This window comes from Musa acuminata, chromosome BXJ3-7 (assembly GCF_036884655.1).
Source record: "Musa acuminata AAA Group cultivar baxijiao chromosome BXJ3-7, Cavendish_Baxijiao_AAA, whole genome shotgun sequence".
NCBI classification, from domain to species: domain Eukaryota; kingdom Viridiplantae; phylum Streptophyta; class Magnoliopsida; order Zingiberales; family Musaceae; genus Musa; species Musa acuminata.
The window spans coordinates 13391884-13463972 of NC_088355.1; the positions used below are offsets into that span (position 1 = coordinate 13391884).

The window sequence follows — 72089 nt, forward strand, 5'->3', positions numbered from 1 at the left end:
AAGATGCTCTCTTCTATTTTGAGGAATTGAGGGTTACTGGACTTGAACCTGATTTGATTACCTACAATTTGATGATTAATGGTCTTGGAAAAGCTCAGAGACTACAAGAAGCTGTTGCTCTCTTTGATGAAATGCAAGATAGAGGAATATTTCCTGACTTGTATACTTACAATTCCTTGATTCTCAACTTTGGGAAGGCTGGGATGGTGGCTGAAGCTGGAAAGATGTATGAAGAACTCCAAATCAAAGGTTTCCGACCTAATGTTTTCACATATAATGCACTAATTCGAGGTTATAGCACATCAGGTGATGCTGACCATGCTTATGCTGTGTATAAGAAGATGTTAGTTGGAGGGTGCAACCCTAATTCAGGAACATTCGCACAACTTCCTAACCAATCATGAAGCAAGTTAGAATTTGTCTATATGTATCACAGATTGTATGTTACAAATTCTTCTTAGAAAATAGAAATATTGATGTCAACTAACTTCCAATGCTGTATCATAGTCAATAATGATGCTATTAGCATTTTAAAGCTGATCTAATTATTTCAATTTTCTTTTATGATACTTATGCTTCAAACTGACTCATCTGGTCATGTTCCAAACTGTCATATAATATTCGTTTATCAGACTCAAATTTGTATATCTATGTCATCATTTGGATGCTTTGGTTTCTGGTTATTTCCAATTTACAGCACAAGTAATTCCTAGTCCTCTTCATGCATCATCAGTTTAACTTCTTGTCACTAGATATTCTTAAGTCAGTTGCAAGATGAGATTGTATTATTCAAACCTTTGAAACCACAATTTAATGCTACAAGAAAAACATGTATTTGTAATATCTAATTTAATTTAACAATGTGATTTAAGTTGTAACTTAAAGAAATGAAGCATTTTGTTAGTAGTTAGTAGTAAACAAGTACCACACTCTTATAATATCTCAATTAGCTTTTGCTACTGTTAATGAAGTAAAAGGAAGTGAATCTTTGAGGACTTTTTTCCCCTTATGTTAAGTTAGTAGAAATCTGATAGAAGATCTCGAGCAAATTTAATTTTTGCTCATAAATCAAAAGAAAACAAATCTCTTCTGGGAAATTTTCCCTTATGAAATAGTAATACAATATTTTACTTAACAAGAACCTCCAGTAGGTGGCCTATCAGTGTGAGTAAAAATGGTTCAATTGCAGCAAAATCATTTGTTATCCATTTCTAATTAGCTAATATACATATATATATATATATGAACACCATATGCATATTAAATTTTGGAACCATATTTGTTTTAGTGAATGCAATATGCATCTAGTGTGTGATTGAAAAAGATTTAAATAAAATTAAAACGGATATGAGTATAAATGTTTGTCACCAATAAATAATCAAGATCAAACTCCAAAAAATAAATTTATTTTCTTGAATAATAAAATTTAAAAGCAAGTTTGATAGAAAGAGAATGTGAAGTAACAATACACTATACTCGTCAAGACTAATCAAATTACATCTTTCCTTGTGTTTTTATTCAAACTGAGATAGAACTCAAAGCAAATCCATATCCATATTGTGGAAATTTTCAATAGCTCAGGATACCAATATGGATTTGTGATGGACATATGTTTGTGTAACCATATCCACTTCCACCGTACTTGTCAAGTATTTGTCTTTTACCAAGAAATACACAGGGGAAAGGACCATCTACTCCTCATCGCTAAACAGAATTCTTAGTGGTTTAGTAAAGTACTCCTGATGGTCATTCTCTATTGGAACTCTATGTTATTATGTCTAACATTTTGGTATTGTGTTACAACCACTTAATGTGTATACTTATGTCATGTTATGAACAAGAAAAATGATATAACCATACAAAGATGAGTCTTACAGTAAAAAAGAGCTTATTCTAGTTGTTTATAAAATTTTGTACAACAAAATTCCAAGCATGCATCGTTCAGATTCTTTTCAAGCTGAGGTTATCTGTTTCTTGTCCTCATTTATGTTTAAAAAGGTCAACTTTAACTTTCTGCTGAAATTTTGTTTCATCATCGGTGACTTTTTAGACAGTTGTTAAATTGCAGATCGTTGCATATTGTAGAGCCAATTGAGCAGATGGAGTATCATGAGGCATAAATGCCTGGTAACATTCTGATAGATCATGGACTTCCATTAGCACTCTAGCTCTGACAGTATATGCTTTATTTGAACATTTAATCTTGCTTATATTTTTCTTATATAAACTGTTTATATGAGCTACCAAAGAAAACATCAGTACAAATGATGAACGTAGCCTTGGGGAATTTGGGTCTAAGATACAAATTGATATTACTTAATATCCTTGATATAAGCTGCATGAGATTCTTATGGAATCCTGAATTTGGCTATTCTATCTTTCGTTTGCATGCTTCATGCTATTATTGTGATATTTTCTTTAAAGGAAACAAAATATGACATACCAAAATGATGCTAATTTTTCCTAAATTTGTTAGAGAAAATTAATCAGCAGCAGTAGACTTCCAAATATTCTTGCCTTTTCTGTTCTTAATTACCATTTGTGGTATTGAAATTGCATACTTTTGGGAAAGAGCATGGGTGTCTTGCAGTCCTAAATTATAGTGGAGCCTGATATTGTTTCACAATTAGCTACCTTAATTGTGAATATATCAGCTTCCACCTGCTGTTTTACTTGAAAACTTACAGAAAATGAAACATGAATGTTAAATTTTAAATCCCTGCAAACTCATCAACTATTGTCCTATGCTTTCATTAATTTTAGTATCAGAGCAGATCATCAGTTCATATCTGAATTCTGCCTCCTTTAATGTTTCATCGAGTGTGTAATTCACCCACATGTGAATCTTTATATTAAACCCTTCGTTTTTGGTTTTCACCATTATGCTGCACATGAGTCCGCATGCCAAGCATATTCATTCTTCATCCAGCTTGCTTGAGGGGAGATGCTAAAGTTGGATATAAGTTGAGATTTTTCCCATCAGCTTTTATTTTGAAAATCTGGTAATTCTTCCAGAAAAAATCATCACGTTCTTAACTCTTCCCCTCACATATGGCCTAGTAAAATGACTCGAGCTCTGTTACCATGTTAAATTCTAAACCCTTGTCAGCCCATGTAAAAGCTTAAGCCAATAGATAGGACTTGATAGTTCATTTGTATTGTGAACATGCAATGCAAGCATCTTATTTAATTTGAATCTCCTTAAAAGGAGAAAATGCCTTTGCATTAAAGCATATGATTTTCAAGGCCTTTTCCTCTACCGAATGATTTCTCTGTCATGTAAAATTCCTTATTTCATGTATCCTTCTACTCAAGATTGCTTTTGCTTGTTCTATAACTAGTATAATTATCAACACAAAAGCACCTACATTTTCTTCCTTATGTATGAAAATGACTGTTTTAATATTAGGCAGTTAACATTGCATAAATTTACAAATTTTATTTGATTTTTTGAGCTAATCCAGGACCAATTTGGGTCTCTAGGACATTGTTGCTATCTGCATTGGAGATTTTATTCGAGGAGAAACCTTATGGTTTTGACTGTTTTATGATGATCCTAATGAACTTAGGTATGGATTGCTAGTTCTGTGTTCAGGGAGTTGTTTGTTGGTAGATCTACCAATCCATCAACACATGCAAACCCAGGCTAGTTCCAGATCTCCACCAGCAGATGCTCAGTATCTGGCATGTCGTTCGGTGAATCTATTGGTATATCTATAAACAGAGTGCAACAAATCTAGTTTCTGTAATATGCTTACATCTGTATGCTTCAAACAAGTGAGTTGCAGGTAGATGGTACATCGAGGTTGATCATTGCAGACTTCTTGGAGATTAAATGCGGGTTTGAACTCATTTGGTTGCGTGTGTTTAGGTAATCACATCCTCATGTGGGGAAGAGTAATGCCTGCAACTGCTAAAAGGTTGTATTGCCGGCAACTGCATCTCTGAAGGTGAAAGGAATTCCTTTTCTTGCTGATTAAGGAGGATACAAAAGGAATGAATTTGGCATTGTATTGTTTATTTTGTGGTTATGAATCTTATGATATCGATGAGTTCTTGCAGTGTTTGTTTCAGTAAGAAATGGATTGGGATCACAGAGTTTAAGAACGTTGGAGACTCGTGTAGTTCGGTGGATGGCTTATTGCCGCTGGATGCTTTGGTGAGGCAGGAAGAGGAGGCCTATTCATTAGACCGAACCGGCTGGCGGTTCGAACCGGTTATTTTGGATGACGACAATGGGCCGATTCCTCCGGATAAGTCAGGAGTCTTTTAGACCAACCCCTCTCTGTCTCACTCTCTCAGCCTCTTCCGCCTCGCGCTCTCTCGCCCATGGCCTCAATCCTGAGAGCGCCGGCGCTCCTCATCGCTCCGCCGGAGGTGGCAGCGGGGGCGGCCCGAGGGGCTTCTTTGGAGGCGGCGAGGAGTCTTCCATTTTTCTCTGCGAGGCGGAGGATCTCGTGGCCTTTAAGGCTAAAGCTGTCCCCTCTTGCCTACAAGCCGCTCCGCTTCCCAAACCTCGGAGGCTTCGCTGCCTATGGGGACACGACCGAGGCCGGAGAGACTGCGAAAACTGTGGAAAAGGTTTTGTCTTTTTTTGGTTTCCGCTGTGCTTATTTTAGGTCCAAAGGCACGAGTTTGCTGATGAACTCAGAGATTTTTCTTTATGGGGTGGGGGTTGGGAGATGTTTATGAGCATGGTTGATTGATTCGTTCTAGAATTTGGTTTTCTTGACGCGTACTTGTAGTTATTGCATATGAAATTGTGTTGGTGGTTGCCGGTTTAATCGATTCCCCGGAAATTGGTTGGTAAATACTACCTGTTTAGGAAGTTGCTTGTTTCGTTTTGTAATACATTCGTCTGTGATGCCCGCTTGATTGAATATTATAAGGATTCATGTAGTTGGTCCCAAATATTCGTGACATCATTGCTTATTATTGTTGCTGTATCATGCAATTTGGAGTTTGTAGGAGCTTGAATTTGTGGGCAGGGTCATGGTAGATGAATCTTTCAAAAGAATCTGTTCTGTAGTTTGTGCAAAGATACTGCTCGAACCTTCTTGTTGTAGAATATCCCACATTGTAGCTTCATTAACTAGATCTTATAAAAACATCCATGTTTTCTTGCCATGCATTGCTTCTTTGTCAGATCTTCATGTCATCAATAATCTTTCCCAAAATGCTTAGGACATGATGGTTCTTGGTGATTTAGGCAGAAGTGAGAAGAGTAGTTTTATGATCATTGTTACATCGATCTCTATTCATTTTTACTTAAAACCACAGTTTATTGAGTTCTATTTTGTGAGTGATGCCTGATGTGATCATGTTAACATATCTATATTGCAGGAGGATTCTGATGAAGAAATTTCTGTAGAGGATGAAGCAACCGATGGTGATGGTATTGACACAGAAGAAACAGTTGCTTCAACTGTAATGCTGTCCCTACAGTTATACAAAGAAGCCTTGGCAAATAATGATCGGTCAAAGGTTTCTGAAATAGAAGCTTTTCTTCAGTCAATTGAAGATGAGAAGAACTCTCTTTCAACTAAAATTGCTGCTTTGGCCGAAGAATCATCTGCAGAACGGGTCCGTGTCCTTAGGATCAGTGCCGACTTCGACAATTTTAGGAAGAGGACCGAGAGAGAAAGGCTTTCTTTGATGACAAACGTGCAAGGTGAAGTCATAGAGAGCTTATTGCCTGTTTTAGACAACTTCGAAAGAGCTAAATCCCAAATAAAGGTGGAGACACAGGTAGAAGAGAAAATTAATAGCAGCTACCAGAGCATTTATAAGCAGTTTCTAGAGATCCTAACCTCCCTAGGTGTGGAAGCAGTGGAAACCGTTGGGAGTTCGTTTGATCCCTTGGTAAATTATCTTTCGCTTTCTCTTGTATAGATATATCACTCATGTCATACTTGCAGCCTGCTTTTCAGTTCTTCACAGACTTTGTTTCCCTGCTAATATATGGAACATCTTTGGTGCTATCTATAATTGTATCCCCTGCTGCTGCACAGTGTGGATATCTTCCAACAACTTACTCCCTGGGTCAAGTTTTACATAGACTAGTTTAAAGCATCATACATATCCAAGAAGTCAGATTTGATTTACGTTAACCCAGTCCTAATAGCACTAGTCCGAAAGCAGCAGATATCTGAACCTATGTATATAGATTTATCTTTTTCTTGATTGTTTATTTGCTTGACCAGATTTGTCTCTGCTCCTCTTTCTCTTTTCTTTTTTTGGCATTGCTTACTTGTGATTTGTTGTTGAAGTTTCATGAGGCCATAATGCACGAGGAGTCAACGGAGTTTGAAGAGGGCATCATAATTCAAGAATTCCGTAAAGGTTTCAAACTTGGGGAAAGACTCTTGCGCCCATCAATGGTGAAGGTGTCCGCAGGACCAGGCCCAGAAAAGACTATAGATGATGAAAATGTGGTGATAGTTGAAGAAATTGACTCAAGTGAAAGCATGGAAGACGTAGGCCATGATTCTGGATGACTTCTAATTTGCACCCAGTAATTTTGTTCATGCAATCATTGTTTAACAAACCTTTTCAACACAGACAGTTTTGCGACTCACTTGCTTCATCGGATGGGATTTTTTTTTTTTTTTCTTGTTTGAAGTTTCTGTAAACATACAGCTGCAACAGTGTTGGCAATCCTCACATTTCTGTAAAATGTGACTTTGGATAATTTTGTTACAGATATTGAGCTACAAAAGTAAATTTTTGAATGAAGTTTGAGATAATTTTCTTGGTTGTTCGGATGGCAGTCACCTTATTTCCACTTTGCCTCTTGGGAATACATCTATTTGTGTACAAGCTACGGTGGCATAAAGTAGCAAGAGTAAGATGGCGACTAAAAGGCAAATAGAATGCTTCGTTTGGAAGCAAACCTCCTGCGGGTTACATTGTGTGCTATGAATGTTAGAGAGAGAGAGAAAGACGAACGAGAGGTTGAAGTAAACAGTGAGTGGGATGGACAACGTTGTTGGCAGAACCATAAATTGCTATGCTCAGAACCCTGCACAGAATCTGCTGCATCTTCCCTTAAAACTATGAACACATTCTCTTCTCCTCTATAAATCACAAACTTCAATCTCTCTTATAATCTTCCTCTCCGATTCCTCTTAGCGCCGTCAACATGACGGTCGATGACATCTTACACGCCACTGTCGAAGAAAGGTTATCCAGTGAAAGGAACAGGTAAAATTTCCACATGGACTCCTGCTTCTCTTACGATCAATCCCATAACTATCTGTTGCTCCACTTGCTAGGAATAATAACATCATTGGCTCTCTGTGTCGATAGAATCCTTCAGATACATTGAGCAGGTAAAATGTGTAGAATATACGCTGGACTGATCATGACATATTCATCAAATGTCTTTTGGATTTGTCTGATTCCCACAAGCTAAAGGCAATAAAATCTGCCGCTATATATATGAAAAGGATTCCAGGTGTTCAGGTAAGATGGATACATGGAGAGCACAGAACTCGCTGAGAATAACAGTCTAATACAACTGGATATTGACTGACACATTGATTACATCGTGAACCACAATTTTTCTTGATATGAGGATTGAGATATCGTATCCAAACTGTCTCAGGTAAAATATATGTGGTTTCAAGAGGTCATGTTGTTCCGGAAATACTGAAAAGTACTCCAACCAAATTCAAGAATATATAACAAATCTAATGAATGGATTTATCTTTAGTTACCTGATTATTGATGGCGGAGTTTGATATCACATTAGATGTCCCGTCAATCTGATAACTCGATCCGGTGTCTCATACAATAACGTCTTTAAGTCTCAACTATTTAGAATTGATTACATGGATCTTCCTAAAATTTGAACTTAATATCATTTCGACTTTAATACCATCTCGATCGGACTTCTTATCTCAATTATACAAGTCATATGAGCATTAACCATAATGTCTCATCATAAGCATAATACTAGACGATTCTATATATATAATTGATGACCGTCGAAAACCACAAGGCTTTCCAACCTACTTAGGCATTTATCAAACCATCTCATTCTCTCTCATGAAATTATACCCAAATTGGCTTCAAACCTCTAACATGACAGAGACAACCATAGATGGCAATAATAGTTAGCTATAGTTTCTCTCAGCAAAACGCAACATCATTGTACAAGCAAGCCAAAAAGAGATGAAATGGAAAAGGAATAGGAAGACATAATAATGACATCAATAAAACAAGTGATGTTCTTTCATCAAAATAAAACAGATATTTCTGCAAATTGAACACACACCATTAGAATAAAGGCATAACACACTGCATTTTTTTTAATTATGACTCCACCAGATAGCAAGCATATTAAAAAGAAAGACAACTCTAATTTTATTTTATTTTTTTCACCAAGTCCATCTAACAATCTGCAACATTATAACTAACAAAATATGCAAAATGATTCAGTAGTGAATTAATTATACCACAATAATTACTCTCAACTTTTTGGAGAGAATATGATGAAACTGTCTTGCCATTTTATTCATTCAAGATTTTGAGATTAGTTTTCAGCATTTTATTTTGGTTTCGAGATACATTACAAATCATCATGCGAAGAATATAGCAGCTAAAAATCAACAAAGAAGAAGCCTCCATACATATACCTCAACCCTGGTCTTGCCTTTGTTTCTTCAACATCAATTTCACCAGGAAAAACAATTATAACTTTCTTTAAATTCTTGTATGAGTATTTTTCATTTTCACTTGCATATTCTTACTCCATTCACCAAATTCTTGTACGAGAATTTCTGTACAGATAGGACATCTCTGCCGATTCCTTGACTTCCTTTCCTAGTAAAGCAAGCATACCGTGAGACAAAGACTTGGTGGTCAAGTTTTTGGCTAAGATGAGATCAACAACATCATTAAGTCTATTAAAAATGGTTTGGACTTTGGATCAGTCTGATTTATTTCATACTAACTTGGGAGGAGTTTCAAGAAGACTTTCGACATTGTTTTGTTCCCTTGTAAGTCGAGATTCAACACAGGATTTCTCTCCATACCGATCTGAGAAGGTTTTGCACTACTCTAGCATAGTGCCGGAGGACCCCAAACTCTTATAAAACAAGGGACTGCGTGAGGGCAGATCCATACAGCAAAAGATTGAGACACCTAAATATCTTCTTTTATGTCTTGCAGAGTGTTCTAATTGATCTATGAAAACAATCTGAAGCAACATGTGATTTCTCATCAGCGAAACAAATTACACTTCATAATATGACTGCTGTTGGACTTTTCTCGTCTGTTGATCTCAAGATTCTGATTATTATATCCTTCAAGTATTTCCTCACTATTTCTGATCAAAATAGCCCGACCATCAGTATTTTCTTTGTGATTGTTGTTGCTCGTTTTGCACCAGTTGTTGAAAGAGACTCCCCCCCCCCCCCCCCCCACAATCTTCAACCGGTCATCAATTGACAACATCAATTTCCATCTTGCATGCATGACTTTGCCATTGACATTACTTGTTCCTTGTTAATTTCATTACCACAGGTCAATACTAAGACTAATGGTAATGGGTAAACCACCATTAAATATAGGACACACACAAGTCAGATTCGATTCGAAGTCAACAACTTCATCATAAGCTGTTTCTTAGTTTGAAATGACTGATCTGTGCCCTAACTCTATTGGTAAACCTTGGTTGAGTTAACAAGTGTCCAGTTGTGATGGATCCTGGTTAAATATACTAAAAAGTAATACTGAGCTGATATTTCAACAGATGAAGTCAGCTTGATTCAACAGCATCTTAGATAACGAAACTTGATAAGGGGATCTCAAACCGACAACCGTAAAACTTATTTGAATGGACTAGTACTAGTTCATTGCTTCTGTAGCAACTGCAAAATGAAGATCGAGTCGGATGACTTGCCACATACATTACAGGTTATTTCACAGCTAAACGCCATCGGCTTAACATAAATTTGTTTAGGATGGAAGGAGCTACACTGTATGATTACTAAAACAAGACAACCGAACCGATAATAAAAACAAATGGAATATAAGTTTCCAAGTAGTAATTACCCCATATGGCTTTGGATGTAGTAAAAGAGAAGCGAATTCATGAAGTTGAAGGACTTCGGCTTCACAATTAATGGAACTTTTGAATATCTTCAATCCGCAAACTAACCAATGCAACCACCCAATTAAATCTTTTATAACTCGGTTTCACACAAAAACCAGATTCTTATAAATACAAAAATAAGATGAAGATGTCTAACTAAAGTTACCGGCATCAGAAGAATAACACCAAGGGCATAGCATTAGCTACCAGTATAGGGTTAGGTCAGCGAATAATTTGAAGTCCTTTAATTTTTTATTTCAATACTGTATGAACTAACCAAGGACATTTTCCCTTGTGTATGTTGTTTATTTACAATAATTTTCTAGTTGATCAGAACCTTATTGGGATTAATTCTGGACATGAACCATAAATACAAAACCTGAGAAACTAATTGATAGATAATTAGTAGATATAGGTCTCATACATCAAGTTAACTCACTTTCATCAATTAAAGAACGATAAACATGTAAAACAATTTGACAAGAAATTTTAAAAGAAGACAAGTTTTAGATATCTGAGGTCTTCGTTCAACATGAAAGAAAGAATGTAACGTTAAAGCCGATAAATTTCAAGCATGATTGTTAATGTAAAAGGGATGCACATGAGCATACTGTGATTACCGTTAAATTGTCCTCTAAAACCTCTTGCATACGAGTTCAAGTTTTGGTAGTTGAAAAGAAAAGAACACTTTAGGACCATCGAACGGCAGCGTCAATGATCTTAGAAGTGTATATAGGAACTTTTGGATGAGCAGAAAGAGTTTACAGATTGAAAATTAAGGGGAAAAAAGTTTCCCTCATGAATGTGTATAAGAAAGTTAATGCGACATGCATTTTATGATACGATAGCATCAACTACTACGCACAAATAAGCAATAAAATGAGAAAGAACATGAAAAAATAATTGAAGTAATTTATTAACTTAGACATCCTAAAGCATGAAAACAACAAAGTCTTAAAACTATGAATCTGTAAATGGAAAAAAGGGGAAAAGATAATACAAAAGGCAGAGGAAGATGGCAAAACAAGGAAACATAAAAATTCTCTTTTGCATGTTCATAGATAATGCTTATGATAGTATACAGCAACAAGTGCCAGAGAATACAACATTCAAAACCTAGTAGCCACCAACATCATACCTTCAATCTTGTGTAGGGTTCGATACGTAGCAAGACGTGCCAGACTACATACCATAAGAAAGCTAGTTGTAGCAAGTATCAAACCTTCAATCTTGTTTGCCCTCAATGGTCATAGTTACTTTTTTCCCCTTATATTTCCTTGTATTGTGGAATTGACATAAAGACTTACATTCTAATAAGGAGAGCTAAATGAATATGAAACCAATTTACTGAAAAACTCACTCAGAGTACCATATGATGATCCATTAAGCACAAAACTGAGAACGTAAAATTAAATTCCATCATGATTATGATATTACAATACATTGTTCTATCATGTAAAAGAATACAAAAGAGAAAAAAGAATCATATCTCCTATAGTAGCTTAGGTGTACTGAATTATGAGGCTATCCTCAACAACATACCATTTTAGATTGAACATACCATCAAAGTTAAGAATAAGCATGTTCTACCCCAAGATAGTCAAAATACGGGTACCCTTAGAACAAGATTAATATTATTCCAAAGATTGCCTATTTTTCTCATTTTTATAATAGTTATTTTATTATTACAATTCTGATGTCATGCAAGATAAGAAGATTAAAAAAAACATCAATGTTAGCTGAGCAATATGAATCTTCAATTACTTCAAACAAAATTTCAAAAATCTTTTTTATACAAATACTAGCAATTTCTAAATCATAATAAAATAAAAAAAGTTTCACGACTCAACAAATAAAAATTGAAATCATACAACCAAAATGATTGACCAAGAGCTTCTACCTCAATTCGAAGAATAAAAGTCAAGTATAATAAATCATTAATGCCTTGTATTATAAACTTCAAAGCTAGTGCAAACTTGTCAAAACCAATCATCCTCAATACTTTTGTAATGGCAAAGAGACCAATAAATGTCGAACGATGATGCTTATCTACTTGTATGGATTAATCAAAAGATCACAAATCGACTCGCATAATGATCACTCGTTCCATAGCCAAGATACAAATACTAGCAATATGAATCTTCAATTACTTCAAACCCTCAGTGTCTTTTTAATACCTATTAAATATTTGCAGTATGCACACAATCGTTTTATAGAATCCAAAGTTTGCATGTCATAGTAATAGCATGAGTATGAACAATCCTATAACTGAGAAATCAATTCTTCAAACCAACCCTATAATCGAGAAATCATGTTGTTCACAACCAACAACAAGTTCTTATCATATTAAATCATATTCCCATCGATCCTCATTTATCAAGAAAAAAAATTATTATCCAAAAATTATCTTCAAATAGATAATATTTGCACTAAGATTTCTTTCAAGTAATTTTGTGCTCTGATAAGCCCTTATTCATGCCTGCAAACTCGAAGTCCAATGCCTAAGGACAAAAGCTTAGCGACCAAAGTTGAGGCAATTTATTATTCCATGTTTCCAAATTGACAATTCACAGTAAATTGAATATTATGATTGCTACTATTGCCACTGTAACATTTTTCTATGTCAAACAAAGTGACTAACCTATGTCTTATCCTTAGGAAACCATATCCTTGTGAGATTGCAGTCTTTCTGCAACATCGGGCCTACTTAAAACAAAAGGCATTCAAAGGAACACAAGAACAGAAGTTATATCTGGTAATGGCAATATAAACCAAACATTGTCGATGATAAGGAATCGAAAATTCCATAACATGAAAGGAATATGGAAAAAATTGGGCTGCAAACAGCTGTTAAAGAAACATATCATTGGGTAGTGAGTTGATGGAATAATATCTTTCATCTTGAAACGTCTTATATGGAGTGGTAAAGCAACAGCCAGGATGAACAATAATCTGGTGAAAGAAATAGGCCGATTCATGGAATATGTGAGGCAAAACATTTAGCTGCAGTTGTAGATAAAAGAAAAGATGAGAAATCACAAAACAATACTCTTGTGAATGAAATAGGCAGATTCATGGAATATGTAAGGCAAAACATTTAGCTGCAGTTGTAGATAAAAGATAAGATGAGAAATCACAAAACAATACTTTGGTGAAAGAAATAGGCAGATTCATGGAATATGTAAGGCAAAACATTTAACTGCAGTTGTAGATAAAAGACAAGATGAGAAATCACAAAACAATACTCTGGTGAAAGAAATAGGCAGATTCATGGAATATGTGAGGCAAAACATTTAGCTGCAGTTGTAGATAAAAGATAAGATGAGAAATCACAAAACAATACTCTGGTGAATGAAAAGGCAGATTCATGGAGCTGCAGTTGTAGATAAAAGATAAGATGAGAAATCACAAAACAATACTTTGGTGAAAGAAATAGGCAGATTCATGGAATATGTAAGGCAAAACATTTAGCTGCAGTTGTAGATAAAAGATAAGATGAGAAATCACAAAACAATACTCTGGTGAAAGAAATAGGCAGATTCATGGAATATGTGAGGCAAAACATTTAACTGCAGTTGTAGATAAAAGACAAGATGAGAAACAACATAGATCCAAAGATGAGTAAAAGCACTAGACACAGATCTACCCGTCTATGATACGTATGGACCAGAAGGAACAGCAGCCATGCCTGGTGTAGAGCGAGAAACAATCCATGAAATAGGAAACTACTGCGACAATAAACTTAGCGTAAACGCTATGGTAAGAGAAGGGAAAGAAAACTACCCTCAGGTGCAACGCAGATCTGCTAGGCTCTACTTCTTTCTGTGCCTTCTGAAACTTAAAGAGTTCAAGATCCATCTTCAGCCATGAAGCAAGACATAAACTTCGGTACAACTGAGTCTGGAGATCTCATACGATGATGATTTTTCTGCATGGTTTCGACAAGGATAGATCTGTATAAGAACTTGTTGTTCAGCAAGTGGGGAAGATAGAAGAAGATGAGGGGGAGAAAGAAGGAACAGAAAGAGATGGGACCAGTCAAACAGTGATACCCGTTACCAGATCCATCCTCAAAAGTCACGCTTCCTCTCTGCACCACCACGCCTTAATCATTATTATGTGTTCCTTCTCCTCTTGGATTTTCCATCTCGATTCAGTGGATTGGAATCCCACAGACAAAGCATGCCGAAATTAGAAGCAAACCGCATCTCAAAGCATGACCAGAAACGTAGTTTTAAGAGGCGAAGCAAAGTACCATAAACATACCATAATAGTCCATGCGACCAGTACTATCTCTTTGCCTCGGAAATCCACCTCTCTCCGTGGGTGTCCGCGCCAGACGAGACGTCTCACAGAGTACAAATGCAGAGACGTCCAGAGAGAGCAAGAAAAAGAGACGTATATATGCAGAAAATCCAGCAGACGAGATAAAATAACAGTGAGAATCCACAGAAAAAAGACAGACATGAACTCTACACCCTCGTGGCCATCTCTCCACAGAGACACGATGTTCACCTGCACACCCAGCTTTCCAGTCCATCAAAGATATTATCAGCCTTCAGCGCTACATGCTTTGAGGGATAGAGAGAGCTGACAGAGAGAGAAGTGAGCACGCAACAGATAAGGCATCAGATCGATGCAATCGCCGCTGTGTGCTCACTCTCTTCTGTCAGCCCACATACCAATATATATAGATATATATATATATATAGAGAGAGAGAGAGAGAGAGAGAGAGTTAAGGCCAAAACTTCAGCGAATCTGACGATTTCTGAGACGAAATGAGAGGAAGTGAAAGGAAAGGAAAGCGTTCAGATCTGATTTCTTCTGTGTCTCTCCCTGCTACGCCCATCCCTTCCCCTCCTCCTTATATAGATCATCAGCATCCGTCTAGGGTTTCCAGTGCCTACGCTACGCCCCACCGAACCCCACTCCACAGGGGTGCACGTGTCACCTCGCAAGCCGCATCATGAGGTGAGAAATCTAAAGATGAGCGGCAGAAAGAGAAGCCTAATTTATTAATGGCTAATTAATCTTACTACGTAACTCCGATAATATATAACGATATAAAGAAGAGGGAAAAGGAGATATAAATAAGATTCTACCGACGCTGTCTGTCGCCCGCTGATTGGTCTCCTGTCGCACTTGCTGTCCGTTTCGTTCGACTCCTCGGCAAAAGACAATAAATGTCTTCGCTCCAAATGGCTCCGCCCCAAAATCTTCCTCCCGGGCCCCATCGTCAGCCACATAACAGCCATGTAGGATGAGAGACGGTTTTGGGTGGCTGATCCGGTACGTGAAGCTGGACTCGTTGGAAAAGAGACGTATCTCAATCATAGCCGTCGGATTCAACCGGGGTTATCTCCTGTTCATGATTGAACCACGTAGAGGCACAGGTCGTGGTGTTATCTCCACCGTACAACGAATGCTTGGAAGGTGTGAGATATGAGATTAAGGAAATGTCACTCGATAGGCAATCTAAGCTTATTGAGACGCCACGCATTTCAGGCTCGAGCCAAGCTAGTCGCCAATCAAAAGGATGACATAAATCCATTTTTTAATGCCAATTTGGCGCATTAATTTAGCAAGTACTGTAACGCAATTGGAATGCTTCTTCTTGGATTCACTTGATCTTGGATTTTGGGGGGTCTGTCATCGATCGATGTACAGGAATTTTATCAGGAGAACTGTGTAGAATAAATAGTTATATATATATATATATATATATATATATATATATATATATATATAAGTATTACAAAAAGAAGGGAGGACTTGAACGAGATATAAGTGCTGGGCTCGAATCCCACCTTTGTCACTTACCCATTGCAAAATGAAAAATTCATTTGAAAAAGATTGAAAAGCAATCGACCTCTTCTTGTGCTATGACAAGACCTATTTCTCAATATGTATCTTCACTCCGAATCTTGCATCCATGGGGTTTGCTCATAGTAGGCCTGTATGTATCTAAAGAGGAGAGCACAGCTGCAGACTCTATGTTTTAGGTGGAGGAAAGATATGTCATATATGATTATGTAATGTACTGATTTAATGAAAATTGCTAGATAATTATAGCTTCAGCAGACAAGAATATTACTCCCACTGAATAATGGTAAGCATGCTGATTACCCAAATTTTGACAGGGATCTGACACTACGAAAACCACTGCATTTTCACATGCGAAGTACTCATGGATATTCTCTGAGGGAAGATACTCTCAACCTCTTCCCTTGACTTCACAACAGAAGAACAAGTGTTCGACATCCAAAAACACACAATTAGAACATTTGATAATATCATTCTTCATTATCTTATACTTCCATGCAAACTTCATGCTCCTACTAGGTCGAGGGAAAAGGTTTCACTAGAAATTATAAATAAAGATTTAAATATCTTTAATAAGATTAAAGATATGATTGTTTATAGAGCTCAATAGGGAACTTTGTTTTTGTTGTTGTTCTTGTTGATCTTACTAGGCTTCCATGCAATCTTGTCCTCTCCTCAAGATAATTTTTGCTGCCTTTTCTCCTGCCAAATTGGTCCATTTACAGAGTGATTACAGCAAGCGGTAACATCGTCATTAGTAATAAGGTCATTGGTAGCAGAACTTATGTTAGAATTCATGATGTGCTACTTTCCCTTGGTAGAAAGATATCATCAAGAAGAACAATGCCCTCCTTTCCCCAGTCCAAATTGTGGCTAGCACTCCATATGCTCCTACTTGTAAGCTTTTCATTTTCTACATCCATTTTTCCCACGAAGAAAGTAGTTTTTTTGTTTTTTTCTTTTTCAGGCAGTAGTCAATTCTTTCGATAGCTTGACGTCGAAGCCACTCTCTTATATATAAATTTCTGGAATTACTAACCCAATAACATAATGATTTCTTATTGAAATTAACAAGTGATAAATTTAACATAGTTAAGACGGCACAACATGAGTAAAGATAAGTAGCAAAGAAGAGATTCAATTTCTGCTAGCCAGTCGACGACACCTTAAACATATGGATAAGGGTAGTCAATATAATCAATCTGCCAATAGATTGTGTTAGTAACAATCATATGCCTCACTAGCTGGAAACTTTATGTGATGTACAATATACAAAATAGAAATAGTAACAAAATAATAAAAATTAAGTTTCATACATTGATATAATCCCACTTGAGGCCATCTCTACAATTTATTCATTTTCATTTAAAGCCACAGTCGCAATCGCAAAAACAAAATGTTAATTGTGTAACACAATGTAATCAACAAGTATGTGAGGAGGTCCTAAGTAGAAAAATAAAAATTGGTCGTCTTTTCGAGAAAAGTGCACATGAATATAAATAATAAATAGCAAATAATATAAAATACATAAAAATAATAAAAAAGATAGGTGTATATACAGACATAGATCCCATGAAAGGAATGTAATTGTGATCCATTTTACATGTCAAGGATTGCAAAGATCTTATTAATAAGATAGCCGATGTATTCTCTGAGAACTCAAACATAAAGTACCAAGTAATCATTTTTCAAGTGGCTTTTTACATTCTCTAAATCAATAAATGCCCATTGATAAGGTAGGTTAGTTCATCATATGACCAATTGACAGCAGAAGTTTCATCAAAGTCTTACTATTTAACATGCTTCTGATTTAGAAAATCTTCTCAGCCACTCGAAATCTTCTTATTTCTTTGGCTAAAAAAAGATTGACACGGAATGCATCCGCGAGAGTGATAGCAATTATGATATGAGTGGGTCAGATGGTGGATGGAAGAAGACATCTCAAAATCTCTTTACCTACCTCAGTGAAAACCAAACTAGTGGCAAAAATAAAATCTCTTAAATCTTTTAAACATATTCTCCAAATTCTTGTATGTATATTTCATCGAGGTAAATTGACTTTTAATGTGAATGTTGAGTTCAGATGTGTCTGGAGAAAGATATCTTTATTATCTCTAAATTCTATGCTTTGGTTGATCATCAAATTAGATACCACTATAGTCTTTATTTCTTTTATAATTCAATGTCCCTATTTAATTTCTCTGTACTCCAAATCATTTCAAGCTATCCTATACTTGGTTTCCTTTTTAGAAGTCCAAAAGTATTACTCGATTTTAACAGGAAGATAGATCTAGAGATCAAACTCAGTTAATTATAATTGCTGCAGCAAATTTAAGCCATCAGGATGTGTATGAGAGGATTCTGGCGATATAGGGACCTCGTCACAAAAGGTAAAGAAGCTCTTTTCTGAATCCCAGTTGTGGACAATGAATACTACCTTTGCTTTCCTACAACCAGTACGCATGACCCAACACCACTCACCTTTAAGCAAATACTGTCAGATCCAGCTCCTGCCCTTGTACATTTTGCTGTCATACTTGTTTTGTGTTCCGTCTTTCGTCTTTCTTTGTTTCTTTAGCTTAAAGAATGGTGGGTAAATGTTACCAACTTGGCATTATAATATATGTATGGACACTGTATCCTACCATCACCTGTAGGAAAAGAGAGAGAGAGAGAGAGAGTTCTTTGTTGAGGCTGAGTCTATTCATTGGCATCTTTTACCTGCGATATATATAATATATATACATATATACATATATATATATATACATGTATATGTATACATATATATATACATATACATATCTATATATACATATATACATATACATATATACATATACATATATATATATACACTTGCAAATTTAGTACCACAATTAATGTGTTCTCCACAAGAGGATAAACATGTTTTTGTTGGATACCATTCCCTGCGTCGTCATCTCTTTTGTGGATGAGTGGTATGCTTTGTCACTTGTGCTGTCCCAGCGCGAGTTGCTTTTTCTGGGGTCAACCTATTCCATGTTCTTGCTGTCCAAGTCTCGTGAAAAGCAAATCATATATATACAGCAAAGATACACGTCGTGAATGGAATCCAAACTACTATCGAGTTCATGTGATTCAATCACCAAAACACAATATGTTCTTTTGACATCCCCAGCCATCGCCATTCAAGGCATTATAGAGCTGAAGTCAATGCAACACCTCCTGAACCATTAGAAAGAAGAGGATGCTTCCACAATGACGGCGATATAATTGATATTATTTTGGCCAAAATTAACAGAAAAACAATATTGTTTGTGATGCTAGACATAGATATTTGACTACATTGTTGGTACTGCCTCCCAAATAATTGGAAAAGATTGATAAAGATGTAGTGGTTTCAACATTCAACCACAACATAACACAAAGAAAAAAGAATAAAATCATTGACATCTATGATTGTAGTTGTTGCAAAACTATAGGTTTTAATTATTTTATAAATTCTCCTTCGTTTTCTTACAAATATTAGAAGCTTCAGATTTATTCCTTGAAAAGAAACAATAATTTCACTCATCTTTCATCCGTTTCCTCTATGTTTTCTTTTTCTTGGTTTTTAATTGGATTATGACTTTTTCTACAACCTTATCCAAAAGCTCTCTCTCTCTCTCTCTCTCTCTCTCTCTCTCTCTCTCTATATATATATATATATATATATATATATATATATATATATATATATATATATATATTTACATACATGCAATCATGGTTCATCAAAACTTTGATGATAAGTGGAATTGTGATTAGAACACGGCCATGCGGAGGATGAAGCAGCTTTTCTTGGGTTTAGAGGAAAAGAAAAACTTGCAGAAGGTTTCTTGTTGATCATGATTTCATGGTTTTTACATAAGCATTAATTAGGGATCATATAAGTAGATATAATCGAGCTCGATTTGGTATGCGTGAGCAGCATCGTAAGAGATATACTGTATATTATTTTATCCAAAACAGTTGTCAAGTCAAAAAAACCAAAAAGAAAAAACTCATGTTGAAATAATTGTTTGGCTTATTTAATCACATCAATTATTGGTATCGACATGGTCAATGAACAGATTCACAGAATTATCAAGTGTATCTCGTAAGCACATTTAGATTCACAATAAGAGGATACAAAAATTTCAAAACAATCGAGAAGCTCGGTCAATTTCTCCAAAAGGACAGTTTCCATGATGCAGTTGAAACAAGCACCAAAATTATCAGAAAACCAGAAGATAAATGAGTTTATATTATGATCATTACAGAGATATAATGGTTAAAAAGCGAGTGATAATCATCTCAAATAGGCATTGTGAATATGGACTATAATGCAGTTCAATATATATTTGAAGGTTTATTTTATAATTAAGTGTAGCAAGATTTCACGGGCAAAGATAAATGAGGAAACAAGTGTAGATCATGAAGAAGAATAAATGAATTTCTTGTGTTCACTGTACTGACATATCAATTGCAAATAGCTATGTTGTCTGTTAAAAAAGATCATATTCAAATTACTCTACTGTTTATTTATTTACTAATGTTTGAATTTTGTTGAAGCTTCATGACCAACTTCAAAAATAAAATGATAATGAAATTGTTTATGAGACTTATCTAAAATAAGAGTCTAATCTTTCATATGTTTAAAAGACACCGAAATGGGAACCACATTACACGTTAAAATAGTAGTCGGTTGAAGCATCTACTTTTATTGGAGCTCTCAAAGCATTTATTTGACATTGATCTATTGCCTCTTTCGATAAATATTTTAGATATAACAAGTCAATTTATCTACAGTGGATAAACAGAATATTCTAAATGTTATGACTTTAGTTAAAAGAGAGAAAAAAAATAATGCTTGTTCTTTGGAAAACAAAATCCATTACTTGGATACCCTTTTAAGTCATTCATACAAGTGAACACCAATCTGTTCTTTTGCATTTTGTGATGATATTCATCTACATCTTTTTCAGCTTTAATCTTACTCATTTCAGCTTATGATCAGACAATCTTGATTTACCAGTCATGAAACAATCAACTCAAGAATTATAACTTTAATATCCTGAATATTTTGAGTTAAAGGTTATAATAGAAGTTGAAGAATGCTTTGTATTCATTATTACAAGTCAATCATGTTAACACTAGTAATCGAACACATTCTTTGAATTTTCTTCCAGTAGTGCAGTGTACTTTTAAACCTGAATCTGACCTAAAAGGCCATGTTCTTCTTTTCTTTTCTGCACTGTGATTGGTGTGATATTTGAGCCAAGTTTATATCCATCTTATACCACAACAGTTCTCCGTTTTACAGTTCAGAAATGAAACCTTATGCTAATGGAACTCTTAAGCTACTGCTTGGTCAAAATAAGAAGACTTGTTTGAACTACCTAATCCCCATCATATAGAACGGCATATATAGTATGGAATCTAAGCTTAGAAATTTTTGACTAAATATTATACTGCACTTATAATATCTGGTGGAGTGTGCTCTAAGCTTAGAAATCTAAGCTATTTTCAAGAATATAATGTCAAATTTTCACTTTTTCAACTTTTTTTATTTCTCCATGAATCCTGCCTTTTGTTGGACATATTAGACCTATATTCAACTGTTCTAGAGGCTATGATGGTTCAGGGTTACTGGCCAACTCCGAAACAAGGACACCGGATCTAGGGTTTTGCTTCTTTAGTGGAGGGTACTACTTCTTCTTCCTACAGAGCATGGCAAGAGACAACCAACTGAATAGTAGCACTATCTGAACATGCCTCCACCATTCCAACCTCTTTGCTATACCGAATTCGTCCCAATCTTTCAGTAGGCATCTGAGAAAAGAATATAGCAGCATGCATTGGTCCCCTGTACTTTGATCTAGAGATATCCAAGGCTTAAGCCTGAAGCCAAAGAAAAAGTAGCCACCCAAAGTTCTTGCTTTGATGGAGCTAGTAAATGGATTACATTGCACACACTCATGGGATTCTTTCTGTAAGCACTGAAAGTTTATTTTTATGGGTCATGCAGGAAAAGAGAAGAGCCTGCCATCGATGCTGTAAACTTTTGCTGGGTAGCCTTTAACTCATGTGACCATAGATTAGGTCCGAGACTCAAGAACAAACAATAATACCATCAGTTTGGAATCATCGAGTGGGCTACTGGAAGGGACCATCCATTAGTTAACATTTGTTTGCAGCATCATGGAACATGTCATCAGACTAAGAGAAGAGAATGGCTTGCTTGGTCTCTCCATCTCAAAGCCAAAAATGGGATTCCAGAGGCATCAGTACTTCAGCTTTCTCTGTGGATGAAGATTCGCTAGCTAGGGTTTTGCACTTGACGCAAGTTGCTCATGATTACGCTTGACATGAATATAAAAAGCCGAGCTCTGCAAGTTGACAGTAACAATTTTGCTCCTTGGACCTCATTATTTGGGAAGACGAGGAAGGCTTGATTTAGATGCCTCACTAATAAGACAATAGAAGAAGAGAACATGGCTTTCGTTGATAGTGGGTGGATGTGTCGTGCAACGCTGATTGGTCGGTAATGACATCTAAATTATCACGTATCTACCGATCGATTCAGCTAATATGCTAATATGATGACAACCACTTGCGAGTGGGTCTTTAATTCTCTTTATCCAAGATGTCTTCCCACATGTGTGTGTCTGTGTAGCTCATTCACATGAAACAAGTCCTAAATGACCATGGAGTAAGACTGTAGAGATTCTCGACAACATGGAAAGGATCCCTAGCGAGCCTAAGTGCTTAGGCATAGTATATTATACATCAAATAATTGAGCCCAGCTTTTATCTCGTGCATGTTACATGTCAGTGATGCTCTCACACCCACCTGAGAGAGGGAATCCTTATGGTCCCTCCCTCGTTGATTGGATCACTTGGCCGTATGTTTGGATCTCTCTCTCTCTCTCTCTCTCTCTCTCTCTCTCTCTCTCTCTACTTTTTCAGGTTGAAGAGATGATGAGGAGCATTAAAAATTCCCTCGGCATCTGAACCAATCAGGCATCCATGAAATAGTCTTTTTTATATATCTATTTTTTTCCATAGCAGGCATGCTAGACTAGATCAGAGAGAGAGAGAGAGAGAGAGAGAGAGAGAGAGGCCATCATGTTGCGATGTTCCACAGTGGTCCTCGTTAAGTTTGGTGGGAGTCATAAGTGTGTTCTTGGAAGTAGGGATTAGATTAGTCCTCGTGCCTCTCTAAAGTTTCCGGGATCAGCTTGTTCTCTCCATCAACTTGCTCCATCCAAATGACATCATCCTCTAGAGAGAGAGAGAGAGAGAGAGAGAGAGAGACAGAAAGAAAGAAAGAAAGCTGTGGCGTCTCTTCTCTTTTGAGTCATGCGTGGAAAAGCCACTGTTATGTGGTCTAAATTAAACTAAATTATTATGGGCACTTTTTTTTGGATAAACATAAGGTATTGGTGTCAAGTGCATGAGACTTATCACCAATTTCTTTTCTCTCTCCTTTGGTCGCTTTTGAAAAGAAAGCACAAAATATAAAGGCACAAGCAATGTCGAAGTTGCATTGGAATCTAAAATACTTATATGGTTGTCAAAAGAACAAATTGGAGAGACGTAACATAAGATATGGTAAAGGATACTACACAAATCGAAACTTTGGTTGGTGATCTTACAAGTGTTACATCGACGTGCCAGCATTAGGTTTTCACACTAGAAGAGATCAGAAGCAAAAGGAAAAAGAAAGAGAAATCAAACATGAAAATAGTCTGTCTTATTTACGTAGTAGATTGTACTCCAAATAGACAGATTCTTTATGGATAGAAATCCATAGTTAAAATAACAATGAGATTGCAATCATATATATATATATATAAGTGTAGGGGGGGGGGGGGGGGGGAGAAGATCTTAATATCAAGAGAACAAACCAAAAAAAAATCAGCGTCTAAAAATTCATACAAGTGAACATAATATTTATGTGTTCGATACTTTACCTATATCCATCCACATAAGGAAATACAAATTTTTTATTAAGAGTAAAATGATAATTCCAATTCAAGCATAAATTCTCTTCTCGCATAAATATCAAATAATGTTTCGAATCTTTTCAAACACTCTCTCAAATATTGTTAGAGAAAATCCCGAGAGTACTCAATCTATTTTCTCATTTTATCCATGTATGAATACTTGTAGAATAATTCCCATACTTGAATTTATTATCGTTCAAGAATGTTGGCTTCAAAAATAAAAATAAAAAATATTTACCGACTCCAACACCAAAAAAGAATAATTCTCGAGTTATCGAAAGTTGGATAAACCTTTGAACAACTCCAGAGAGGTTTTCAACCAAGGACATGAGGATCACCCACTCATATTACACGGTATGAGTTTGATGGGCTGAGTGATCATGAGAATACTATAAAAAAATCCAGCTAGAGAAAGAGAGAGAGAGAGAGAGAGAGAGAGAGAGAGAGAACCATCTTAGATTTGGATGAAGATATATATAAATGTGCTTTTGATTTGTCTCTCCTGTCGTTTCATTGACCAATATAATTTAGAAGATTAAATAGTTAAATTATGGATTTTTTTTCTTTAATCAATTTTCAATGTTCATATGATGCATGAATATTTCTTAAACATCTTCTTGAACTCATGTGTGTTGATTGACCTTAGCTTTGTCGCCAGATTAATTATAGATGAAAGTACATGCTTCATGGGGGAAAGAAAAGACTTTTATTGCATAAGAAATTATTATTCTTTAAGAAAGCTTCTAAAATATTCTCCATATCTAAAACATATTTTTTGCTGCAAACTTTCAAACAATATGCATACTTTGCGAGCAATATTTTTCAAAAATAATTACTTCTAACTATTAGGATTCAGTCTGTCAGCATGAGACTTGTCAAAATTTGAAGATACAAATTCCCAATCTACATATTTGAAATCATAATTTGCTTTATAATATATATATATATATATATATATATATATATATATATATATATATATATATATATATATATATATATATGTGTGTGTGTGTGTGTGTGTGTGTGTGTGTGTGTGATTTTGTTTCAAAAGAATTAAAATTGATAAATTTCTTGATAGAAAAATTCAAACACAAAAGTAATAAATATTGAAATATCTCTTAAACCAACATGTTTTTCTAAATCGTTATATTAGAAACACAATAAAAATTAATGCGGAAACAAATAGCGTAGTCATTGTCACCAAGAATTTCTACAGAGGTTTCTTCTTGAACTTTGGTACTTCTCGGCTCAGAACTCTCGCTTTAGATGGTGTAGGAAAGCCTTTCGCTTCAAAGAGATGATTGAGCCCAAGGACCAAAATTCTCATATATATATATATATATTCTCCTATCAAGAACATTTATTATCACCAAATCATAACGTTCAAGAATTAATTCAAATTTGTAACGTTTGGACCATAATTAAGAACTTTAATGATATTAAATATTTAATTTAATAATAACGGTTTCATGCATAAAGAATAAAAACTGAAATCATTTAAATCATAATAAAAGAAGAAATTCATGATAATGAATTATGAATCATAATGAGAACAGTTATATTATTATTAATTAAATATTTAATAATAACGGTTACATTCTCCCACTTGGTTCATATGTTTATCTTAATAATTTGAATTAATTTTTTTTTCTTGAACAACTTTCTTAAGAAATAAATACATGAATCATAGCGATAAATTCTCTAAGAGTAAGTATTATCATCCATGTATCACGATGTATTTAGTTTCTTAATTTTAATATGACAATATTACTTAATGAATAAACCTTATGTTTATTCTTGGTCCAGTAACAATATATTTTCTCAAAATAATGTGTACATGAATGAGAAAATTGCATAATATATAAGAGTTTCAATATTATTACAAAGTGGAACCAAGTCCCATTTTCTCTACATGATCCTTGAATTTCAGATGTGGCATGCCTTTAGTCAAAGGATCAGCAATCATCAATTCAGTGCTAATATGCTCAATGACCACTTTCTTTTCCTTTACACGTTCTCTAATGGCTAGATACTTAATATCGATATGTTTACTTCGACTTCCACTTTTATTGTTTTTAGCCATAAAGACAGCAGCTGAATTGTCACAGAAAATTCTTAATGGCTTAGAGATAGAATCCATGATTCTAAGCCCAGAAATGAAACTCTTAATCCATACACCATGTGAAGTAGCCTCAAAACAGGAGACAAACTCAGCTTCCATGGTAGAAGTTGCAGTCAAGGTCTGCTTAGCGCTTCTCCAAGAAATAGCTCCACCGGCCATCATAAAAATATATCCTGATGTTGATTTACGAGAATCAACACAACCGGCGAAGTCGGAATCTGAGTAACCAATCACATCCAGATTGTCTGTATGTCTATACATAAGCATGTAATCTTTGGTTCCTTGTAGATACCTCATCACTTTCTTTGCAGTTCTCCAGTGGTCCATACTTGGATTACTCTGATATCAACATAGCATCCCCACAATAAATGCAATATCAGGTCTTGTACAGACCTGAGTATACATAAGGCTTCCTACGATAGAAGCATATGAGATGTTTTTCATTGATTCCCTTTCAAAGTTGTTCTTTGGGCATTGGTTAAAATTGAACCTATCACCTTTCACAATGGGAGCAACACTGGGTGAACAATCCTTCATCCGAAATCTTTCTAAAAGTTTATCAATATTGGTTTCTTGTGATAGACCTAAAATGCCTCGAGGTCTATCTTTATGGATCTTAATGCCAATAACATAAGATGCATCACCCATATCCTTCATATCAAAATTTTTAGAAAGGAATTATTTCACCTCATACAGCAAACCCTTATCGTTGGTTGCAAGCAAAATATCATCTACGTATAAAACAAGGAAACATATTTTATCCCCACTAACCTTCTAGTATATGCATTGATCCATGGGATTTTCAACAAATCCGAATGAAGAAATCACTTCATGAAATTTAAAATACCATTGGCGGGAGGCTTGTTTTAAGCCATATATAGACTTCCTAAGTTTGCAAACCAAGTGTTCACCAACACTAGAGAAGAAACCTTCAGGTTGTTTCATATAAACCTCTTCCTCTAGATCTCCATTTAGAAATGCCATTTTTACATCCATTTGTTGTAATTCAAGGTCAAAATGAGCAACTAATGCTAAAATTATACGTAGAGAATCTTTCTTAGATACAGAAGAAAACGTCTCCGTATAATCGATTCTCTCTTTTTGAGTAAATCCCTTTGTAATAAGTCTTGCCTTGTATCTCTCAATGTTGCCTAATAAATCTTTCTTAGTTTTAAAGACTCATTTGCAACCAATAGCCTTTGCTTCATTAGGTAACTTTACAAGATCCCAGACTCCATTGCTCATCATGGAATTCATCTCTTCTTTCATGGCATCATGCCACAAATTTGACTCTTTGCAACTCATGGCTTGTGAAAATGTTTCAGGATCATTTTTGGCTCCAATATTATAATCAGATTCTTGTAGATATACAACATAATCACTAGGAATTGTTGATCTTTTATTTATAGTAGATCTTCTTAATGTTGTACCAATGGTTCCTTGAGGAACTTGTGGTTCAACTAGTTGTTCAGGAGCTTATTGTAATTCCTGAACTGCTTGATCTATTAAAATACTATCAACAACTTGTGGAATTTCAATGATTGGTTGTTCAACACTAGTTTGTACTTGAGGAGTGCTATATGATCATGTGCATAAACTATGTTCTTGAAATGATCGCTCCCACTAATCACATCATCCTCAAGAAATTTAGCGTTTCTTGATTCCACAATCCTAGTTGTGTGAGATGGACAATAGAATATGTAACCTTTGGACTTTTCGGCATATCCAATAAAATGCTCACTAATAGTCCTCGGGTCTAGTTTCTTCTCTTGTGGATTATATATCCTGATTTCAAACGGACATCCCCAAATGTGTCACAAACTCGGTTTCCAACCTTTCCATAGTTCAAATGGTGTCTTTTGGACAGCCTTAGTTGGAACTCGGTTTAATATATACACAGTCGTCTTTAGTACTTTAGTCCATAAGAACTTAGGAAGACTGGAGTTGCTAAGCATACTCCGCACCATGTCTAATAAGGTTCGGTTTCTTCTTTCTGCAACACCATTCTGGTCTGGAGAACCATGCATAGTGTATTGGGCAATAATCCCATGTTCTTGAAGAAACTTAGCAAAAGGACAAGGTGCTTGTCCATTTTCAGTATATCTACCATAATATTCTCCACCCCTATCTGATCTCACAATTTTACTTTGCTTACCACATTGGTTCTCAACTTCAGCCTTAAAGACTTTGAAGGCATCCAATGCTTCATTTTTGTTATGAAGCAAATATATATACATATATTGTGAATAATCATCTATGAAGGAGATGAAGTATTTCTGACCATGTATGTCCATGTCTGGATAACATATATCAGTATGAATTATCTCTAATAAGTCTGAACTCCTATTAACACCCTTTTTGGACTTATTGATCTGCTTTCCCTTAATACAGTCCACACAAGTCTTAAAATTAGTAAAATCAAGAGTACTAAGTATCTCATCTTTAACTAATCTTTTAATTCTCTCTATGGAGATATGTCCTAATCTCCGATGCCATAATATAGAGGAGTCCTCATTAATATTACACTTCTTAATGCCACCGTGAACATGCATTGAACTTTGAGTATTATCATTTTGTAATAAAATACGGTAAAGACCATCGAACAAAATACCATTCCCAACACAATCAGATTTATGTAATAAACAAAATGATGTGTTTTTAAAATTAAAGGAATACCCAAATAGTACGAGTTTGGAAACAGAAATAAAGTTTCGTGAGAAACTTAGTACATAAAAGGTTCTTTCCAATTTTAAAACAAAACCACTAGCAATATGGATTGTTGATCCAGAGTTAATCCACCATGTGTTAATATTAACATTGACCATATTAGATTCATAACATACATATGAGGTTAGTTTACCTTTCTTTTTAAGTCATTATTGGAATTTCGTGCATTCCTTCTTCATGTGTCCCTTTCTTTTACAAAAGAAACACCTTGCTTCTTTCTTGATATCAGCTTGGGGTGGTATTTTACCTTTTCCCTGATAATGAGCTTTGGCTTGATGTTTGTCAGTTTTGTTTTTCCCTCGAGTGGTTACTACTAATGCATTCTCACCCAATTCCATCACTAGCCTCTCTTCTTCTTGACCACATATGGTCATTAATTCATTGATTGACCATTTGTCCTTATGTGTATTGTATGAAATTTTAAAAGGGCTATATTGAGGTGGAAGGGTGTTCAAAATATAGTGCACCAGGAAAGATTCTGACATATTAACCTCAAGTTTCTTAAGTTGAGCCACAATATCTCGCATTTGCATTATGTACTCACGCACACCCTTTATGTTGGTGAGTCTAAGTGATGAAAATTTCATAATAAGGGTACTTGCTAGTGCCTTATCCGAAGTGACGAATTGTTCATCAATAGCTTTTAGCAAGTCTCGGACATTTTCATTCTGGTCAACAGAACCACGTATGCCAGCAGTCATCTTAGTTTTGATAAACATCACGCTAAGCTGATTAGATTGCTCCCATCGCTCATATAACGTGATCTCAGTTGGAGTACTGATATTTGTGACTATAGGTGGTTCGTCTTTCCTGATAGCATAATCGATATTCATTCACCCTAAACGGAGGAGAACCCTCTCCTTCCATATCTTATAGTTATCACCATTAAGTTTAGGAATATCACATCGAATATCAGAGAAATTAACGGTTTGAGAAACTGCATAAAATCAAATATGCTTATGTCAAAATTTGAAGCTTAATAGACTAAATTACATGTTTTACCAATGTGAAACATGTCAAAAATATGAATCTCATGATCTAAAAATTGCCTGTGGGCTAAATTTTTAATTCAAATAGATTTATATGATCTTTATGATAAAACTATCAAATTATATTCCAATTCATAAGACCTGTGGGTAAATTATGAAAATAATCTGATATTTTATCCTGATTAATTATATTAAATATAATAAAAGATTCCGTAGGATAACAATTATTATATGAAATATAATCAGTCACAATATGATGTCTAATTACTTGTGTGATCTTTATTTTAACTTTATATATAATTTTAATTAATTAAGGATGCTGTGGCTAATTTTTAATTAATTAAGATTATATGGATCACTAGACATTTTAAATATAAAAAATTTGCTCATAAGCATAATTTAATATAACTAAATATGTATACATAATATGAGCATTTTACCAGTTATATTATTATTAATTAAATATTTAATAATAATAGTTACAATAAATACCCTATATTTTCCCAGTTAGGAGAAAAGCAACATTCATCCTATCTCAACCTTTGTTCATCTTTCCAAAACGAATATAAACAAAAAGAGATTCGAAGAAACAATTAGGAAAAGAAATACAAGAAAGTTGGACTTAACCATATAACCATATAGTCACCGTGACGTTCAAGGTGCACCAAAAAAAAAAGAAAACTTACAAAATCTACGAAGAATTACAAACAAAAAATTTAAAAATTTTAATATCAACAACCTAACTCTTAATAATACTATAGTTTGTAATACTGTAATGTACCGTTGAGTACAAGCGATATATCGATACATCTTAATGTATCGTATATCGATATGCTCAGTATAGCTCAGAACGTATCATACTGACAACTAATTGGTATATTGATATGGTACGATATTCATAACCTTGAATAATATAGTACTTAATTACTACTTCATTACAGGTATATTGCATTGTTCTAACTTTTGTGCAATTCCTTAAAAGTATATAAATCAGCTATGTCTTTTCATTCTTTGAAGATGAGAGATATCAAGGGAGCTTAGTTATTCGTGGCATAGATGACTAAGAAACAGTAGTTCATTAAATTCTATCTTTCCCTTCTAATTCTTATGTTAACCCCACAAAATATTGGTTCCCCATATGTGGATCCAATACATCAATTAAGCCTCGGCCTAATGCTATGAACCGAAGCACTCAAAACTGGACCCAATACATTTGATCATTGGGCTTCCTTGAGGTCCAGGCCTAACCTCAGTAATCCAGCTGTAGAAGCTATTGGGGAGATCACCCTTCTCTTGGAGGCTCTGCTCTTCACGGTGTCGAAGAGACTGCGACTCACCGGCATGAACCCCACGCCGAGCTCCTTCAGCCTTTGGTTCGAGAACTTGTATGGCTGTTTGCGGGGATGGATTCGAGCTCGTTTGAGCACCTGCACTGTCGCCAGCCACCATCAACACTAAGCATCAAACATATATGCGACAGACACACCATCAACCGCGCAGAGAGAGAAAGATTGGCCTACTCGTCGGGCACCGGATACTGGGGGAAGAGCCCGGCGAGGATGCGGACCAGGTCCTCTCGGTGGAGCACTCGATCGGCGCAGAGAAAGCGCTTCCCGGCGGCGCCTTCCGCCTCCTCGTACACTAGCGCGTGGGCTTCCGCGACGTCCAGCACGTCGGCGTACCCCTGCACTGCGTTCGCGTACTTCCTGGCCGAGCAGTCCAGATACTTCATTACGTGCATGGCGCTGGCGTTCAGCGTCGGCTGCAGCAGCGGGCCCAGAACCAACACCGGGATCACCACCGCCAGCTCGATCCCTCTCTCCACCGCCGTCTGTCGAGGCTTCCCGCTCTGCTGCCGGTTTCGCGTAGCAGTACCGGTTGTGCGTGCGCCAACATCAGGTACATACTACTAAAATATAATCTAAAACAAATTTAGTTGTCATCAGTATTGGAGCAATTTGATACAGATAAGAAGTTGAAGATTTAGATAGATGATGAATATGGATTGTTTTATCCAAATTGACTAAATAAGGATGAGGAGATTTGTTAAGCCTGAGTTGGGTTGTTAGGCTAAATAACTTAATACTTTTATCTTTTTGGTTACTATAAATAATACGTGCTTTGGATGAGTTAATCTTCTTTCTTTCTTTTTATTATCTTCTCCTTGAACTTGTACAAAAAAAAGTTAACAAATATAATATCAAAACCAAATATTAAGAAGATCAATAAAAATATGTCGATTAAAAAAAAGGATAGACCAATATAAATATTTAGGTAAAATTTCAAAACATAATTTTCAAATTGAAGATAGATCATAAGAAGGACTAAACGAAAAATACAAAAATCATATCTCGAGGAAAAGGTTAAAATAGAAGTCGTGAATGATCTAACACTCAAAAGAAGGAAAAAAAATCGATCAAATGAAAATTAGAGAAACTATAATGTAGGTAATAAAAAAAATATATTAATGTTTTTATTATAAAAAAATTAGACATATTAAAAAAATACTGGTATAAAAATAAAAATTCAAATATTCTTATCTACTTTTACTATAAAAAATATTATAACTTGAAAAAGATTGTTAGAACAAAAATCAAGCAAATTATGATGAAAAAATAATGATAAAAAAGATTTAAAAAAAAAATTAATTTATAGCATATGTTAAAGGTCTATTTAGTGATATGATGTTTATTCTTGATTACTGCATCAATTATCTAAAAAAAAATAGATTTAAAATATTCTTCATGCTAGTCATAGGTGCCCAACAAGCCAATCACGTAAGTGATAGCACGAGTGACTTGACACAAAATTTTTTTACTTATTATATTTTGACATTTATCACTTTATATTAACTATTGCATATATGTATCTATATATTGTGATGTGCAATGGGAATAGGATCGTGATTAGATCACGATAATGAGATCGATTCACCTTTAAACGCAAATCCTAAAGAATCCCGGTCATAGGTTATTTGAGAAGGACATCGTGATAACTGAACAGACTGATGTGCTGTATACCTATCCATATGATGGATGCAACTAGTCTTATAGCTGCTCATGTGGGGACACTAAGGATACAGTACAGGTGCTCATTGGAGAATAAGTTCACTGATTGATCCGCTTAGGGAATGCCGGATGATTGATGATGCCTTATTGTCAGCCAACGATTCTGTAGTACTAGTAGTATATCTGGTCCTTAGACTTGAGACATCAATGATATCCTGTATGAGTGCTCCATTCTTTGATACTAGACTTATAAGTTTGGATGTCCCAAATCTAATACAGTTGGTCATTACGAGTGGCAGTCGACCTTATGAGGGTTATTGAGTATCGATAGAGGATCATCCACTCTTGGCATCATGAGAAGAATATCCCATGTGTTCTTGCTCAAACAAATCCCTAGTTAGGGTCATTCGGATTGAGAGAGAAAAAGTTCTCTAGAAGAATCCGATTAGAGCGAGACTCAAGAAGAAACCGTATGAGTCTGATAGCACCATGCCCGATATACGATATCTGGGATATTAGATGGATGAGAGACTATAAGTATACAACAACTTAGGACAGACAGGTCCAATGGATTGAATTCCCCTGTATCGTTTGGGGATTACGGCGTTGTGGCCTAGTACATCCGTAGTCGATGAGTCGAGTGAATTATTATAGAGATAATAATTTACTAAGTTAGAAGGTGTTTTGATAGGTATGACTCACGGTCAACTCGATATTGGGCCTAAAGGGTCATACACATATGGTAAGCATTGCAATGAGTAGAGGTTCAGATATGAGATATCCGTCGGAGCCCCTATCTTATTGGATATCCAATAAGCCCTTGAATTATTGGATCCCATAGATGAGATCCAATAAGAGCCCAAGAGAGATTATTGGATAGAGATCCACTAATCTAAAAGGCTTGGGTAATTGGATACAAATCCAATACCCACTAGGGAAGGATCCAATAGAATTTGAGGAACATCATCGTAGCACTACTGTGTGGATCACTGCTAGAGAGGAGGACGCTTGATCTCCTTCACAATCTATTCTATACGTAATTTATTTCACGGATTTTTACGCATCAATCTTCGCATAATGACGAATATTTTTTTGGGAATTTGAGGATGTTGCCCCCAAGATTTCCCCACACTTCATCCTTTTCTCACTATTATTTTTTATAATAATTTACTTGATTTTTTTTCAATATTTCTTTTTTCGATGGCTATAATTTTTACAATGAAAGTAGAGAAGAACATTTCAATTTTTAATTTTGTACTAGTAATCTTTTTCAACTTATCTAATTTTTTTATAATAAAAATATTGACGGATTTTTTTTTGTCACCTTTATCGAAGTTCCTCTAACTCTTATTTGATCAACCTCAACCTCTCCCTTAAGATCTTATTTTTTGATTTTTTTATTCTTTTTTCGATCTATTTTTATTTGAAGAGTATGTTTTGAAGTTTTATATGAAGATTTATTTATTTTCTATTTACAAACTAAAAACGAGCTCATTAATTCATCAACAAACAATGTATTTATAACTTTAACTTTTTCTATAACAAAAGAAAGCATATTAAATTTTAGAGATGATTGGGTAAAAATTTTTCTACTACTATTTGATTTTTTAGGTTTTGACCATAAAATCTCATTTGGCTCGCAATAGAAAAGGCTTTTGAAAAAAAAATAGTAATAGATTTAAAATCATCCCCTAAGAGTTTCGAATTTATATTGAAGAAAATGAGGTTTTAAAAGTTTTACCTTGTTTATACCTCTAAACATATATTTTAATTTTTTTCAAAGTTTCTATTAATATCTATAGCATAGCATATTGAGAGCTCTTATTATAACATAATTCGAAGAAATAGGTACTTATTTATTACTTATGCATATTGAAAGCCCTTGCATCTTTCTGCGTATTCCCAGATCTCTTTGATCTTTAGTAATATTAAGATCTTATGAAATAAATAAAGTTTTCATTTCAATGATTGAAAACTAATAATTCCTACGTTTGAAGATGGAAAAAAGTTGATTAGAAACACTTACTCCACATATTATCTTTTTCTTTTCTTTTTTTTCGTTTTGGATTTACTAGTCTCCCCTTCTTTTTCAATTAAAGTACTCCTACTGGTCTATTTTAACTAAGCTCAAAGACAACACTTATTTGACCACAACTTTAAAGAGAAAAAAGAAGATAACAGAAGAAACAAAAAATACTTTCAATCTGTAATACCTTCCAAGAACTATGTATTTATAGTAGTAAAAGGATAAATTATAAGTCATCCATAGCCCAATAAACCTCCTCATCCTCATCCACGCGCCACCCATACATTTATCTTAGTTTAAATCTTTTTAGTACATCTAATTCTAACTATTTGAATTAATTTTACATCTAATTTTAATTATTTAAATTAATTTTATCGACAACATCAGCGGAGCCATTCGGGTGGGTCCATTGCGACTGCACCGATGGAGGAGGTAAACACCACACGCGGACGGTGCCGGCATCGGCCGCTGCCTCGAAGACGTACCTGGTTCCCGAAACAGCTGGCTCCACCATTTGCTTCTGATCAGATTCATTCAAGTTGCAGTAACAGGTAAGCATGAAGCGAAGAGATGGATGAAGAGTTCGACATCCGGATCATACGGGATCATCTGTGACGGCAGAAGCAGTGTGGAAGACGCCCTGGCAACCATCGATGGCTTCACGTAGAGCAGCGAAGTCGAGAAGGTCGGCCTTGCATAGGATCAGCCGCTCCGCTGCGCCTTTCATCGCTTTGAGGTGCGCGTTCTTCGGATCATCTGATCGACAAACAATGGAATATTGGATGATAGGAAGTTCCGACGAAGGGAAAAGACAGGAGTACTCCATGCATGTAGCAGTAGTTACCGCACCTGGATTTCTCACTGTTCCCTTCACAGTGTAACCTTTCTCCAAGAGGAGCTTCACCCACCAGGAGGCGATGAAGATGAGTGAAGATTCGACCATCCATGGCGACAGGTACGCTAGCATCGACGAGAAGAGAGGAAGATGAGTGAAGTATATGGGAATATGTGAACATAATGATAAAGAGTATGTGTACGAGAGGGAGAGAATACATAATACTTCGTATTTATATATGTTTGAAAGGAAGAATTTTACTCAATAGAGGAGATCTTGGCTGTTGAGGTTGTTATCGCGGGAGATCTTGATTGTTATCATGCCCCTGTACGATGATACTTTTGTGATGCCGATCTTGGATTGATGTGATGAAAGTGATTTACGGGTGAGAGGCTTCGTGAGAGAATCCACTAGTTATCAGTTGTATGTGAAAAATACGTAGTTGATATCTAACAACTTGTTCTCGCACAAAGTGAAAGTCGATGGCGATGTGTCGCATAAGTGGAATACCGGATTGACGCATAGATAAGTGGCTTCGACATTGTCACAATATATTGTAGGAGTAGAGTTGATGTTAATACCAAGTTCCTTGAGGAGATTCATGACCCAATTGAGTTCTACAACAACTTCAGTTGTAGAACGTGCAACTGTCTTTTGCTTCTTAGAACTCCAACTTATTGGATTAGGTCCAAGGAAGAGAATATACCCCGATGTGGATGTTATCTTTTGCTTCTTGGAACTCCAACTTATTGGATTAGGTCCAAGGAAGAGAATATACCCCAATGTGGATGTTTTGTCATCAAAATTTCATACCCAATCAGCATTAGCAAAGACATGGAGATGAAGGGAGGAGTGTTTGCAAAAAAAAGAGGTCATGATTGATACTTCCATGAAGATATCACAATATTCGTTTGACTACAGATCAATGCATAGTACATGTTCGATGCATAAATTAGGATAATTTATTAACTGCAAATGAGATATCTAGACAGGTGAGAGATAAGTACTATAAAGAGCCAAGGACTTGACGGTATTGAGTTGGGTCTGCAGTAGGGGTTCCATCACATAGTTTGAGCTACTCGCTAGTAGACAAAGGTGTTGTAACTGCCTTTGCATCTTGTATGTTTGTTTTAGATAATAGATCTTGAATATACTTTCATTGTGATAGGAAGAGCCCGAAAGATGTGTATGTTGCTTCTACTCCCAAAAAACAGTTTAAGGTTCCTAGATCTTTAAGGGAGAATCGATCTACTAAATGCTTGAGGAATGCCTTGATTTCTATAGGATTATTATTTATCATAATAATATTATCCACATATACCAGAAGATATAATATATTGCCACTTTGGTGATGAAGAAATAAGGAGGTATCAGACTTAGAGTTGAAGCCAATTGATGCCAAAAACGAGCCAAGTTCGGTGTACCAAGCTCTTGGAGCATGACGAAGTCCATAAATAACTTTTTGTAGTTTACAAACATGCTTTGGATATTTAGGGTGGATGAAGCCAGGAGGCTACTGCATTAAGATATCGTCAGTTAGGATCCCCCGTAGAAAGGCATTGTTAACGTCGAGCTGACGTAAATGCCAACCTTTTGAGATGACCAAACTTAGAATAAGTCGGATTGTTGTGGGTTTAACAATAGGGTTGAATGTCTCTGTGAAGTCAACACCAGGTCCTTAATGAAACCCTTTGGCCACTAGACGCACTTTATATCTGGCCATGGATCCATCTGGGTTACGTTTAATTTGAAAGACCCACTTACACCCGATGATGTTTTGTGTGGGATGAGAGGATACAAGGGTCCATATAGAATTATGGATGAGTACATCATATTCTTCACACATGGCTTTATGCCAGTATGGAGATTTTTAGGCTTGAGTAATTGTAGTAGGTTCAGTGGTCTCTAACGAGGATGTTGTGATGGTATGTAGGTCAAGGATTTGTCGTGGTTTAAAGACACCACTTTTGGAGCATGTTATCATTGGATGTCTAGGGGCAATAGAGTCTGTTATAGGTATGAGCGGTGGAGGGGCATATATTAGGATAGGCTAAGAGACTTTAGTGTCATTAGTCCCAAAAAAAGATAAATGTAGTGATTGTGATTCCAAGGGAATGCTTTCAATCATAGGGAAACTTTGTGAAAAAGGGAGAGGCACAATGGAGGGGGTGAGGAGCTGTTGCACCGAGAGAAGGAGAGAATGTGGAACGAGAAGTACTGGATGATATTATGGGAGACTCAGTTGATGGGACTGATGGCATACTCTAGTGATATATATGTGATGGAGTAGGTCGCACAACAGGAGACTCAGAGTTATGAAACGGAAAGGTAGTCTCTATAAAAATAACATGACGGGACGTAAAGATTTTTTGAGATTAGGGTTCATATCATCAAAAGGTATTATGGTCAAAGGAGTATCCAATGAAAACGTAAGATTTAGATTTTGATATTAATTTATATGAGGCATAGAGACGAAGCCATGGATAACATAAATATCCAAACACTGAGTTTTTGAAGATTTGGAGATTTGTAAAATAATTTTTCAAATGATGACTTATACTCAAGGATGGGAGTGAGCATACGATTAATGAGGTAGATAGTAGCTTGAAATGCTGTAGTCCAAAAAATTAGTGGCATAGAGGCTTGGTGTAGGAGTGTGAGATCAGTTTCAACTATATGTCTATATTTACGTTCAGTAGAGCCGATGAGTTGAGGAGTGTGTGGAGGTGACTTGAGGTATTATATACCACAAGCATATAGGCATGATGTGAGGGCTTGATATTCACCGCCACCATCAGAGTAAACATATTTAATTTTAGACCGAAAAAAGTTCTCGACCAATCTACGAAAGTTGGTAAAGACTATTGAAACTTTAGATTTATGGTGAAGAGGGTATAAATATGTGTATTTGATGAAATAGTTTACGAAAATAATATAAAATCTAAATTTGTCAAAGGAAGTGATTGGAGCGGGGCCCCAAACATCAGTGTAAATAACCTCAAGGGGTTTAGAGCAAGATATGGAGGATTTTCTAAAGGGAAGTCTATGACTTTTATTACTTAAACATGTATCATAATAAGTTATGATATTATTGGTTGTAAGCGTAGGAAGATAATAACGGGAAAACAATTTTTGCTGAATAAAAGTTGAGGGATGACTAAGACGATGATGCCACACATCAGTTGGAGCTACGACCGAAGAGTAGGTAGTGGGCCGGGTGATTTATGGATTTGATGACCACTCGTAAATGTTGTCTTTACTTTGGCCTCGGACCAAAGATGCTCCCGTGCTCAAATCCTTGACAAGAAAGGAGTTAGGAAAGAATTCAATTGATGTATGATTCTGTTTGCAGAATTGAGAAATAGAGATGAGGTTTCGGTTGATGTGGGGTGCACACAAAACATAGTCATTGTGGAACTAGTATGAGTAATAGGGAGTTCGTTATCGTCACTGATAATAATGTCTTCGTTTCCACCATAGTCATTGTGGATGGACAAGTTTTGTAAATCAGATATGATGTGATGAGATGCGCTAGAGTCCATAATCCAATTTTGATAACCAGTAGTTGGAGTAGCTGTAAGATTTTCTTGAGGCCAATGCGATGGAGGAGGAAGTCTAGGTCGAGTTCTACAGACTTTTGCAGAGTTGCCAACTTTGTCACATAGCTGGTAGACAACTCTTTGTTGATTTGTATGATCATGACACCAGGGTTGAGGATAATTGAAGTAGCCACCTTGATGATTATAATTGAAATTTTTTAGAGGTTGAGGAGGGGAGATTTGTTTAGAGCCCACAAGTTCATGAGGTATACTGGCCAAACCTTTGTTGATAGTTTTGTTGTATCGGTTCTCTTCTTCTTAGATTTTTGACTGATTTGAGCTGTGATGAATGTTCCTAGCAACTTATCCTCATGCTTGAGATATATCTCATAGTTAGTCAACTTATTATAGAGTTCTTCAAAGGACACTGGTGAATCACGTGCCCGTATTGCTGTTGTCAATTCCTTGTACTCGTCGCTTAGGTCGTTGAGAATATAGGCAGTAACTTCTTCATTACTAAGGGAATGACATATCAAGGTTAAGTTATTGATGATAATCCTTATGTTGTGTATATAATCAGCAACAATACTTTCCTCTTGTTTTATCTTCATGAGACTAGACAAGAGACTAAGCATGCGAGTGCGAGAACGATTGACCATGGTGGTTTGTAACTTGTATCAAACTTCGGTAGCAGTGTCACATGAAAAAATGAGTAGGGCGAGGGATCCAACGACCGAGGCTTGAATAACTTGAAGGATGAGACGATCCTAGCGTAACCATAGCTTATGGTCCGAATTTGAAACTTGATTGGGTGCGCCTAAGATGTTGAGTATTGCCGGTTGACAACGATGAGAGCTCTGATACTATGATAGAAATGAAATATAAAAAAGAAGATTGCATTGATTGAAACAATATACAATACTCCATATTTATACATGTTTGGAAGGGAGAATTTTCCTCAACCGAGGATGATTTTTTTTAATAGATTTATAATATCTCATTCACTATTGTTAAGATTGTAATCATGGAACAACATTCAATTCCATATCCTCGAATAAATTAATGCTTCAACAACTTGGACCATACTGGTTTAGATTGTAGTTTAGCTATGTCTATGTTTAACTTGATGTGTTAATGTAAGGAACCATGAACCAAAGTCTTTCCTTATTTATATCATGGTGCAAACAAAGGCATGAGGAACAGCAATGCATTTGATCTGCTCATCTTTGGCAGCCTCCCTAACAAAATAAATGAATCTGAAGTTTCACGAAGAATTAGTGTTTCTTAAATAGCGTTTCCACTATTTATTTTTTTTACAGGATGGCGCTCCATTATTAATTTTTATCATATGATATCTTTTTTTATCATAAATATTAATATTATTTTTATTTTTAAAAATATTTTAAATTGATTTAAATCAATAAACTAATTTGGATCAAACCTCCTCCCTGTTCTCTTCCTACTCCATCATCTCCTTCTCCTTCTCCTTCTCTCTCTATACATTCTCCTTCTCCTTCTCCTTCTCCCACTCTACCTCTGTCTCCTTCTCCTCCTCTACTTCCTCATGATTTCCTCCTCCTCCACCTCTATCTCCTCTCACTTTATATCCTCCACCGCTTTCTTCCCCTACCTCTCCTCCTCCTTTTCTTGCTCCTCATCTTCATCTTCTGTTTTATACTCCACTGCTCCCTCCTACTCCATATCTTCCTCTTCAGAGTTTACCTTACGAGTCCTATTATATTTGAATTACACTTATTCACATATGCTATTAAGAAATATATTAATTTTTATATAAAATTATTCTAAATATATCGTAAAATAAAAAATAGTATAATTTTTGTTATAATCATATTCCTAGTAGAAATCTAAAAGTTTTGATAATTGATTATTTTAAAATTATTTATTAAAAAAATATTAATTTTAAAATAGATTAGGTGATTGAGTTTAACTTAGTTCAATTTCAAGTACAACTAGACTAATATAGAAAATAAAAAATAAGAAATGTAAGATTTTATGATTAATTTTATGATAAATTCAGGATAATTTTATATGAAAATTAATTTTTTTAGATATATTTTGTGAATGATTGTAACCTGATTGTAACTCAAGTGTAATGACTTTTCAAAGTAATATAAGATAAATTTATACTAAAATTAATATATTTTTAAGACAATATTTTAGTTTTATGATGAATATAGGATATTTTTATGTAAAAATTAATATTTTTTTACTATATTTTTTAAATGATTGTAACTCAACTATAATAATTTTTCTAGAAATATTATATGAAGGAAGAGGAGGAGGAGAGGGGAGGGAAGGAGCACCGGTGAAGTAGAAGAAGACAAAAGAGGGATGCAAAGAGGAGGTGATAGAAAACGAGGAGAAAGGATAGGGAGAGAAGGTGACAGAAGAGGAGGCAAAAAAAAAAAAAAAAAGGAGAAAACTAAGGAGGAGGAATGATAGGTGGATAAGGCGATAAAAGGGAAGGGGGAGAAGAAGGCCAAAGGGGAGAGGAAGGAGGTGGAAGAGTGGGAGAAGGAGATAATGGAGGTGGAGGGGGAGACAAAAGGGAAGGTGGAGGAGAAGGCCAAAGGGGAGAGGAAGGAGGTGGAAGAGTGGGAGAAGGAGATAATGGAGGTGAAGGGGGAGACAAAAGGGAAGGTGGAGGAGAAGGCCAATGGGGAGAGGAAGGAGGTGGAAGAGTGGGAGAAGGAGATAATGGAGGTGAAGGGGGAGACAGAGAAGATAAAGGTGGACTGGGAGGAGACCGAGGGGAGAATAACGAAAGGGAGGAAGATAATATGAAGAGAGAGAATAAGGAGGAGACCGAGAGGAGAATAACGAAAGGGAGGAAGATAATATGAAGAGAGAGAATAAGGAGGAGCAGACTTAGGGGTGGGGTTAGAAGTGGAGGAGGAAAAAAGATACCCATTAAAAAAAAAAAGAATCATATTATTTTAATAAAAAAAAAAAATGAATTCACAACCCATTGATAGTGGAAAATTAATAGTGGATATCATATTATTTTAATAATAATAAAAAAAACATCATGTAATAAAAACTAATAGTGGAAAAAAAAAAGAAAAAAAGAAAAAGGTGGGGCACTATTTGATAAATTGTATAATATTTTGGATAACCTGTCTCAAGCCTCTCATGAAAAGTTTCATTTGTCTTAAAAAATAATATAAAATCTATTAGATATGAGCATATGATATTACATCAATCTAATCGACAGGATCTGATCCTATAGGGTTAATGACATACACTAATGAGGATATTGAATCGATCCCATGAGATTGAGTTATAAGACAGCTTTAATGAGATAGCAACAAAGTTATTATTTTATAACCATACTCTTGAGGTTTGAGGCATGATTTCACAACCCATTGATGCTTAAATTATATATATAATTATTTCTGACACTTACCATAACCTTAATACAATAGTCACCTATCACTTTATAGACTTAATACACTTTTTTAATTTTGACACTCGATCAAATCTTCTAAATTCTTATTTAAATATTAAAGTAATCTTAATACCTCAATTAAGACGAATTTGAAAATGAACCTAGATTGACTCCAAACCCCAGCATATAGAACAATTATAATATATTATAATATTATAAATTATGATTTAGAATAAATGGAGATCTTACCCTGTTTTCTTTCACAAAATGTGTGCATGTATATTCCGAAGAATCGGGTGAAAATTGAGTGATGGTCCTCCCAAATAAGTTTTAATACGACCAATATAAGAGTCATTCCATTACAATTACAGTATATGTGTACACTTATGATGACTGAGACCATGCACAAGTGATTTGTCTTGTAGTACCCCCAAAGAGATAAAGAGATGGTGCCATGTTTCTGGTGGGTCACAACACAGAGGTAAAAAGTCTTGTTCATTTTGACGGCTAATGAAGACCAATAGTAACTTTCTTATTTTGTTGACCAACGAGTCTAGAAAATTTAAGAAAGGATAATTTGACAACCCAATAAAGATAATAAAATAAAAAAATAAAAGAGATAAGGACATCAGATTTACATGGTTCGATCAATTCGACAACCCTAGGAAAATATTTCTAGTCATAAAACATCTGAAACTACTAAAGAAGAAAAGTCCAAACTATAAGCCTAAACTATTTTAATTAAGTATTAACTTGATATAAATTAAATTTAAAATAAATAATTAGGTTTTTCTTGTGATGCAGCTGGCTTCAAAGCCTAAGCCCTTATTTATAGTTGCAATAGGAGATAATAAGCTTGATTTTCCCGATGTGGGACTACGTGGGAATTGTCAAACTAACAAATCTCCACATTGGCATGTCCCAACATTGATAATTAACAAAACTTGCTCCACCTTCTTCACAAAAGCCCCAACGCCCCAACGGGCAATCACTAATAATGAACACCAACCAAGTCCAAGCACTGCTTGAACTTGTAAACCGGAAGAGGCTTCGTAAGCATATCAGCTCGATTGTCCTTTGTACGAATTTTCTAAACAAGGACCTGTTAGGATCGGAGCGGCATTCAGAGGGGGGGGTGAATTAGTGCAGTGGTGAAGTGCGATAAACTTTTCACGATTTAAACACTTTTCGGAAACTTCGTACGATAAAAGCAACATTTTCGTTTAAAACCGTTTTGATTGCATTTTAACTTGAAGAGATAAGTAAGACAGAGACAAAGCAGTATAACATTAAAGTGCAAATGGTTTGCAGTAATATAAATGACAATAAGTAAATGCAAACCAGAGATCACGCCGATTTTACAGTGGTTCGATCAAATGACCTACATCCACTTGCGAGGCCCCTCTTCGATGAGGCTCCCACCTTCCACTAGCAAATCTCTTGAAAGGGAAGGGTAAATACCCCTCTTACAACTTTTACAAGCGGTTCACTCTCTTACAGTTTTTCAACAAGAAAGGAGGTGAACACTAGCAAATTGAAAACAAGACTATCTAAGACTTTTCTAGGGCCTTTCTCTCAAACAATTGCTGCTCAAAAAGTTGTGATCTCAGTTGAGATTTGAGGGGTATTTATAGGCCTTAAGAGGATTCAAATTTGGGCTCCGCACTTTGTTTCGCTTTATGTCTTTCTCATTATCATAGTTATTCCTGCACACACAAACTAAAACTCTACTCCGATCTAGACAATTATTACAACGCGAATCGACATTCCATTACCCAGCACGTCATTGGTTGGCGCTTCGTCCGATTCTTCAGCGCATCGTCCTCTCTTGCGGCTTGTTGCCCAATCGGCGATTGACCTCCGCAACCCTGATATCCTTGGCGCAATTCCGCTCTCCTTGGCCCGATGCCCGACGTCCGAAGCCTTCTGCCGTCCAATATCCTGACGTGATCTCCTCCGACACAATGTCAATTCCTCCTACGTTAACTATCTAATCCTGATCGAGTAGACCTGAATCACTCAAAATGCAGTTTAAATTATAAATACATATCAAGTGGTTTCATCATCAAAATATGAGATTCAACAGGACCTTTCCCTCAACAGTGGTATCTCGAATAAAATGAAACTTCACATCGATATTTTTCATCCTCTCATGATACATCTGGTCTTTAGTCAAATGAATAGCACTTTGACTATCACAGTAAATTATAGTAACACCTTGATGCAGACATAATTCACCGAACAAACCTCTTAACCATAAAACTTCTTTGATCGCCTCTATCACTGTCATATATTCTGTCTCTATAGTAGATAAAGCCATGATAGGTTGTAAGGAAGCTTTTTAACTAACTACATAATCGCTATCGCAAAAAACATAGCTTGTCAAAGATCTTCGTTTATCAAGATCTGCAGCATAATCAGAGTCGACGAAACCAACTAAAGTGTCACGATTTTTTTTAAACTCCAAACAAGCATAGCATATGAAGTCCATTGCAAGTATTTGAGAATCTACTTTATAGCCTGCCAATGTGTTTTACCCGGGCGAGACATGTATTTGCTAACCACATTGATTTCTTGTGAAATATCTGGACGAGTACAAACCATTATATACATAATACTATCGATGGCATTGGAATATGGAACTTGCACCATATATTCTTCCTCTTCAACTGACTATAGTGACTAAGTAGTAGATAGTTGAAAATGGCTAGCAAGAGGAGTACTAACTAGCTTAGCGTTTTTCATGCCAAACCTCTCCAAGACTTTCTCGAGGTAATTTTTCTAGGTCAGAAATAATTTTCCAACTCCTCGTTCTCTTTTGATCTCCATGCCAAGAATTTTCTTAGGTGCTCCCAAATCTTTCATTTCAAATTTACTACTCAGTTGCATTTTCAAAGCATGAATTTTTGACAAATTCTTAGCTACAATAAGCATGTCATCAACATAAAGCAATAAATATATAAAAGAGTCATCAGTTAACTTTCGGAAGTAGACACAGCTATCATACATGCTCCTCGTGTAACCATGACCCAACATAAAAGAATCAAACCTCTTATACCACTGTCTTGAAGACTGCTTCAATCCGTACAAGGATTTCTTTAACAAGCAAATACGATCTTCCTTACCATCAACTTCAAATCCATGAGGTTGCTTTATGTAAATTTGTTCTTCAAGTTCACCATGTAAGAAAGCTGTCTTAACATCATGTTGCTCCAATTCCAAATCATACATGGTAACTAAAGCAAGCAAAACACGAATAGAGCTATGTTTAACAACAGGTGAAAATACATCATTAAAATCAACACCATGTACCTAACTATAGCCCTTTGCAACAAATCGTGCTTTGTACCTTGCATCTTTAACCCTTGGAATACCTTCCTTCCTTTTGAAGACCTATTTGCATCCAACAATTTTCTTACCCGAAGACGGCTTCATAAGATCCCAAATCCTATTATAATAGAGTGATTCAATTTTTTCATTCATCGCAATCCACCACTTAGCGGAATTATCACAAGAAACTACATCTAAGTAGGTAGTAGGCTCACCAACTTCATTTGTTTCTTCTGCAACAAACAAAGTATATGTAACCAAATTTACATATCTTTGTGGTGGTCGAATATCTCTCTGTGGTCTATCATTGGCTATGAAATATTGCTCTTCCTTTGGATCATCTTTGTTAGTAGACTCGGGACCATCTACTGGCATTCTTTGAGTAGAAGAGTTTGACTGAAAAGAATCAGAACTACCAATCTCAACCTCCACCTACTTCTACGCACTATCATTTGTACAATTAGTAGATTCCTCTTTGAAAGATAACATAGACAATTTATCAAAAGTAACATCTCTATTGATTATAAATTTTGGGGATTTGGGATCAGAACACTATCCTTTCACCCCAGAAGCATACCCAAGGAAAATATATTTTTTAGCTCGGGCTCTAATTTTTCTTCATTTACATGCATGTATGCTGAACACCTAAAAATTTTTAAATCAGAGTAATCAGCAAGAGAACCTGACCAAACTTCCTTCGAAATTTTAAAATTAAGTGCTACAGAAGGAGCGTGGATGACAATGTAACAACACATATTAATCGCCTCTGCCCAAAAGTCCTATGTCAACCCTGCATTTGAAATCATACACCTTGCTCTCTCCAAGAGTATTCTGTTCATACGTTCGGTCACACCATTTTGTTGAGGCATCATCCTAACAGTGCGATGCCGAACAATTCCTTCTTTTTTGCAGAATTCATCAAAGTCACCTTCATAAAATTCCATGTCATTATCTGTTCGAAGCCGCTTAATCTATTTACATGTTTGCTTCTCAATCAAAGCCTTTCATTATTTAAAGGTTAGAAAAATATCATTTTTATATTTCAAAAAATAAAATTAAACTTTCCTGGAATAATCGTCAATGAAAGTCAACATATACCTAGCATCACCCTTAGACTGAACACGAGTTAGACCCCAAATGTCTGAATAAATATAGTCAAGAGTACCTTTCATTTTGTGAACTACCGAAGAATTAAAGCTGACTCTTTTCTGCTTTCCAAAAATGTAGTGTTCACAGAAATCCAGTGGCCCAGTACTCTGTCCGCAAAGAAAACTCATTTTGCAAAATATACTTAAACCTTTTTCGCTCATATAACCCAAACGTATATGTCATAATTTGATGATGTTAGAATCAGACAATGATGATGACGAGACTGCAACCGAGCCTATGATAGTAGTTCCCTGCAAAATATACAAGCTACCAAACCTACAAGCTTTCATAACAACAAAGGCACTTCTAGAAACTTTTATAACTCCACCTTTAGTTGCATATTTACACTCAAGAGCTTCTAGGGTGCCTAAAAAGATGAGATCCTTTTTTAAATCAGGAACATGTCTAACATTAGTGAGAGTCCTCACAATATCATCATGCATTTTAATTCGGATTGTGCCTCTACCAACATCACATGTGACATTATTTCCTATCAAAATAATTTCACCATTACAAGATTCATATGTGAAAAATAAATCTCTATTGGGACACATGTGATAAGAACAACCCAAATCTAAAATTCATTCATTTTTAGACCTCATCCTATCATCAGTAGTAAAGAAAATATTTTCAATATTCTCATTAGCTACTACACTAGCTTCAGCGGACTCAGTAGTTTTTTCAATATTTTTTTCTTTTTTAATTTATTTACTAATTTAAAGCAATCAACCTTAATGTGCCCTATTTTATGACAATATTTGTACTCCAAATTTCTATGTCTAGATTTAGATCTAGATTTAGATCTACTACTATCAAATTCCCTTTTATCCATTCTATCCCTGACAACCAGACCCCAGCTTGATTCCCTCTACTTTCCCTAGTGATATCCCTATTTATCTGCTTCTTAGATTTTAGTACAGATTTAATTTCCTAATACGAAATTTTTTTTTTTTTCATAAATCATAGTATCACAGAAATACTTAAAGGATTAGGGAAGAGAGCACAAAAGTAACAAGCCTTATCCTCGTCATCAATTTTTGCATATAGACCTTCAGTCATCCGAAGCATATACAAACTCTACTTCAAGCAGAAACGATTCTCCACTGTCCTCTTCATATATAAGGCTTTAAGCTTGTCCTACATGCTCGTAGTCGTAGTCTCCGTAGCTACCTCCCGTAAAACCTCGTTAGAGAGATTTAAAATAATGTTTGATCTTTCTTATCCATACCCGCAAGATCTTCCTTTGACGTATCATCTAGAATGTTCTCAGCTCCTTGTAGTACCAAATCAACTCTATCTTGAACTAGAATGGCCTCCATCTTGAGCTGTCATATGCTGAAGTTGACATTTCTATCAAATTTCTCAACAATAATCTTTGTTATTGTCATCATTGCCAAAAAATCCCGAAACCAAGCTCTGATACCAGTTTGTTAGAGTTTTCCCTAAGAAATTTATCAAAGGATAATTTGACAACCCAATAAAGATAATAAAGCAGAAAAATAAATAAAGATAATAAAGCAGAAAAATAAAAAAGACAAGGACACTATATTTATGTGGTTTAGTCAATTGACCTACGTCCACGGACGGAGGAAGAGCAAAACCTATGCCTTTATTTATAGTTGCAATAGTAGATAACAAACTTAATTTTTCCAATGTGGGACTATGTGGGACTTGCCAAACTAATAGACCCTTTCGCAGGATAAGAAACCAAGCTTTAGAGAGATGAATACAAGGAATAGAAGACCAAAAGAATATGATTTGTGTTTCATGATATGTAGGATAGCGATATCTCCATAGATTCTATTATATATATAATAAATATAAAAGGTAGATCTTACGCTATCTCCATACAATGGTTTTAGTTGTCAAAAAATCATTGGAAAGGATAATGGACATCAAAAGATTATAAATTGATAAGAATATTTAGTTTTACATTGATCGATGAGTAGAAAAAATCAAGGGTTTATAAGTCCGTTGGGTCACCCTTACCCTCAAAAAAGTCTTTTGAAATTCATGAGTTTTAAAAAAATAAAATTATGCGGGCATGATCAGAGTAAACAATTCCTTGTAAGTCTGTAGGGTCACACTAATGATGATCAAATGCAACTTATCAAATTGCTCCTAGAAGAAAGATCATGAGCCCTTAGCTCTCCTAGGCGGTGCCATCCTCAAAGATGTTTTTGGAACTCACGAGTTATGAAAGGATAAAATCGTGGGCATATTAAAAATAAATAATTTCTTACGAGCCTATGATATTGTACCAATAACATACATTGACTTATGAGATAGAGGATAAGAATTGTCAGAAATTCAAAACTGTCATCAACTTATAAATCTTTAAAATTGTTGATCTCTTAACTTCTCATATCTTAAATAAAACTCTCAAATTGATATCTTGTCCTTGTGGCATTTCTTTAATATTTTTTATATAAGAAAATAAATAATATAAATAATATCATTTAGTAAAAGAAAAAAAAAAGAAAAAAAGACAACCTAATCATGCAATCACATAAAGTTTTACTTAGAAACCATGACTTCAAAAGTACTCCAAAATATTAAGTCCCAATATCAGATACAACTACACGAGGACAAACAGTACCATCAGTGACATGGGCACTATCTGGTAGGTTCAGTGGATTCGGACCGACGTTTCCACATCAGTTATTGAGTGGATTGTTGGCTCTCAACTTATGCTAAGAACTTGACTGACAACCATTGCATCCAACAAAAGGAAGAGAATGTTTGCGTAAGGCCTAGGATAATATTATTATATGTTAAAGGTGTTCAAAACATACAATTAAATTAGTATTTTTTTTTAGGGTTTAAGCTCATGAGATTATTGATCAGCCAATTTAGAATATTTATTCATGGAATATGGTGTTTCATTATATAACCAATCAAAAATACATATCAAATGGATTGGTAAATTGTTTAGGCTTTCTTTCCTTCTAATTGCTATCGTTACACTAATTTTTGTGCATTGCCTTGGGGAAATAATTCAGTATCACTCAAAAGATCCCGATAGGTTAATGAACCCAAAAACAGAAGGAAATTGTCCCTTAAGACAATGATAATTCCTTCAAAGGTATTCCCTCACAAGTTTACTCATGTATATGTTGTCCCTACAGTAATTTGCTTCCAAATCCTTGGCTTCTGAAAAGGAGAAAACCCTAAGAAGAAAGAACTGCAGTCAGCAATTCATGCAGTGTTCTCCATTTATGTGACCATCCACAGACCTCACTCATGGAGAAGGCAAGCTACTGACAGCAGCTTTAGATTGACAATATCAAGATCTGCTTGGGCTTGTTTGTTTTGTTGATTGAATCTGACCGCAACTGCATTGGCTAATTCTTCTTCACCATTGTTATGTTAGATGACTCTGTGCTTTCTTCTGTTGCTTTATATCGTTTTCTCATTGTCTATGAAATCCGGGAAACACAATACAAGGAATTCCATTTCATCAGTGACTGCCAAATAACCTTTTTTTTTTGTTTTTTCTGAACATGCAGTCATCATAATGTTTCAGTAGTACTCATAATGGCATAGAGTTGCTGCGGTTCCTCATCTTGAATCTTCTCTCGGTGGAAGGTCAGGGTTCAACCATCTTCCTCCACGAGATGCTAATCTTTTCATCGTTACGTGCATCTCAATCTCAAAGTGCATTGCATATATCATATAAGAGACTTTGATCCGTTGAAAGAGGAGTAGAAGTATAAATATCATAATTATATTACTATTATATAAAAATTTTAATTTCAAAAATTAAAATTAAATAAGGATAGATCAAATATATGATGTGTACATTTCGATGTTATTCAAAAAAATTTTATTAGATCTACAAGTGTATCGTCGTCAGATTTGAAAGCTACAACGATGTCAATATACAAGTAGCACTAGACTCATCATCTTTATTCTTTTTATGAATCTTTTTATTATTCATAAGATCGTTAAGAGTGATTGAATAGAGGATAAGAGAGATTTAGACTAGATATATAATCTCAATAAATAATAGTTCATCTCTAGGAGATTTTATTATTTTATATGTGAGAGCGGAAGGTTGGATGATACTCGAGAGATTTTTTTTTCATAATCAAAATCTAGTTAAATTTATAACTCGAGAGATTTTTTTTATAATCAAAATCTAGTTAAATTTATAATATATCTTATCTAATTAAATAGAATCTCATAATTTAATATAGATAATATTTTTTAAAAATATATTACTGTTGAGCTATAACTTGTAAATGGATATGACATGACATGAAAGGAGAATGTATTCTGTCTTTTGGTTCTTGTCTGGCATGAAGCCATAGCCACAGAAACACCTGATTGGAACTAGAAATGGCCTTTTGTGCAATAATTTTAGACCTCTCAGAATCAAAGAAGTGGAATCTGATGTCCAAAAAAATTGATGGTTGGAAATGGCTCATGATTTCAAACAACTGGAACTGAGAGAGATTTCTGATGACTGTATGCACTATCTATCTATCTATCTATCTGACTCAACAGCTTACATTATTAAGTTCAATGTTCAGAAACCTATTCTTGCAAAAACGAAGATTATTTTCTTATTTTGTTAAATATAATATAAAATAGAAGTAGCATTTTGCATATATTAAATAATAAAATATAACCAACTAAAGGTGTAGAAAATATAACTCTAAAATATATAAAATGAAAGTAACTTATTCAGAATAAATAAATGCAAAATCCACTTAAAAATTGGTAACTTAGTCTTCCACATTCTTTTTACATATTCAACTGTTTTTTATGGGCAAAACTCACACAAGAAGGCAAAGATATTAGTAATTAGACCTATTCATTATTACATTTATAACACATTCGATATGAAAAAATTAGCATGAATTTAGTACAAAGTATATAAATTAATAAGAAGTTTAATTATTTTATTTCCTAGTTGTTAACAGTAAAGTATATAGTCTGATCATAGATGTGACAACAAATAATACCTAGTTAATCATTCCTAGTTGTTAACGATTAATGGGTTGGTTGTGGCAATTATTGGAATATATGAAAGGTTGGTTTGAGGTTTTTTCTTTCTTTCTTTTTATCAAAAAGGGAGAATCTAAAAAGAGCAAATTGTGAAATATAAAGCAAGGAAAATTGATGAACTTGATAATATATTCTTGTGTGTGCCCTTTCACTTTGCTCCTAGATTCTCCTATCAATCAATGAAACCTCCATGTTATTTCATTAGATTAATAGGGTGTGCAATTAGCCCTAGAATAGGATTTGGGCACATGAAATTTCATCTCCAATTTTGACACCACAACATTTCATATGGTCATATCATGAGAAGTAGCTATGCAGGCTAGTACTCTATAAAAATGACTCAGTATCATTACAAAAGGTAATCTTTTATTATTTTATCCATACCACTTTTGAAGGATAAGATACTCCTCTTGGTCAAGAATTGTGCCACCTACAGAAGAATCAAAGACTTGTGAGCTTAACTTATACTACCAAATTTGAAGCCAATCTTAAAATTATGGTGCTTAGTCTGGTCAGTAGTTGTTGGCTTGACATTGGCCATGCAATTTTTTAATAGTCCAATTTGTGAAATTTGAAATTTTTAGACCACTTCATATTCACTAAAGATTCAATACTTCATTAACTGTGCTAATCTTGTTACTCATGATCTTTATATAGAAAATTTAGGGTGAAGATAAAATAAATTAACTAATTTTTTTTTAAAATAATGTTGTACATTACAAGTTGGGTTGGAGGAGTTTCTAAAAAAAAAGTATGAGGATACCCTCTTCTTATTTTGTAAGAAGAAAGTGTCTCTCTTGAGCTCCATCCAATGACATACAAATTAATTAGGGGAGAACAGTTTTAGGATGTATGCCACATTACTATAATTAGAAAATAATAAGCTACTTAACTAGTATCATATTTAGTATTTATTACACTATTTATGTCTAAAGAATTGCTCTAAATTAAAAGCTCATTTGACTTCTTGAAAAAAAGTAATATCTATTAAAAAAAATCATTTTAATGTGATCTTTTCTAGACCTGATCATATAAGGATGTCAATTTACAAGAAGATGACATCCCAAAAGGAACTTTGATAATTGACACCATCTAATTTTTAGTTGGTGTCAAGATGGACCCTACTCTCTCCCCTCCCTATAATTGGTTCAAATTGAACATTAGAAAGAATCTTTTTGTATTAGGTCCACCAACATGCCCAATTATTACTAAATTATGTTATCTTATCCTACTATTTTCACTACAATTAAGCACAAAATAAAAATAATGTGATCAATTAAGAGCATTAGCTTCTCGATTGTAAACTTCCCAATGACGAATGGTGTTTGTCCTCGTCGATTGCATTGCCTACGAACAAACGATGAAACCCGTGAGAATTTCTTGTGAGATCACTATGATTCCACAGAGAAAGGTATGCACAGCGACAAAATGGTTGAATATTACCTGCGCGCAAGGTGTTCGATGAAATATATTGGATAGCTCCATTTGACCTTGGAGTTAGTTGAGACTCACGAGCGCCGTGAACAATGCTTTGGACCGAGCTGCTTTCTTCCGCTATGCCTCTACCTATAGTTCATAGATCCGCTATCAATTCGATGTTGAGTCATATATTTACGAGGTGCAAAATGCATGCAACAACATGCAAAATTATTAATATTCTCATTATCACGTAGAATCAAATAGGTATTTGTATTCCGACGATAGTTTACATTATGATCTTTTTACCTGCACATATCACAAGTATATCAATTAATTTTTACATATGCATGTCCACTACTTCCCACAGCATCCCATACCATGCGTCAAGCATCAAACCCATACGTTTCAACCGAAAGCAACCTCCTTTGGACCGATGGTACCAAACTCCGGACCAGAGAACATGCGACGACAGGGCTTTGATTTCTAGTTAGGGATGTGGATGGATAATATTTTCTTATACTTTTTCTTAACCTAGTGATAATTTTAATTTTGTTAAAATCTGATAAGAATATTAGGTATTTATTTGATCATAAAAATCTCACTATTGTTATTTTTTTTTATCGAATAACGCCCTAATTTGTTTTTACACTGGTGGCATCGTTTTCCAATAATTAAAATATTATATAATTAATCAGATTCTTTTTTCGGTAACGGCACCGTTCTCACAGCGCACCGTGCAATCATTCGCAGGGAATGGCGGCCCATCTCTCTGGGCGCACTCTTGTCGGCAGACTCGGATGTGGCGGCCTCCCATTGGCTGTATCCAAAGGATTTGGCTCCAGTGGCGGTCGTCGCTTCGTACGCCTCCTCTCGATGCCTTTGTTGGTTTGGTTTCCCGTGTGCTCTCTCACTCTTTCGCCTGACGCGTCCCCCAAAACCAGGTGCGCCCGATTCCTTTCGTCGCCCCATTCCATTGCTTCATCTCCGTCGCCCGCCCACCGTTCGCTTCTCCAATCATTCCTCCGCCTATAAAAGCTTTTGGCCCGACGCCGGTCTCCGCCGCACACCAAATCCAACCTTTCTCCCCGACATCTTTCCTTTATTGTACAGCGAAAACAGAGAGACGAGGTCGACGAATCTGTACCGTAGTGGAAGAGAGAGCTGACGAAGGAGGTCGGAAGTGCCAAGATCTCTTCTTTGTCCAACATGGAGATACCGAGTTTGTTCCGCTCAATTGTCGAAGGAGAAGAAGAAAGCATAGCAAGGACGAGGTTTCCTCCTGTCCGGAAGATGCTCGTACCAAGTTCCCTCCTTTGATTCAGAACCGAGAAGAACAGAGGAGGAGAAGGGAGAAGGTGCATCCATGGAGGTGTCAAGTTCGTGATTTTACGCGGGAACAGACGGAAGAGGAGGTGACAAGAGAGAAACGGAATGGGGAAGGAGGCGGAGGACGTCAGCAGAGAGATGAGGAACCTTGTCTTGGGAAAGTACGAGATGGGGCGCGTCCTGGGGAAAGGAACCTTCGCCAAGGTGTACCACGGTCGCGACCTCCGCACCGGCGAGAGCGTCGCCATTAAGGTCATCCACAAGGACAAGATCCGCCGGGAGGCTGGGATGATGGAGCAGATCAAACGGGAGATCTCAGTGTTGCGTCTGGTCCGCCACCCCAACGTGGTGGAGCTTCGGGAGGTGATGGCCACCAAGTCCCGCATCTTCTTCGTTATGGAGTACGTCCGTGGCGGCGAGCTCTTTGCGCGCGTCGCCGACGGGCCCCTACCAGAGGACCAGGCCCGCCGCTACTTCCGCCACCTCATGTCTGCCGTCCACTTCTGCCACGGCCGCGGCGTCTCCCACCGCGACCTCAAGCCGGAGAATCTCCTGCTCGACCACAATGGTGACCTCAAGGTCTCGGACTTCGGCTTGTCCTCGCTCCCGGAGCAGCTCCGCCAAGACGGGCTTCTCCACACCCAGTGCGGCACCCCGGCATACGTTGCGCCGGAGGTCCTCCGCCGCCGGGGCTACGATGGTGCCAAGGCCGACATCTGGTCCTGCGGCGTCATCCTCTACGTCCTCCTCGCCGGATTCCTTCCCTTCCAAGACGAGAACTTGGTGCGTATGTACCGCAAAGTGCTCAAGGCCGAGTACCAGATCCCGCCGTGGTTCTCTGGCGACGCTTGTCGCCTCTTATCCGGCCTCCTCGTCGCCGACCCGGAGAAGCGCATCTCAATCCCGGCCATCATGCAGCACCCGTGGCTCAAAAAGGGTACTCACCACAAGGATCCCAACCCCGCCCCTCCTCCGCCGCAGGCGGAGCCGGCGGCAGTGGAAGAGGAGCAGAAGCAGGGGACACCGAGGTTCTATAACGCGTTCGAGCTCATCTCCTCCTTGTCGTCCGGGTTCGACCTGTCGAGCTTGTTCGAGAACCGGCGGCCGCCAGGGACGGCGTTCACGTCGCGTTTGCCGGCAGCGGCCATCGTGGATCGGCTGGAGAAGGTGGGACGGGCTCTGGGGTTCAGAGTCGAGAGGACGAAGCCGTACAAGGTGAAGATGTTGAAGGAAGAGGAAGAGGGATGGAAGGGGCGGCTGGGGGTGGTGGCGGAGGTTTTCGAGGTGGCGGCCGGGGTGGCAGTGGTGGAGTTCTCCAAATCTTCAGGCGAAACCTGGGAGTACACCAAATTCTGCGAGGCTGACATCCGCCCAGGGCTGGAGGACATCGTCTGGACGTGGCAGGGTGACGTTGCCGGCGGCACCACCAACACCGTCGATGGTCAACGACGACAATGATCAGCTGCGGTGACCTGACTCGGAGCTTGGCTCAAATATATTAGTCTAACCACTACTACTATTTCGATTAACGAGCAATAGTGTGAGAAGCGAGAGCGAGTATGTGAAATATAATTGTTCTTATGTTTAGAGATGGAGCGATTGTGTATAGATTAGACTCAAAATTTTGAAGAGATGACTTCAAGTTTAGAATCGCTCACAGTACTTTTTTCACTTGGAAGGATCTTTTAACGCTTAGGTCTGATAGATAGTCTCTTAGAGTATGCGAATCGCAGAAGACACACTCCATAGTGGCAATGCTTCCGAGACATACCACATAGAGCTCGAGTGTGACTGCAATCGTTTGCTTGTATCATCTAATATAGTTGTGGTTGACGCAATTTAATGGTCTTGAATTCACAACCATAAGCATGAATCATTAATTAATGTGAGGTAGCTGAGAGGTGTAATGTTTGCTTCCAGAGTTGGAAGTTTGGTGGAGGGACACCCACCAAGGACAATAGATTTAGGCTGATCAAGAACAACCATCTCCCTTCTTTTCTTTTGTTTAGGATTTAGATGATCATAAATAATTAGGGCAAGCATAAAGTGAACCAGTTTTGATCTTTCTTCCATCTTAGTATCAGACCATCTTTGGTTTCTGTATGTTCCAGTATGATGATGGTGATGATCGAACATGGATGCTTTGTGGCCACAATTACTGTAGTTGCTTGCACTATAAAGCATAATAACAAGAATTGTGTGTAATCTTCCATAATAAGAAATTTGTACCAGCAACTGAGATGTGCTACAATAACCAGTCATTTTTCTTCTTCTTCTTTGTCTTCCTCGAAGATGATCACAAAGAATTATGGAATTCAGCAATTCAAATATCTCAATGACTATCTTTGGATTTTGTACATAAAAAGGTATTATCAAGTCCCTTTGTTATTTACATGAGAATTCCTCAAATCTCTTGATCATCATGAACTAATTTTCTTTAATAAAGTTGGACAGAATAATCCTAGAGGCATGCATTATTTTGGGTTGCAGCTCAAATCAAGCTCATGCTGGACTCAATCAACTTAATACCGACAATGTATTGGGCCTGGATCTAATTTGTTTTGACAAATAATATAATACCAACCAATGTGTTTAATATATGCAGCAATTATAGAAATATAATATTTATCATTTATGTAATTTATTATTTGTTAATCCATGTTATTTAGATAGTTAATCGACTATATTTTGAGTTAACTACTCTTAAAAGGGGCAAATGTGATGATGCTTCAAAGATTTCACTACACTAGTCACAACTTTTATGCTATAAACATTCAGATTAGCCAGTAAAAGATGATCAATTGATGAAATTATCACACCAATGCTATTTATGCAGTTAATTCATTCATGATATCCCTTAAAAAAAACTTTCATGATACTAAGATGCAAGATTTCGTAGGGTTTTGTTTGTGAAGATCACTAAGAGGATGATATTGAAAAAAATAATAGAAGATAAGAACAATAATTGAAGAAGCTTTATCGAAGAAGCTTTATTGTAGAAATGAAATAGCTTTAGCTTGAATATATTAACATGTTACCTCTCATATTTATACAAATTAGGAGATGTTCCCTCTCCTATTTATACAAATTAGGAGAAAGGATTTCCCTAAACAAAATAGAGGATTTTTCTTAATAGAGAGATTTCCTCATATAGTTAGGGAATTCTTATCTTCTATCATGCCCCCGCAAGATGGTACTCCTGATAAGGATACTGATAGGGGCAAAAAATAAATAGGACATGACACACCGGATTTGACGTAGCACCGCCTAACGTCAGCCACCCTGGGCGGCACACTGCCCCAGGGGGCGAGTATTAACGCCGACGTAACGTGCACCCTCGCTCACCACACCCGGACGACCTCATCATCTGACCCCGCACGACCGGACGAGGCAGAGGAAGGCGTCGACCGAGGCTCGCCATACCCTGCAACAGCTCGGCCTTCCATGCAACGTCCACGATGACGACAGACGCTATCAGGCGCACAGCCCTGCCCCAGCAGGGTAGCGCATCAGATAACATCGAACTCGCCTATAAATACCCTGGGGCTCCAAACGAGCAAGGTAAGCGCAAAAAGGCACGACTTCACCCAAAATCCCTCTCCTCATCACTGACTTGATCGTTGGAGGGGTCGGGCTGAATCGCCGACCCGACCTGTGTGCAGGTACTCGAGCGAAGCCAATCCGACCCGACGACGCGAAGCATTCCAGGCGGATCCTCCGTAATCGGCCGCCCCAAGACCCCGAGAGGAGCCTCGCTTGATCCTGGGCGTTCGGACCCCTGAACCAACCGCGTCGACCCTAAGGCGACGGCTAAAAAAGTTACTTACCGTAACAGATTGGCGCTAGAAGGAGGGCCGCCCGAATGTCAAGCGATCAGCGAACCCTCTTGGGTGAGCCCTCGGCCGTCGGGCTCCCCACCCCGGGGGAACACCCCTTGCACGACGAAACTCGTGATGAGCGCCCAGCAGCGGCGTTAGAACGTTACTGGCAATTGTTCAATGACCCAGGCCTGTCACCTCCCAACGGCGTACCCACTGGCCCGTCGCCGGTGTCCCCCGAAGCCTTTCACGACCTTGCTCACCAAGTCCGAGCCCTGACGAGCATGGTGCAGACCATCATCCCGATCGTCTCCCAACGGACTCCTCCGCACACGACTCGGCCTTCGCAGCAACAGGAAACCCTCGTCCAACCTCACGTACCCCTTCCCGAACTCCCTAGCACGCCTCGGAACCAGATAACTCGGCCCGGGAGCCGGGAGGCAGAAGACACGGCCAGCCGCCCCGAGCGCGGGGTTCCGTCTGCCGACTCTACAAACGCCCTACAAGCTCAGCTGCGCCTCGTCAGCCAAAGACTTGACGAAGTACAACAGGAAGTCCGTAAGTCGAAAGGAGAGCTTGGGGTAGACGGACAGCAAGGATCCCCCTTCACCTCCGAAATCCAAGATCAGGCCATCCCGTCACACTTTCGCCTCCCCTCGCTGGACGCATACGACGGCGCCGCGGACCTAGCAGACCATGTGGCCGCTTTCCGCGCTCAGATGGCGCTATACGGGACTTCCGATGCCTTGATGTGCAGGGCGTTCCCGACAACACTGCGGGGTCCGGCCCGCGCATGGTACAGCAGTCTGAAGGCCGGGACCGTCGCCTCCTTCGACCAACTCGCTAAGGATTTCGAGCTTAGCTTCTTGGCGTACGCCCGACCAAAGCCGTCCATAGCACTGCTCCTCGGGCTCAACCAGAAGGAGGACGAACCCCTCTCCCATTTCGTGAATCGCTTTACGACGCAAATCCGCGGACTGTCGGATGCTCACCCCTCTCTCTTGATGCAGGCATTCATGACAGGCCTGCGGCCCTCCAGGTTTTTCTGGTCGCTCGTGGAGCGGCCCCCCGCTGCGATCCCAGAAATGCTCCAGCGTGCCGGTCAGTTCATCGCCGCGGAGACTTGGATGGCCGGGAAGCGGGAGGAGCACAAAAAGGTCAAGTCGGAGCCGCCCCGACAGCAACAACCCGCCGCCTCCCGGCGAAGGTTGGACAGACCCGACCCAAGGTCTCCTCTTCCCGCCTTGAATTCATCCCGAACTAAAATATTCTTACACGAGAAGGGGAAGGGGCTGCTCAAGGAACCTCTCCCGATGAGGAGCCCGCGGGAGCTCGCAGACCGTTCGAAGTATTGCCGATTCCATCGGCAGCACGGACACGACACCGAGCAGTGCCGCGAATTAAAGAGGCAAATCGAGGAGCTTATCCTCAGAGGACACCTCGGCCAGTACCTCCGGTCGAACAAAGAGCAGTCGCCTCGCCCAGAGGGACCCGTCGAGCGACACATCGATGTGATAACCGAGGGTCCCGCATCAGGGGGAGGCTCCACGTCTGGCAGAAAGGCGTATGCCCGAGCCGCTCCCGACGAAGCCTCAGGACATGGGCCCGAGCCCGAGATTACCTTCCCAACCGAAGCCGCCGAGCGACCCGACCACGACGATGCCCTGGTGATATCTGCCAGGGTGGCCAACGCACAGGTGAGAAGGATCATGGTCGACACGGGGAGCTCGGCCGATATACTCTACTTCGACGCCTTCCAGAAGCTAGGCTTGGCCAGGGAGAACCTAAGCCCAATGTGCTCAGCGCTCACCGGGTTCACGGGAGATTCAATATCACCCCTGGGGCTATTACTCTAGCCTTGACTCTGGGAACCCCACCAAGGTCGAAGACGGTGATGACCACTTTACTGGTCGTCGACCTCCCCACTACTTACAACGCCATACTCGGTCGACCGACCCTCAAAAAGGCCAGAGCCGTCATCTCAACCTACTACCAAACCATGAAGTTCCCGACTCGTGCTGGAGTCAGAGAAGTTACGGGAAGCCCCTGAGAATCCAGGCGGTGCTACCTGACCGCCGTTTCTTTGCACAAGAGGGCCAGGATCGAACCACCACTGGAAGATCCGCGGGAAGCAAAAAAGACGGCCCCCCATCCCGAGCCGAGCGGGTCCACCATCGACATTCCTTTGCAAATCGCTCGGCCAGACCAGACGGTCAAGATCGGATCAGAACTACCCGAGCGGGAACATGAGCAGCTCGTTGGTCTCCTGCGGGAAAATGCCGACGCCTTCGCCTGGTCCCTATCAGACATGACGGGCGTCGACCCAGAGGTCGCAGAGCATCACCTCAACATCCCACCTGACGCTCGCCCCGTGAAGCAAAAACCCAGGCGCCAGGCCCCTGACCAACAACGCGCCATACAAGAGGAGGTGGGCCGACTCTTAGCAGCAGGCTTCGTAGAAGAAGTCAAATATCCACAATGGTTGTCCAATGTAGTCCTCGTGAAAAAACACAATGGAAGATGGAGGATGTGCGTTGACTACACCAGCCTCAACGATGCATGCCCTAAAGACTGCTACCCCCTCCCAAAAATCGACCAACTGGTCGACGCCACAGCCGGGCATGCGCGCCTCTCTTTTATGGACGCCTACTCGGGATACAACCAGATCAGGATGGCGCCCGAAGACAGAGAACATACCGCTTTCCTCACCGACCAAGGGGCATACTTCTACAAAGTCATGCCATTCGGGCTGAAAAACGCTGGGGCCACGTACCAAAGGACGGTGAACAAGATGTTCGCCCATCAGATTGGGAGGAACATGTAAGTCTACGTGGACGATATGATTGTGAAAAGCCAAAGAGCTGGAACGCACCTTGCCGACCTGGCCGAGGCGTTCGCCACACTGCGCAAGTTCGGCATGCGGCTCAACCCCACAAAATGCACTTTCGGCGTGGCCTCCGGCAAATTCCTTGGGTTCATCGTACACGAAAGAGGAATTGACGCCAATCCCGAGAAGGTGCAGGCGATAATCAACATGCAGCCCCCCCGGACGATGAAAGACCTGCAGCAACTTAACGGAAGGCTTGTCGCCCTGTCTCGTTTTCTCGCTCGATCGGGAGATCGTTGCCTCCCATTCTTCAAGGCGCTCAAAAACCCGAAGAACTTCCAATGGACATTAGAATGCGAGGAGGCTTTCAAGCAAGTAAAGCGACACTTGGCCAGCCTCCCCCGGCTCGCCTTTGTCTCCCCCGACGAGAAGCTGGGTCTCTATTTGGCGGCCTCACCGCACGCAGTCAGCTCTGTCCTGATCAAGGAAAGCTCCGGCCAATAACTCCCGGTCTACTACGTTAGCCACGTCTTGGGTGGACCCGAGGAGCGTTACCCGCCGATAGAAAAGCTCGCGCTCGCCCTGGTGCTCTCGGCTCGGAAGTTGCGCCCCTACTTCCAGGCTCACACGGTGGAGGTCATCACCGACCAACCGCTTCGGCAGGTCTTAACCAAATTTGATGTTGCAGGACGGCTCCTCAAATGGGCGGTAGAGCTCGGCGAGCATGACATAAGATACGTGCCCAGGACCGCCGTCAAGGCCCAGGCGGTAGCTGACTTCATCGCGGAGTTAACTCAGACGGGGGATAGAGATCTCGAGCAAACCCCCGAAGCTTGGACCCTACACGTGGACGGCTCGGCCAACTCAAGGGGTGCCGGCGCGGGACTGGTTCTCCTCGCCCCTAACGGACGCTCATTCGAGCGCTCCCTCCGCTTCGGGTTTAAAGCCACTAACAACGAGGTGGAGTTCGAGGCACTCCTAGCAGGACTAAGGTTGGCCCTCGAGATGCAGGTGGCCGTAATACGCGTCCTCACCGACTCGCAGCTCGTGGCCGAACAGCTCAGCGGAGGATATGAAGCTCGGGACGCAACCATGGCAAAATACCTGGCGCGGGTAAGGGACCTAACCGACAAGTTCCCTTACTTCACGTTGTCTAATATTCCGAGGGAGGAGAACGAGCGGGCCGGCACGCTAGCTAAGCTGGCGTCAAAGCCAACCTCCGAAGCATGGCCGGAGGTTGAGGAGCTTCCTGCTCGTGCCATTGAAGTGGCGGCTACGACCCCAGGCAGTGCACCGATCATGTGGGTACAAGAGCTGCTGCGCTTCAAGCGGGATGGAACCCTTCCCCTCGACGAGGCTGCTGCTCGGCGCCTACGCCGTATGCACGCGTGGTACACCGAGGAGAGCGGCCGGCTCTACAGACGATCCTTTACCTATCCCCTCCTGCGGTGCTTGGAGCCTAACGAAGCCCAGACGGTCCTGGCCGAAACCCACGAGGGGGTTTGCGGCGAACACATAGGCAGGCGGACCTTGCACACAAAACACTCCGCCAAGGCTACTACTGGCCGATCATGTGCCGGGACGCGAAAGCTTACATACAGCGGTGCGGTTCGTGCCAGCAACACGCCCGCGCGCCCCGACAGCCCGCGGTACCGCTCAGCCCGATCGATTGCGCGTGGCCATTCGCGCAGTGGGGCTTGGACCTACTCGGGCCCTTCCCACCGGCTTCGGGGCAGCGTAAGTACATAATCGTAGGAGTAGACTACTTCACGAAGTGGGTCGAGGCCGAGCCGCTGGCAAAAATCACGGAACGTCAGGTGGAAAAGTTCGTGTGGAAAAACCTAGTGACCCGTTTCGGGTTGCCCAAGACCATTATTACAGACAACGGACCTCAGTTCGCCAACGGAAGATTCCAGGAATTCTGTGCCGGTCACGGCATCCAACTAAGGTTCAGTTCGGTGGCCCACCCTCAAACGAATGGGCTGGCGGAGGTGACCAACCGATCCATCTTAGACGGACTCAAAAGAAGAGTGTCCGCAGCCTGATTGACCTGGACGGACGAGCTCCCCAGCGTACTGTGGTCGCTGCGCACCACTCCTAAGGCCGCGACCGGAGAATCCCCGTACAGCTTGACGTTCGGGACCGAAGCTGTCTTGCCGCCCGAGATGGCTGTCGCCACCCTTCGGACAAGGAGCTATGACGAGGAAATCTCGAACGAGGGACTTCGTGCCAGCCTCGACGTGCTCGAGGAGCGACGCGTCGACGCACACCTAAAAGCCCTCTCCTACCAGAGAGCCTTTGCGAGGGTCTACAATAGAAGGGTACGACCCCGACCGATCAAGTTAGGCGATCTAGTCCTGCGAAAGGCCGAGGTCAGTGACCCGACCCGAGCGAGGGGCAAGCTAGCCCCCAAGTGGGAGGGACCTTATCGGGTCACCAAAATGGTCCAACCTGGTACTTACCGGCTCACGACGATGAACGGCTCTCCCTTACCGAGAACCTGGAATGTCTGGAACCTTAAGAACTTTTTTGTTTAAAGAAACCTTCCTCGGAGGAAACGTTTCGCCCGGAAGAGAAGAAGGCAGTAGATGAGAGAAGAAAAAAAGTTTTCTTTTGCATAGAAAGCAAGTCAACTTACAAGACCCGACTCACAAAAATAGACCGGCAAAAACAAAGTACAAAGACCCCCTCTTATCATTGAGAGGTTCAGGGCTCCTCCAGGCGATCATCGAAAGGGACCTCCTCGGGCATGTCCACCCCCTGGTCCTCGGGGTGAGGAGCGAAGGGATTCTCCTCCACCTCGAGACTAGGGTGGCGAGCGCGGAAGCGAGACGTGGGGACTCGGTATCCATATTCGAAGGACACCCGTCCCATCCGCGTCAGCCCGAGCTCGAACCCCTCCGACCTCTTGTATGCCTCAAGGAGCTCCTTGTCTTTTGAGGGCCGAAGTCGGGCCTCCTCCGCCAACGCCTCCGAGGCCATCCTGGCTTCAGCCTTCGCCTCCTCAAGCTTTTTGCTGAGGGTGCTCGCCTCTGCCTTCACCAGGCGAAGCTCAGTCCGCTCCACCCTCATCGTCTTTTGGAATCCCTCGTTTGCCCTTTGGGAGGCCTCGAGCTCCGACCGAAGGCGCGCCACCTCCGCTTCAAGATCCGTCGCCCGCTGCTCGGCAGCCGCCACGGCCTCCGGACCAGCTCCGGCCCGGACCTCCTCGACCTGGCAATGAAGCTCAGCGTTGCGATTGACAAGGCCCCCAATGACGCGGCAAGTGTCGCGCACCCTGTCCATCAGGGCCGTCGCATAATGAAGCACCTACGACGGGTAAGAACAGATTGAAAAAGGGGGGCGGCATCAGGCAAACGAGACTAGCCAAAACAAAAGGAGAAGTACTTACCCAGATTAAGGACTGGGCGGACTTGTTAAGCAACGCCTTCGAGGGCAGCACATATAAATCCCGAGCCATGTCAGGATGGAGTGCGCCTCGGAGGAACGTCACGGTGGGGTCCCCTCCGGCCCACACCCTGTCCCCCCGGGACAAACCATCCCAGCGGGCGACTAGGGGGTCGCTGGGTCTCCCTGACGGAGCCTCCCCCACCAGTCGAGTCAGAAACTGCTCCCCGTCCCCGGCTGGTAGCCGACACAAATCACGTACGGAGGTCGATCGCGGATCTTTCCCGGCCGCACGCCGGCTAGGGCCTTCCCCAGCCCCCTTCGAAGGCGCCGCCTTTGCCTTCTTCCGAGGACGCTCAACCTCCACCTCCAGAGGTGCGTCCTTCGTGCCGAGCTACAAGTCGGTCGGCAACGCCGGAAGAGAAGCCTGCGAGTCGGCCGGGGGTGCTGAAGGAGGGGCTTGCGGCGCGTTGCTTCCGAGGAGGGATCGGAGGTTCACCATTTCTGCGAAGGAGGAGAAAAGCGTCAGCAGCTAGGAAGAACCACATGAATACCCGAACCAAACGACAACTAACGTACCCAAAGGCATCGGGCTGAGGCCCGCCTCGACCAACCACTCCTCGGTCATGTTCTGGAGGGCCTGAGACCTGGGGAGAATCTCCCTGAGCCTCCCCAGGTCGAGGTGCTCTGCTTCGCCCAAACACGGGGTGGAGTTGTCGATCGTCCTCGCGGACCAACGAACCCCGAAACCCCTGTCCTGCGCACGGCTGACGTAAAAGAACCTCCCCTTCCACCCTTTATTACTAGAGGGGGCCCCCGCAACTCGGAAGCCCTTCTGGGCAGACAGAAAATAACCCCCCGAACCCTTGGTGAGGCGATAGCAGGAGAGAAAAAGATGGAGGGTGGGGGCGATATTGGCATAGTGGCATTCCCCCAAGAACACCACCAAGTAACGCCAGGAGTTCGGCGCCACTTGGGATGGCGAAATCCGCCAGAACGACAAGCAGGACACAATAAGGGGATGCAGGGGGAGGCGCAGACCCGCTTCCATGGCGTCTAGGGTTAAGGCGAAGCCCTTCGGGACCGGGTCATACGCCCGCTGTCCCGGCTCAGGCGCACCAAGAACGTAGTCCCCCGGGATGCCATATCGCTCCCAGAGTCTGACCAGCGACGATGCACTAACAGAAGAGTCCTGATCATGCGGCCACGTCAAGGCCTCAAGGGCCAGTGCAACCTCCCCGTCAGAAGACTCAACAAGGGTCGGGAGAGGACCTCCCTCCCTAACTTCGGAGGAATGGATAGAAGAGGAGGAGGGAGAGGACACCATCCTAACTGACCTTAACTGGGGAGAGTGCTACAGGAGGGTAAAGCGACGCTGGAGGCGAGGAGGGCGACCGGAAGAAGGCACTCGGCAACAAAAGACGGAGGTAAAGCTAGGCGCCCGCTATTTCAAGGGGACGTCCCGCCAGAACCAGCGCCCCTTCGCCTCCCGAGAAGCGGGCGGCAGCCCACTCGCATGCGCACACAACCATCGCGTCGCATCAGAAAATGCCCAAAAGCGCCCCGCCTTAATGAAGGCCTGACATGGCAACCCCGCCAAAACAACAGCGTCCAGACGCCTCGAGACCGGCACCCCCAAGACGTGCAGCGGAAGCAATCAACTCCCCAGGAGAGAAATTAAACGCGTCGCTCATCGACACCCCCAAGACCGGCACGCCTCTCGAGACCACGCCTGCGTAGTAACCCGCTTGCGTCGTGCTCCTCAGCCCTCGGCTGCACGCCTCCCGAGACCACGCTTGCGCGGTAACCCGCCTACGTCGTGCTCCTCGGCCCTCGGCTGCACGCCTCTTGAGACCACGCCTGCGCGGTAACTCGCCTGCGTCGTGCTCCTCGGCCCTCGACTGCACGCCCCCCGAGACCACGCATGCGCGGTAACCCGCCTGCGTCGTGCTCCTCGGCCCTCGGCTGCATGCCTCTCGAGACCACGCTTGCGCGGTAACCCGCCTGCGTTGTGCTTCTCGGCCCTCGGCTGCACGCCTCTCGAGACCACGCCCACGCGGCAACCCGCCTGCATTGTGCTCCTAGGCCCTTGCCGGCTCTGTGATCGCCGAGTTCGACTTCGCCCGACCGGCCCATCGACGACGCACCCCTCGAGCCTGCGTGGCCAATTCACCAGAAGACAGCAGCCATGCATCGGACCCCCTACATGCAAGAACCGACGCATAGCTCCTTTCGGGTGGGGGAATATGATAGGGGCAAAAAATAAATAGGACATGACACACCGGATTTGACGTAGCACCGCCCAACGTCAGCCACCCCTGGGTGGCACACTGCCCCAGGGGGCAAGTATTAACGCCGACGTAACGTGCACCCTCGCTCACCACACCCGGACGACCTCATCATCTGACCTCGCACGACCGGACGAGGTAGAGGAAGGCGTCGACCGAGGCTCGCCATACCCTGCAACAGCTCGGCCTTCCATGCAACGTCCACGATGACGACAGACGCTATCAGGCGCACGGCCCTGCCCCGGCAGGGTAGCACATTAGATAACATCGAACTCGCCTATAAATACCCTAGGGCTCCAAACGAGCAAGGTAAGCGCAAAAAGGCACGACTTCACCCAAAATCCCTCTCCTCATCACTGACTTGATCGTTGGAGGGGTCGGGCTGAATCGCCGACCCGACCTGTGTGCAGGTACTTGAGCGAAGCTAATCCGACCCGACGGCGCGAAGCATTCCAGGCGGATCCTCCGTAATCGGCCGCCCCAAGACCCCGAGAGGAGCCTCGCTTGATCCTGGGCGTTCGGACCCCTGAACCAGCCGCGTCGACCCCAAGGCGACGGCTAAAAAAGTTACTTACCGTAACAGATACCAATCTTGGATCGATGCAAATAATGATTTACGAGTCAGAGGCTTCGTGAGTAGGGCAAAAGCAGATCGTTGCTATTGTTACAATTGCTATTATTGTGAGGGCACAGGCATTCCCTTTGTTCTCCTTAAGTCCGCCCTTCATTCTCCTTAAGTCCACCGACTGTTGGCAGATTAGCGAAGACAGCGAAGGCTACTGCGGTGAGGAAGATGAGGATTGGCGGTGGAGCCTCTTAGGAATGTGGCTGCAGTGACGTTGGTCGCTGGCCGAAGACAAGGGTGAAGTTTTACTTTTCTCAACGACGTTGGTTGCTAAAGGCAAGAGCGAAACTTCGCTTTTCTCACTGCTCTGATACCACGAAGAAAATAATAGAAGATAAGAACAATAATTGAAGAAGCTTTATTGTAGAAATGAAATAGCTTTAGCTTGAATATATTAACATATTTTCTCTCCTATTTATACAAATTAGGAGAAAGAATTTCCCTAAACAGAATAGAGGAATTTTCTCAACAAAATAGAGAGATTTCCTCGTATAGTTAGGGAAATCTGCATATTCATGTTAGCATCTAAAATAGACACATTCTAGGATCAGTTTTGTAGTATGCTTCAGGAAGATACCACATGACTTTTTAATATAAATTTGGTGAATTTTCAAACATAAAAAATTTGAAACTTTAAGTTTTTTTGTTAATCTTTGTATAGAAAATATAGGTCCTTTGTATACGAAAGATTATTTTTTAGGGTAGACGAAAAATAGTATTTCGCAAGCAAGAATTAGTACAAATCATTTAAAACTTTATGAAATCTTTGAATTAAAACTAGATAGACATATGTCACTATTTTTCTAATTAGGAGAATTTTTTATTTATTTTTTCAGCATGTGAGCAATGTGTTATTTTCCTATTTTCTCCATTTTTTTCTATTATATTGAATTAAGATGGATCCATTTTTTTCGACATTTGACCTTCTAAATAGATGGATTTTAACTTATGGTAAAAGAAATATACAATACATTATTTTTGTGTGCAAACTAAAATTAATGTATCACATATCAAAATTGGTCCAAATCATTTAAAATTTTTATGAAAGTTTTGAATTGGATCGATATAGATATATGTCATCGTTTTTATAATTAAAAAAAATTAATATTTTTTATTATTTTTCAGTATTTGAATAATTTGTTATTTTCCATTTTCTTAATTTTTTTTTCTATTTGCATAGAATTAAGATTGATCCATGCAATGCAATGTTTTCTAACATTTGACCTTCTAAATAAGAAAACCTAAGATTAAAAGTTTATAAAGAAAATACCGGGTATATGATACACTATTTTTTAGGTTAGGTCAGAAACTTAGACCTAGATATTTTCTAATTTACTAATTGTTTTTATATTTTTGTAGTCAGACCAAAAATAATGTATCCATATCAAGTTTAGTTCAAATTATTTAATTTTTTTTATAAGAAGTTTTGAATTAGATCTAAATAAACATGTGTCATTATTTTTCGAATTTATAGATTTTTTAAATATTTTTTTTATTTTGTAGCATCTGAAAAATGTGTCAGTTTCTTGTTTTCTCCATTTTGTTTTCTTTGTATTTTCACTGAATTAAGATGGATCCATGTAATGTTTACTGACATTTAACATTCTAAATAGACAGATAATCTATGATAAAAAAATTATGTAGAAAATACAAAACTAGTCCAAATCATTTGAATTTTTATGAAAACTTTGAATTGGACTCAAATGGACATATGTCATTATTTTTCTAATTTAGAGATTTTTATTTTATTTTTTCAACCTCTGAATAATGTGTCATTTTTTTTAATTTTCTTCTTATCATGCCATCAAGTGCTTATTAATTTAGAGAATTTTTATTGAATTATCAACTCTAATCCCTTTTGGTTTCAACCAAGAATTTATCATTAAACACGTAGTATTTATAATTAGTATGTTTTTGTATATTGGCAAATGGTATGTTTTTGTTTACATTCTTTTATAATTAGTTTCATCTAAATTATATTTATTAATTTATTAATTTTATCTTTGTGATTAGATCATTTGAAGATGAAGACGGGTCAAAAGCCCTTCTAGATAGTTAGTTACATCAATAAGCTTTATGGGTCACTTTTGTCGCTTTCCTGAGTGCACCTATTAAGGAGTATTTTATTTAGTCATTTCTTAGATATTCTCGATATAATCATATCTCATGGATTAGTATCAATAATTATAAAATGATAGTTTGATAATTTTTTAGTGAATGGAGTTGAACTATCATTTTCTATGTTGAATGTGTTTTTAGTTTCGTTAAAAATCGATATAAAAAATACTTAATTTTAAAAATGTATAGAGAAGCGTGTAATGAGAAAGTAAAAACAAATAAGACAGTCTGCAGTAAAGATAAATTACACAAATAGAAATACAAATCGAGTTTTATAGTGGTTCGGTCGTTGTGACCTATATACACTCCCGATTCCTTTTTCGTCGAGGCTACTGATATCTACTAACGATCTTCTTTCAATGGGAAAATATCAACTACCCTTTTACACCCCTCTTATCATTTTCACGGGTTTAGTAAACAACCTTTTACAACCCTCTTTTACGAAGTATCCCTCATACACTTCCCTCGGAAGTCTCTCTAAACTTTAAAAAGGAGGGAACTCAACCTTCGAATATGGTTTATAACTTTAGAATCATAAAGTTTAGTCAACTTTCTTGCTATTCCATACAGGAATAGCTGGGTGTTGGTTAACAAAGATACCGTGATTGATGAGTCAGTATGATTAGGCCCACGTGCTGACATCAGAAACTTCTGGTGGGAATACGAGGGTTGTCTTTCCGAGGTCCGTCGACCCTGAGCTCTATTTGTGGGAAGACGTGTCCGCTTATCCTTAGGATAGATGGCGACCTTCCTCACCACGCGAGCTCCTCTTTAGAACGGGAGACAAGACTGGCACCTATCCGATTCGAGCCACTGGGTCGCCCTCCTGTGCATATTGGGAGACGACTTCGGGGTGAAGGCGCTTACGGCTTGATGACAACCACCTCCCTGCAAAAAGGCCTTCGTCGGGTGTATCCCGACTTTGGCCCCTCCGACGAGCAAGTTAGATTGGTTTTTTTTTTCCTTTTTTTTCCCCCTTCCTTGGGGTTGGCCGGAGATATTTATCCCTGCATGCGAGAGTCGGTCGCGCCTTAGTTTGGTGTGCCCGCTGACCCTTGCAAGGGTAGGACATCCCCTCTGATAAGATGACGTCTTTGGGGGGTGCTTCTACGGCATCATACGGCATCGCCCCAGGCTCTTGGGGTGGTCAGGTCGCATAGTTGTATAGTTGGAACTTGACGTGGCGTGCACCCCATGGTCCCGGTGGCGTACGACGTTACATTCGTGTCACTTAGTTTGTGATGTTTGTGGTGAGTCATCTTGGGCCAAAATATGCACTTTCACTTCTCCCCCCCCTTTGGGGAGTGCCGATGGATCCCTTGTAGTCCGGGAGGCATGCTTGGGTTTAAGGATCGTGACTGTGTTGGGCTTCCGCAGGATGGATTGAGGAACGAATTGGCTCGTCGGGGGTGTTTAAGGGAAATGTGACCTCGTGGTGTACACAGGACTGGCCCTGCATGGTAGGGGTGAAGCGACGCCGAAACATCGTGGACATCATGGGGTATCTCGAATAATGGGATGCAGTTTAGTCGTAAGGCATGGCTCAGTTTGTTGAGATCGGGCCTAGAGGCCAAGCGCCTATGTGCGGATTTGGGCTTTAACGTCGGCGGGTCACCCCACGATGTGTGCAGATTCGGTCTTTAACCGAGAGTGATTTAACATGCTTGGGTCGGGAGCCGGATGTGGGACCAGACGGGTAGATCCGGCTTCAAATCGAGCCTAGGATCGAGTTGTGAGCTCGGCTTCATATTGAACTTGGGGATCGAGTTGTGAGCTCGGCTCTGTTTTGAACCTAGGGACCGAGTTGTGAGCTCGGCTCCATATTGAACCCAGGGACCGAGTAATGAGCTTGGTTCCATATTGAACTTGGGGACCGAGTTGTAAGCACGACTCCGTATTGAACCTGGGGACTGAGTCGTGAGCTCGGCTCCGTATTGAACCTGAGGACTGAATCGTGAGCTTGGCTCTGTATTGAACCTGAGGACCGAGTCGTGAGCTCGGCTCCGTATTGAACCTAGGGACTGAGTGGTGAGCTCAGCTCCATATTGAACCTGGGGATCGAGTTGTGAGCTTGGCTCCGTATTGAACCTGGGGACCGAGTCATGAGTTCGGCTCCATATTGAACCTGGGGACCGAGTCGTGAGCTCGACTCCATATTGAACCTGGGGACCGAGTCGTGAGCTCGGCTCCATATTG

General features: G+C 39.3%; 4 protein-coding genes and 1 pseudogene across 4 annotated transcripts in view; 4 read left to right on the forward strand and 1 right to left on the reverse strand.

The window, feature by feature from the left end:
* LOC135643612 (pentatricopeptide repeat-containing protein At4g31850, chloroplastic-like) overlaps positions 1-564 on the forward strand; it is a 3752-nt gene extending 3188 nt beyond the window's left edge. The window contains exon 2 of the mRNA XM_065160785.1: positions 1-564. This exon is cut by the window's left edge and continues 2927 nt beyond it. Within this exon, the coding sequence (XP_065016857.1) occupies positions 1-404 (404 nt within the window). The 3' untranslated portion in view covers positions 405-564.
* A 3712-nt stretch (positions 565-4276) lies between these two features.
* Positions 4277-6756, forward strand: LOC135643540 (uncharacterized). Its single transcript, XM_065160606.1, has 3 exons — positions 4277-4581; positions 5344-5862; positions 6270-6756. Exons 1-3 carry the CDS (start codon positions 4330-4332, stop codon positions 6495-6497), a joined length of 999 nt encoding a protein of 332 aa, XP_065016678.1. The 5' UTR covers positions 4277-4329; the 3' UTR covers positions 6498-6756.
* A 24196-nt stretch (positions 6757-30952) lies between these two features.
* LOC135587022 (cinnamoyl-CoA reductase 1-like) lies at positions 30953-35771 on the reverse strand (annotated as a pseudogene).
* Positions 35772-54384: 18613 nt separating this feature from the next.
* On the forward strand, positions 54385-56501 carry LOC103991975 (CBL-interacting serine/threonine-protein kinase 5-like). The gene has a single exon (XM_009411525.3). The coding sequence runs from the start codon at positions 54936-54938 to the stop codon at positions 56286-56288; it is 1353 nt and encodes a 450-aa protein (XP_009409800.2). The 5' UTR covers positions 54385-54935; the 3' UTR covers positions 56289-56501.
* A 4986-nt stretch (positions 56502-61487) lies between these two features.
* On the forward strand, positions 61488-63224 carry LOC135642869 (uncharacterized). The gene is made up of 2 exons (XM_065159353.1): positions 61488-61940; positions 62025-63224. Exons 1-2 carry the CDS (start codon positions 61488-61490, stop codon positions 63222-63224), a joined length of 1653 nt encoding a protein of 550 aa, XP_065015425.1.
* The last annotated feature ends 8865 nt before the right edge of the window (positions 63225-72089 follow it).

Bases quoted from the DNA above. Each gene is read 5' to 3' on its own strand.
- LOC135642869 (XM_065159353.1), top strand. From the start codon at position 61,488: ATGATTGTGAAAAGCCAAAGAGCTGGAACGCACCTTGCCGACCTGGCC. The intron at 61,941-62,024 runs GTCAGCTCTGTC...GGACCCGAGGAG, and splicing joins TGGCGGCCTCACCGCACGCA to CGTTACCCGCCGATAGAAAA.
- LOC135643540 (XM_065160606.1), top strand. From the start codon at position 4,330: ATGGCCTCAATCCTGAGAGCGCCGGCGCTCCTCATCGCTCCGCCGGAG. The intron at 4,582-5,343 runs GTTTTGTCTTTT...TCTATATTGCAG, and splicing joins CTGCGAAAACTGTGGAAAAG to GAGGATTCTGATGAAGAAAT. The intron at 5,863-6,269 runs GTAAATTATCTT...TTGTTGTTGAAG, and splicing joins GGAGTTCGTTTGATCCCTTG to TTTCATGAGGCCATAATGCA.
- LOC103991975 (XM_009411525.3), top strand. From the start codon at position 54,936: ATGGGGAAGGAGGCGGAGGACGTCAGCAGAGAGATGAGGAACCTTGTC.